Source organism: Sciurus carolinensis, chromosome 12 (assembly GCF_902686445.1).
Source record: "Sciurus carolinensis chromosome 12, mSciCar1.2, whole genome shotgun sequence".
In the NCBI taxonomy this organism is placed as follows: Eukaryota; Metazoa; Chordata; class Mammalia; order Rodentia; family Sciuridae; genus Sciurus; species Sciurus carolinensis.
Genome location: NC_062224.1, coordinates 53,208,201 through 53,280,289, shown reverse-complemented (window position 1 = coordinate 53,280,289; position 72,089 = coordinate 53,208,201). Strand labels below are relative to the sequence as shown.

The 72,089-nt window shown below is 37.9% G+C and overlaps 4 pseudogenes; 2 read left to right on the top strand and 2 right to left on the bottom strand.

Moving 5' to 3' along the window:
• The window catches only part of LOC124961328 (cGMP-inhibited 3',5'-cyclic phosphodiesterase B-like), a 1,610-nt pseudogene extending 918 nt beyond the window's left edge, over positions 1-692 (bottom strand).
• A 20,091-nt stretch (positions 693-20,783) lies between these two features.
• On the top strand, positions 20,784-22,293 carry LOC124961127 (cyclic GMP-AMP synthase-like; annotated as a pseudogene).
• A 7,062-nt stretch (positions 22,294-29,355) lies between these two features.
• Positions 29,356-44,250, bottom strand: LOC124961327 (protein O-glucosyltransferase 3-like; annotated as a pseudogene).
• Positions 44,251-48,684: 4,434 nt separating this feature from the next.
• Positions 48,685-50,213, top strand: LOC124961326 (vacuolar protein sorting-associated protein 72 homolog; annotated as a pseudogene).
• Positions 50,214-72,089: the final 21,876 nt, after the last annotated feature.

Sequence of the window (72,089 nt, the reverse complement as noted above, 5' to 3'; positions counted from 1 at the left end):
CCCGACCAGGCAGGAGAGCAGCGGCCTGAGGGCGGAGGGCAGCGCCCCGAGGCTGGCGAAGGAGACCCACCTGCTGCTGGCGAAGAGCAGCACCAGGATGCCGTGCCCGAGCCACAGCGGGTGCGCGAGCGTCAGCAGCCCCACGCCGCTCAGCACCAACACCACCTGCCCGCAGCCGCCGCGTCCCCCCAGGCCAAGACCACCACTGCCGCACTATGAAGTCCCCCAGGTAGCAGCAGGCGGGCAGCGCCAGCAGCCACCAGGAGCCGCCACTCCGGCCAGGGCCGGGATCCCGCTTGGTCCGCGTCAGGAAGCAGGTGAGGAAGAAGAAGGCACAGGCGATGCTGAAGAGGGGGCGAGGCCGTGAGGGCACACGCTCAGCAGTGTCCGCAGCCGGGCGCCCGGGCAGCCCAGCTCCCGGGCCCCGCGCCGAGCAGCAGGGCGAGGACAAAGGCGGCCAGGGCGCCCAGCGAGAGGCGCGCCGGGGAGAAGGGGGAGCCGCGCCGCGGCTGCGGGGCGCGGGGGGGGGGGGCCGGCGGCGGCGGCCGGGGCTCCACGTTGCAAAAGCGGCAGAGGTGGAAGAAGCAGCCGCGCGGAGGGTCCTGCCGCAGCGGGCTCTTGCAGCTCTTCACGTAGCCGATCCTCAGACTCCAGGGGCGATCCCGTCCCGCTCGGGGCGGCGGGTACCTCATGGCTTTGGCGTCTTACTCGTCCGTCCTCGTGGCCCCGGCCCGGGTGGCAGCGGGGCTCAGCGCGCCCCACTCGGACTGCCAGCGGCTGCTCGCGCTCCTCAACCCCCGGGAGCCCCCAGTCTCGCAGCGCGTCAGGCCTGCACCCACCGCCGCCGCCCGGGGTCCCCGCCGCGCGGGCTCAGGAGCGGCGGAGTCCGGGACATGCTGGCTGAGCAGAGGCACGGCAGGGACTTCTCCCCGGGACCGCTGCGGCCGCCTTCTCCTTTTCCCCGGGGCACCTCTCGGGACTGGAGACTCGGTGTCGCCTCCCAGCTCCGGCTGGCTGCAACAGTTACCTCCGGTCCCCAGCCTGATCTGTTGGGCGCGCGAGCGGAGGGCTGGCGCTCCTCCCGCGCGGCTGCTCCTGCCGGGCGCGCGCCCCGCCCGCCGCCCGCACGCGCCCGCGCCTCCAGCTTGTGCCAATTCTTGAGTTGCAAGTATTAATCTGATCCTTGAAGATTTTGTCTCTTTTTTGTTATCTACTGAGGAGTTCCTCTGGGTAAACGTCAAAATCCAGTCTCACAGTTTTGCCCATAAAGGATCTCTAAAGAGGGAGAGGCAGAATTTAAAGGACCTGAGAAAAGTAGGTCCTTGATCAATTCCTTGCTTCCATATGACTTTGAAAATACTCAATTTATTTATGTAAAACTAGTACTAATTACATTCATAATAGTAATAGCCCTGATGTCTGTTGGATGGTACTGATTGGGCTAAGCACTCTACTACATTATTTGATTTGTTTCTCTTAGGAACACCTATTGTGGCTCTGGCTTTATCTCCCATTTCTTGGAAAACTGAGGTGTAGAGCAGGTAAGGAACATTCCCCAATTGGGTCATTTGTCAGGAGAAGAGCTGAGATTTCTTTGACGTGGTTAATCTCCCTCATTTATCTTCAATTATCCTGTAGCATGGTAACAGTTATTCAATATCATTAAATAAAACATCGTTTCTCTATTAATTTTTTTATGACACTGACCTTGTTTCACAAAGCCTTCTCTTTTCCAGGTTTTTGTCACTTAGCATCGTTAAGCAAATAGCATTTAAGTAAATAGAAAGGAATGTTGACTGTAAGTGGATGAGTTATGGCTTTCTACAGGTTTTTGTAGTTTATAATATGGAAACAGCCCTTCACTCACTCAGGAACCCTATCAGTGATTGAAAGGAGTTCATTTATATAAAGTGCTATGACTTCTATCACTTTGGAATTGTTTGATCATGAGTGAAAGTAGCCAGGGTGTCTCGATAGAATGACAGTTTTTTTGTTTGTTTGTTTGTTTGTTTTCCTGCAGACTTCTCAGGAGAACCAGACTTGAACTCTAAGCTCCTACCAGCCTGAGCCCTGGCAGCTAGGAAAACCCCCAGTCAGAGGAGTGTAGGGGTCAGGGAAACCAAGGCCAGAACTCAGCTGCATGGCCGAACCTGGGACCCTTATAATGAAGCACTTAGGATTCCTGCATTTATAAAAGTGTGGTTATGACCCGCTGGACTTTCAGAAGAGTGCATGGAGTGTGTGTGTGTGTGGGCGGGGGTGGATCAAGTCCTCCCTAAGGAAGTCTTCTCTTAGACCACATTTATGCGTCACGTGCACACACACACACACACACACACACACACACACACACATCCTGGCTCGCATGTTGGCAAGGAATTAAGAGTTTACTTGCCAGGCACTGATGGGTGGAGCTGGGAGCGGGGTAGGAAGATTGGCAGATCCATGAAGATAACGAATACTCCCTGCTGCTCTCTGCTGAGGGGTTCCAGCCACCCAAGTGGATCCCTTTGTTGTGCTCTTGACTGCTGCACTTCTGCAATTGCTCTTGGAAAGGCTTTCTGGCCACAAGAAAATCCCATCAGATTTGTTCCCAAGCAAATTGAAATCTCCAGCCACCTCCGGGTCAGTAGTGGCAAGCATCATCTGAGAGGCTTCAGCCCCACGGTTGCCACTTTCCCTGGGACTCACTTTGTGTTTTGGGCACTTTTCATCGGGAATGGAACAGAGGTATGGTCTAAAACTTTCCCACTGGATTTAGGATCTGCTTTTGTAGTAGTTTGCCACCGCTTCAGTGATTAGGTGCAAGAATTGAGAGCGCTTGGTGGGAGATGAAGGGGTCTGAAGTTAAGGCAGTTTTTGAATGAACAGTCCTTGAGCATCTCTGATCTGCAGCTCACCCAGCTCCCTGGCTGTGGAGCCTGCTGGGCCGCAGCTTGCCTGCCCTTGGCCTTCCATCTCTGCAGCCTGCTCTCTTGGGCCCTTGTCCCCTTTGCCCACCCCTGCTCCTTCTTGTAGCCATCCATAGTTTCCTCTGGTTGCCGGCAGGTCTTCCTGGTTTTCCGAGTTGCCTTCTCTCAGTACATTTCTTACTGCTTTGCCCAGGGCATAGAAAGCTTTAAGACCAAGAGAGATGCTTCAGGATAGGGGATTAAAAGGGCCCAGGGACTCAAAAGTCTGGACTTGAGGGGCACTCTGGACTGAGGTTCAGTGGATGCCTGGTCCTAAAGTGCAGTCAGTCTTCAAGTACCCATCAGTAAAAACTTGACTACTCTGTGGGGTAGGTGGGATTTTGTGGGCTGGGTCAGAAGGCACTGTGTTTCTGTGGGGGAGAACAGTAGTACAAAGCAACTTTTAGATCACTGTCCACTCATCAATCAGGGGCACTTTCCATTGTGCCTGTTATTTTCAAAATGTCAATAAAGTATCAATGCCACCTTTTGCTGGGCTCCAGTTCTCCAGTGAACCTGAAGCTCATTTAAATTAAGAAGGGTGCACTCAAAACCCCTACTTCCTTGAAGGGTTATATAAGGGTCGCAACAGCAGGTGGTTCAGGGCAATGTTTACTTCCTCTCTCAGCAAACATTTATTGAAAGCCTCAAGTGTGTGGGCTGTGGGTGCAAAACAAGCTCACATAGAAGTGGTGTCTCCTCTCCTGAGGCTGATAGCTTTCTAGGGGACAGGGACATGAATCAAACCCATAATTAAGAACGAAATGCCGAGTTTGCTAAGTCATACTGAGGATATGGCGCCACGAGTGTGTGCCATAGCTGCGGTGGTACTCGACCTCTCCAGGGCCCCGGGGAAGACCTTCCAGCAGAGACGCAGGGGCTGCGGACCAGAGAAGGAGCGCTGATTCGGTGAAGAAGGGACCACAGAAGGATCGTCCATATCTAGGGCTGCACTTTGAGGAAGTGAAAGGAGGCCTTGTGCCCTTAGAGGAAGAGCACAGTTGAAAATGGGCGGAGGAAGTGACAAGAGTTCAGATATCAAAACACATAGGCTTGGGTCTTGCCCTCTGTCGGCTCTTGACTCCCTCTCAGGCCTCCAGACCAGTTCCCTTCCCGGAGGGAGGTCGTGAAGATCCTTATCTTCCCCTGACTTGGACTCAGCCCCCCAAATTCTGACTTGCCTTGTCCGAGTGGATCAGAAAACCCTGTTTCAGGGGGATCCTGCCCGCTCCCTGGGAGGAGAGACGTGCTGCACAGACAGGCTCAAGGACTCTGGGCGAGCTCGCTTCCCCCACAACGTCCAGCAGGAGAGAGGGCCCCTCTGTTCCGTCAAGTTTGACATGGCTGTCCCGACTACAGTCATGCTTGCACAGTGACCTCTCCATGAAAACCCGAAGGACAGGATCTGGAGAGCTCCCCCAGACCGGGAATCTCGGAGAGGCTCCTGCTCGATGTGGAGCTTCTGCCCATGTGTTAGTGACCACTTGTAGGTCTTCCTTGTAGCAATGTCTACTTAAATCCCTTGGCCATTTAAGCATTAGGTTTATTTGTCTTCTTATTATTGAGTTTTAAAGTTTAAAATATATTCTTGATATAAGGTTCTTACAGCTATCCAATTTGTAAATATTTTCTTTTAGCTCATGGGCTGTTTTTTCCTCCCTCCCTCCTTCCCTCCCTTCCTTCCTTCTTCCCCCGCCCCAGGGATTGAACTCAGCAGCACTTAACCACAGAGTCACACCTCCTGGCAGTTGTTTATTTTTCATTTTGAGACAGGGCCTCACTAAGTTGCTGAGGCTGGCTTTAAACTTTCCATCCTCCAGCCTCAGCCTCTCAAGTCACTGGATTACAGGTGTGTGCCACCCTGCCTGGCTATTTCTATTTTTAAAATATAAATAAACCAAAGAGATTCCTTGTATATTGGCCTCTAAGTTGTTTGCTTCTTCATAGCAGGCTGAGACCTATTAGCCCAAAGGCTGGCAACACCAAATTTAAGTTTTTATGTATTCAGTTGTTTTGAGCATAGTCCAAATAAACAAGTTTTCACCCCTCAGAGCCTTCTCTGCTTACCCTGTGAAACATGCAGCACCAGCACCTATAGCCACAGATAACATAAGCCCCAGTGTTATAAAGACCAGAAACTGTGGCTGCCCTTTGAGCAGAGACCCCTGTGCTATTGCACAGCATCACTTAGATGCCAAGCCAGTCCAGTCCCCTGGAAGTTCCCTGGCTCTCCTCCACAGCTGCACGGTGACCCTCGGAGCCTCAGACAGCACCAGGAGCTGAAGGCCTTCCTCCTACATGTCTGTTCAAGCTGCACCTGAAGATGACTTTGTGCCCCTCATGGCCTCTCATGCCCTCTCATTCGAGCTCAGCAGAGCTGCTGCTTTGATCAGCCCCGAAATCCTTGCACTCGTCCCCTCTGATTTTCTTCTAAAAGTTTTATGGTTTTAGTGATTGCATTTAGGTCTGTGATTCATTTTGAGTAAATTTTAGTGTGCGATTTGGGATAGGGACACAATTCATCCTTTTGCATGTGGCTATTCAGTTGTCCCAGAACCATTTGTTGAAAAGATTATTTTGTCCACTGTTGATGGTCCTGACACTTTCATTGAAAACTAATTTACAAAATACACATGGGTCTGTTTCTGGATTCTCAATTCTATGCCATTAATTTCTGTTTAATCCTCAGACCAGGACTACACTGTCTTGACTCATGTAAATCTGTAGTGAGTTTTGAAATTGAGAAGTGTGAATTTTCTACTTTTTTGTTCTTTTTAACGTTTGTTTTAACTATTTTGAATCTCTTTTGTGTTCATAAAAATTTTAGAGTCAATTTGTCAATTTCTGGAATTTGGATGGGAATTGCATTAAATCTGTAGGTAAATTTAGGGAGTATTGCTATCTTAAAAATATTAAATTTGCTGAGCAATGAACATGGGATAGCTTTGCCTTTATTTAGATCTTTAATTTCTTTCAATGTGTTTTATAATTTTCCATGTATGAATCTTGTGCTTCTTTATTAAATTTATTTCTAGGTGCTTTTTTGTTTTTACTACATTTGCATGAAATTGTTTACTTAATTCTTTTTGGACTGTGCATTACTAGTGTATAGAAATGCTGTTGATTTTTGTATATTGATTTTTATATGTAATTTTGCTGAATTTGTCTATTAGCTCTAGAAAATTTTTATTGACAGGATTTTCTATAAACAAGATCACATTGTTTGCAAATAGTTCCACATTTCCTTCTCAGTCTTGATGGCTTTAACTTATTTATCCTAACTTGCCTGATTATAAATGTTGAATGAAATGAAACCTCCAGTGAAATATCCAGTAAAAGTGGGAGTGGGGCAGACAGAGGTTCTTATTTTTTCCCCCTGATTTTAGGAAGAAAATATTCAGTTTTCATAAGTAAGTATAATGTTACCTGTGGCTTTTTCATGGAGTCCTTGCATCAGATTGAAGAAATTCTTTTTTTATTTTTTAATCATGAAAGGGTATTGAGGGTTTTTTTTGTTTGTTTTGTTTTGTTTTGTTTTCAATTTTTCCTGCATCTTGTGAAAACATCACCTGGCTGCCTCTTATTCTGTTAACATGGTATATAGTGCATTAGTTGATTTTCAGGTGTCAATCAATCTTACTTTCCTGGAATAAATCCCCCTCAGTCTAGAAGAATTGGTGGATGGTTGTTATTAATTTTTCTCTACCTGTTTGGTGGAATTCACCAGCAAGGCCATCTGGACCTGGAATTTTCTTGTGGAAAGATTGGTTTTTCTCAGTGTTGGGAGTTGAACTCAGGGCCTCCTGCCTTCTAAGCACACACTCTACCACTAAACTCTCTTCTCCCTGTGGAATGGCTTTTAATTACTGTCAATGTCCTTATCTGTAATGTGTCCATTCAGGTTTTCTATTTCTTCATGAGACAACTTTGGGAGTCTGTGTTCTAGAATTTTACCCCCTGCACCCAGGTTGTCTAATGTGTTGAAACATAGTTGTGCAAAACACTCTTGCTATCCTTTTAATATGATTGTTTCATAGTTAAGGTAGAACACTTTGGAGTGAATCCTGTGAACATTTTGTTCTCTCACAAAAGTCTAATTCATTTGCCAGCTTGAATAGAGAATAATATGTAAGTTTCTTAAAAAACCCATCACAGGGTTTCTGGAAACTAATTTGGATAAAATAAAATCATTTTCATATACTTCCCATTTATTTCCCAGAAGGTAAAATTTAGGTGTTAATGGCTTTTAATAATTTATACATTTATATAATTTTAAATTATTTTTTATTTGAAAATTTTACTTATGTATCCTTGATATTTTCCCACAGGAATCTGATTCATGTTTAATGGAATTCATGCTCCAAAGTATTTTGGAGCAGAAGGTATGAGCACTAGGTCAGAGTTTTCATATTTTTGTGTGTTTTTACTTGCATATATGATTTTGATTTTCAAGAGAAACCTACAAGAGCAAAACAAAACAAAACAAAAAATCATCTAAGCCTGAATTTTATAACTACTAATTTTATAATTTTTTTTTTTCAGGCAAGGAAAGTTTCTTCTTTAACTGCAAGGTCATAGCTCTTGGATTATAAGGACTTTCAATCAGCTTGTCCAACATGCTTAGAGAAAAATTTCCCTTCTTTCTTCATTTGGCCATTTGACCATAAGGTGCATTAGAGAATTTATATGAAAATTAGGTATGCAAAGTGTCAACTGATCTGATATGAGAAAAATTAGTGCTTCAGGACAGCCTTTTGATAACATGCTTCAATGTGAAAGCCAAACTTGAGTAGTTTGTTTACATGAGTTGAAAATAAATAAGAAACCAAACAAACGATGATTTAAAAAATAAACTTGAGTTTTTACCTTTCTGGAAAGCTCTAAGACAATAGTCTTGGAGTGTAATTTCATTTTTTCTGTTCTCCATGGTTTGTAAATAACTTTGAGTTTTCCGCACTGTTGGTTACATTGTCCTGAGATGAAGGCCTAGTTATTATAGAAATGTATCTGAGAAGTTTATTTACTGCTGAATCTGTTTTACACTATATATTTATTGCGTTCTTTTTTAAATTGACTTTAAATATTACTAGTATCAAAATATCTGATCTTTGGATGAACATTGCTTTTGTAAAAAGAGCATCAGTGGGTTTGATTCCTAATTGTGCATCCTTACTGAAGGATGTGAGAGTGCTGTAATACAAATAATTTTTCTAATATCTGTTTTGGTGGGTAGAATAGAACTCTTCATTTCCTAACAAAAGGATGTTCAGCAGCTCAGATAATGTAGGGTTTGTTCTATAGTTGTTTCTTCTATCATTTTAAATCTAAAAACTCTGCCAATTGTGAACATTGTAAGTAAATAAAAGACTAAAGGCATTCTAACTCGTAAACCATCTCAAGCCATGAAAAAAACACGAGTAGAAAGGAGCCAAAGGCATGTATAATTATACATCCAGTGTTCTCTGTGTCTTGGGTTTGGAATGAAACTGCTACACAATCCACTGTGGGAACTTACAGTTCTAAGTTCATCTACTACCAGGTAGTATTCCTATTTTGTGACCACCAACCCTATTCAGTTCAACTGGTGGAGAAGAGTGAGTTTCCTAACAATTTAATTTTTAGGCTATATTTATCCTTTACCAGTAAGAAACTGACAGCAGTGACAAGAATTTCTTCACCTGTCTGCATTCTTATTTATATTCTTTTAGAGTTGCTTTGCCATATTTAAAGACTCAGCAGCAGTGGGTATATCTCTCTCTTCCTATCTTTCTATCATCTATCTATCTATCTATCTATCTATCTATCTATCTATATCTATTCAAAATCTAGATAGCTGAGGTAATGACATTTGGCATCTAAAATAACTGAAAAGAGAACACACATTCTAATACTCTGAATTTATGTAAAGAAAATATGTTATACTTAACATTCATGAGCACAGGACTCAGTTTATACATATTTCTTCTCTCCTTTAGGGTTCACCTTCATTTGCTACCATACCAATCTACCCAGACAAAGTTCTCCATTTTGTTCTTGAGAGGTAGGTAATTAACATTGTCAGCATTGAGGGTGTAGTTCAGTGGTAGAGTACTTGCTTAGCATGCAAGAGCCCCTGGGTTCAATCCCCAGCACCACAAAATAAATAAATAGATAAAATGAAATGAATAAAATTAAAAATTGACATTATTATATTGCTAAATCTTAAGTCATTTCAAACAAAGAGTCCTGGTTAAAACATTGGATATTGAGAATATATGTTTATCTCTTCCTATTAAAACTCCAATATAATGACAGTAAAGGAATTTTTCATAAAAAGCGTATTAACCATGGTTAATACACTTTACAGAGAATGGTGAGATCTTAGCAGGCAAAAACATTTACACTAGTTTAGGAAAGATAAAGTTTAGGGAGTGATGTATGACTTAGCAAAATAGAAGAAATTATAGAAATTATAGTTTGAAACTTGTGGAGGTCATAGTACTGATAAGGTTGGGTCAATTTGCTCTGGATAATCTCCAAGGGAGTCAACACTTAGCTGCACAGACCCCTGAGGAGGCAGCTGTAAACTAGATATGGACAGAAATCCACTTTTGAATAGGTCCTTTCTTCTCTGCTGCCCTGGCAGACATAGACCTTCGCCCTTACTCCTATTGGAGACCACAGTCTTGTTTTCCACAGAAACAAACTAAATAGGCTCCAGATTTTGTGGATCTAGATACAACAGACAGTAGAGATACCATGTGGAATAAAAATAGGGAGCATAAGAAAAAGGAGTTTCCTTTCCAAGCCAGACAAAAATCTGTCTCTCCACAAACAGAAACCTAGGAAGTTCTAATTTGGAGAAGCTGAATGGTTAAACAAACAAACAATGAATAATTAAAATGTCAACATAGCTATCTGGAGTCCTCTTCAGTTAAAAGAAGGCCAGAGACCTGCTCGTTTACCCTGCATTACCTATACCGTGTAATAATTTCCACTCTCATACTTACATCTTCTAAGCAGTTGTTAGTGTCTCAAATAAAATGACAGTCCAATCAATCACTGGACATTCAAGGGAAGTCTCAAACTGAAAGGAGTAAAACCCAAACAAATTACGAAAAAATGAAAGAAAGGAAGGAAGAAATGAGGAAGGAAATAAATTATAGATGAAGCCCTAAAACTAAATAAAACAAAAAACTACTGTTAGATCATATAGGATTTCTATTTCATTTTAACCTTTTTTTTTTTGTGTGTGGTTCTGGGGATTGACCCCAGGTTCTCATGCATGCCAGGCAGGCACTTTGCCCCTGAATTTTTTGAAGACTCTCATATTGTTTTTCATAGTAGCTATTCCATTTTACATTTCCACCAACAGTGCATAATGGTTCCAGTGTTTTCATCTCCTTACCAATAAATATTTTCTTTTTATTTTTAATAAGAGTCATCCTAACAGGTGTGAGGTATTTCGTTGTCATTTTGATTTATATTTCCCTTGGTCATTAGTGATATTATACCTTGTTTTCATCTATGGTACCTGTTGTCCATTTGTACATCTTGAACACCACTACCACAACAAAAAGAATAAAAATATTAAAAAATAAATGTTCCTAGAAGAAGAAAAAATATGAATTAGCAACATTTCAAAATAAGAGTTTTAAAGAGTAAGATTTGAAGATAAAATTGAAAATATAGAGAAGAAGAAAAATAATAGAAAGATGCAAACAGTTTGGAATGGGTTACACAATTAGAAACTAGACTTGAGACCCAGAATTAAATTGACAGACATTTCTGAAAGAAAAAAATTAGAGAGCAAAAATTCATCCAAGAATGAATTGCATAATTCCCAAAAGTGAATGCCATGAAATGTTTCCCCAGGATACTGCAAATGTAAAAATGTCTGTATCATAGTGTCTTACTGTAAGAGATAGGTCCTAGACAAATTTAGAGGAAAAAAAATTCATGCACAGAAGAATTAGAATCAGAATGATATTCATTAGACTTTTTCAACTCCAACATGCAGAGCTAGAAAACAGACTCAAGTACTTTAAAATTCTGAGGAAAAATTATTTCCAATTCACAGCTCTTTCTAGAAAAAAAAAGTCAATGATGAAGATTGATTAGAGATATACATTCAAAATGCAAACACTTAAAAATAAAAAACACAAGATTTCTTGTCCTTGGTGGAAAGTTCCTGAAGGTAATATTTAAGGAAAATGAAGGATCCAAGAAATAGGGAGCTTAACATAGGAGAAAAGCAAAGAACCATTGTAGCCTAGGCTGGGCACCAAATGAAGAAAATGGAGAGTTTCAAGAAAAATGTGATGGGCCTTTTGCAGAATGTAGGTCCTTAACAGATGTATTGGATCATTTGAGAGGAAAATAATAATTTTGTGTAAATAAAGGCCAGAAAATGGACAGAAAGAGTGCTAGAATGGAAGAGAAATATGACTAGAAATATCAGGTGAAATTATTGCAAGTGTTAAAGTTTCTCCAGAGGGAGATACTAAAGAATGGAAGGTGGATTAAAATGCAGTACCTTATGATGTTTTCATATGTGCATACACTATGTGATGTTTAAATAAGGGTAAACATCAATCTCCTCAAATATTCAAATATTTATCATTTTTATGGGAAAAAAACATTTAAAATACTTTCTTCCAGCTTTGTGAAGCATTGAGTACATTGTCATTATTTGCAGTCACCTATTGTGCAATAGAAAACCAAAATGTACTTCTCCTATCTGACTATCTGATCAATTTCAATTTCAATGGGATGTTTGTAAGAGAAGCAAGTATTTATTCTCAAATATTTCTTAATAAATTTTATAATATTAACTGTGAAATGTACTTTTTAAAATGATTTTGAACTATTTGAGATAAGACAATTCAAAACCCAGAGATTTTTATAAAGAATAAGAGTAGAAAAATTAGTATTTATTTTGATCAGTTGAGTTAGTGCTGATGGATCACACAAACACACACACAATCTTTGATGGGAAACTCAGTATGGAGATGTATCATAGGCATAAAGCTAGTATTAGAGATGAAAAACATTTTCATAATATGTGCATGAGTTGATCATATTGTAATTGTGGATAAGATATTTGAAATCAAAAGAATGGGAAAGTTAAGGGCTTTAGCAATAAAATTAAAAGTGAAAATTCCAGGAATTGATGGATTATAAAGTCCTTCTAGGAAAAGAACTGTAGTTAGGGCATTTATCATGAGGATATTAGTATATTCAGCTATAAAATAGGGTAAATGGTCCATCATACTGAGCATTAAAGCCAGAAACAAGTTCTGACCAATGTTCTGTTAGGTCAAAAGATATTTAAATAAGATGTATGAAAGATATATAAAACTTTACATATTGTTATGGTTTAGACATGAGGTGTCCCCCAAAAGCACATGTGTGAGACAATGCAAGAAAGCATAAAGGTGAAATGATTGGGTTATGAGAGACTTGACATAATCAATGCATTAATCCTCTTATAGGGTTTAACTGAGTGGGTGGTAACTGTGGGCAGGCAGGATATGGCTGGGGGAGGTTAGTCATTGGGGGCATGCCTTTGGGGCTTATATTCTGTCCTTGTTGAGCAGAGGTCTCTCTCTCTGCTTCCTGGTGCCATGCTCCCAGCTGCTTTCTTCTACCATACTCTTATGCCATGATATCCTGTCTTATGTTGGCCTCTGTAATAGTTAATTTGAATTGTCAACTTGATTGGATTAAGAAATGCTGATGATTAAGAGGCTTCTGGGTATGTCATTGAGGAAAGGTCTAGGAATGATTGGAATGTGGGATAGTGAACTGAAGTGGAGACCCTCCGCAAGCATGGGCAGCACTGCCTAAGAGGATAGTGGATTGGATGGAATAAAAGTTGGAAGAACAAGGAAGTAGATACAGATGCAAACTCAACTCTTCTTGAACAGGTTCTTGATTACTGTTGTGACCTGAGGATATCAGACTTTTGCTTCTTTACTCTTCCAAAGCAGACTCTGCCAGTGATTCTAGAGGGAGTTTCCAGATGCCTTGGTCTCGGACTAGGATAGCACTGTGGATCCCTCTTGTTCTGAGACTTGTTCTTGGACTGTGCAGCTACTAGCTCTTCAAGGTCTCCAGCCTGTAGATGGCCATTGTGGACTATCCAGCTTCTGGTTGTGTAAGCTAATCTAATAAATTCCCTTTTTATAATCATATTCTTGTTGATTCTGTTCCTCTAGAGAACCCTGACTAATACAGCCCCTGAGGAATGGAGTTGCCCATGTATGATCTGAGACCTCTGAAATGGTGAGCCCCAAGTAAACTTTACTTCTCCAATATTGTTCTTAGGTCTTTTGGTCACAGCAGTAAAAATCTAAACACACAGACTAAAACATACACCCACCTACATATATATATATATATATATAACCTAATATCCATTGATCAAACTTCTTATTTATGTCAACTTCAGTGGGATATTTGTAAAAGAAACAAGTATATATTCTAAAATATATTCATTCTAAACTTAAAAATTTTTAAATTTTTATAAATATATAACTACACACAAGCACATATATACATATAAATACATGTATATACACAATACCTAATATCTAAAATCCATCTACTTAAATTAATTTACCATTTACCTAATCTAATAATTGATCATTTAAGATTAACTTCTTGATCATGAGAAAATGTTTCTTTTTAAGTTTCTGGTACAATTATTATTGGGAAAGGTCAAGAAATACATTTTCTAAAATAATTGGAAAACATTTTAGTATTTTCATTATAAAATAGTCATTTAAATAATTTAATAAATGGTGGTAATGGTTATACAACATTGTGAATGTATTTAATTCCATTGAGAGGTACACATAAAAATGGTTAAAATGACATATTACAGAGGCTGGGGATTCCCACAATCTGCTGTCTGCAAGCTGATGTAATTCAGCCTCAGTTTGAAGGCTTGTCAGGGAAACCAGTGATGTAAATCCCAATCTGAGAGCAGGAATGATGGGATATCACTAATATAAACAAAATGTATTTAACACAAATTACAGGCCAAAATATAAAAGCAGAAATACTATAAAGGTTATAGAAGAAAATATAAAATAATATTTTCATGATTTAATGTTGGCAAATATTGGGTAGGGTACAAAAAGTAATCAATAAAAGAAGAAAATCTGATAAACTGGACTATATCAAATTAAAAACTGCTCATCAAAAGCAATCCTTAAGATAAATAAAAGGCAAGTCATTAAGTAGAAGAAAATATTCTCAAGACATATATCTGACCAAATAACAAACAAACCTTTATTAACAGAACAAAAAAAATGTGATAGCAAAAAGGCAAACAAATATGGGCATACATTGGAAGAGGCATTTTACAAAGGAAGAAATATGAATGTTCAATAAGTAAAAGAAAATGCCTAACATCATTACTAATTAATAGAACTAATAGAATCCAAATTAAATCCAAATTAATAGAATTAATAGAATCCAAATTAAAACCACAAGAAGTTAGCACTACACATATACTAGAATGGCTGAAATTAAAATAATAATATAAAAGTGGACAACAGCAAATATGAGTGAGGATACATTGCTAATGGCTGTGTAAAATTACACAACTATTGTGGAAAATGGTTTTATAGTTTCTCAAAAAATGAGTAATATACCTACCTTATGGCCTGGCGGAGAAATAAAAATGCATATTCATTAAAGGATATTCTTAGTGTTTTTACTCATAACATTCCCCAAAAGGGACTATCTCACATGTCCATGAGCAGGAGAATGGAAATTAATAGAATAAAATTGCTGCATTCAATGGGATACTACTCTGCATTAAGAAGAGAAAACAAATTCTACTGATACCATCAATAATCCACAAGAAGCTGAAAGATATGCTGAGAGAAGGAAGTTGATGTAAAAGACTAAAAATTATATTATTAAATTTATATGAATGTTTTGAGAAGACAAAATTATCATGGTGCAGTAAACCAAGAGTCATTTACTGGAAAAGCAGTGGGTTGGATTGACTGGAATGGGCATGAGAGAACTTTCTGCGGGGAATAGGAAAGTTCTGTACCTTAATAAGGGTGTTTGCTTCTTGGTGGACTTTCCAATAATGGCCACATAAATATTTCCAATCTCATAAGCTCTTTCAGAATTTTTCTACCACCATTAAGAACCAAAACTGAGAAATGATTTCCCTTCATCCTGCATGGGCTTGAGACTTTCAAGACTAAATCATAAAAATGATAAAGGTATTGGTTTGGCTCTTTCTTAAGATGATTTTCTTTGGAACTGATCCCTCATACTGTAAGAGACTCATATGGACAGACTGCAACAAGTAGCATCAACTGCCAGATATGTAAGCAAGCAAGCCTAGAGATGATTCTGGCCCCTTCCCTTTGAGTCAGACACCCAAGATCAGAGATAAGCTGTATATGCAATGTCTTGTCTGAATTACTTACTCTCAGAAGCTATGGTCATAAAAATGATTGTTTCATGCCATTGTGTTTTACAGTAATTTGTGGACAGCCATAGTGACTTTAAGAATCACCTTTCAAAAAAAATTAAAAAAAAGAAACCCCAGGAAAAAAAAGAATCATCTTTCATAATTAATTGCATATATTTTATTCTGCATTTAAAAAATTATCTCTTGAGCCAGGTGTGGTGGTGCATGCCTGGTAATCCCAGTGGCTCAGAGGTTGAGGCAGGAGGATCATAAGCCTCAGTAACTCAGTGAGGCCCTAAGCAACTTAGAGAGACCCTGTCTCAAAATAAAAAATAAATAGGGCTCGTGGTATGGGTCAGTGGTACAGTGCCCCTGGGTTCAATCCCTATTACCCCCTCACTTCCAGAATTATCTCTTGACCACATCAAGAGATAAATAAGTATATATTTGACTTGTGCATATTTTAGTGTCTATTTTGCTTTCTGAAGGGAACTAGGGCAATCCTTATGTGACAAAACAGCATTGCTATATATTGTTCCATTCTGTTCTATGCAAAAACCACAAAATCAAAACACCTTAATTTTTTAAAGCAGCAGAATAGTTTGCCAATTTTCTGACATTTTAGTTTTTTGCTTAGGTGGTAAATCACTATAAATATATCCTTCATAAACTTGAATCATGCTATAAACATGCCTTTTAGAGATGCTATTATAAGGCAAACATAGGGCATTCAGTATAGCTAAAGGTAATATGAAATGATTTATGCATATGATTTGTTTCATAAAACAATGGGACCATGGCAGGTAGTAATTTAGACATTAACTCTGAGTATAATTATATCAAGCAAATGGAATGGTTCTGAATAAATACACCATGGAAGAGTGGTACTTTGTTAAGTCTGAAAGCTGTCTAAATTTGCAAAATTGTGCAACATTATAAGAAGGACTAAATTCAGAGATTTGTGCATCTGGTTTTCCATGTGAGAAGAAGTAATACATTTATTTTTAATTTTTCAGAGTGCCTCACACATGCTAAGAAAGTGCTCTACTACTGAGCTGAGTTATATCTAACCCTTAAACTCTAACTTTTAAATGAAACCATTTATAGTATTTTGTCTTTTAACTTATTTGAATCTAAAATTTCTCTATAAAACTATGAGAATGAAACAAAAAGTTTACTATAAAAATGTTTTTAATTCTAAACTTATTTTAAGACCTGTAAAGGCAGCGGTAGATTTTGGAACTTTAACAACAGAATGAGATTTTGGGGTTTTCCCATTTGTTAGTGTTGAATCACCAAAACACGAAATAGAAATTCTACTGAATTTATATATTTTTCATGTAATTTCCACAGCAGAGAGGCTACCTTTGGACTTGCTGATAGTTTAAAGTAATTTTAATTCTAGGTTGGAAAAACTGAGAGCAAGTTGTTGCTGTATTCTATATTTGATAGATTAGATTGAGTTTGGAGGTCCTGAATTAAGTAAAGTTTGACTTTGGATATGAATCTGGTCTTGTTAGTCTTGCTGACACAGCAAACAGAAAGAATAGAGGGAAATTCAATGTTCCTTAAGGACACACACACACACACACACACACACACTTCAGCAGAAATCAGAAATGCAGACTCACACTAGGATCTGTGGAGAATACAGCTTGCTCTCATGTCACAGGAAGGAAATTCTATTTTACCAGGAATGCAAGTTTGTTGAAATATGCAACTTGCTCTTTTCTCCTTACAAAACAGCAACAGTAATCAACAGTTTTCAACTAGGGAGCTGATGTTTGCTGTATTGGCTTTCAGTTTTGTCATTCCCTAGCCCCTGTCCCGCACTGTGACTACTTTTACAAAGGTTTTACTGATCCAGGGATATTCTCTACAGCATTTTCCACAATTCATATTCTCCACCAAAGTAAATAAATAAATAAATAAATAAATAAATAAATAAAAAGGTTTACTTTAGAACTTAGCATTCCTGATTCCTGGGAGTCCTTCTTTTAACACATAATGTGTTGGTGAAGATAAGAGAAAAACATTGACTTGATTTAGCATCTGTAGTGATTCAACTAGGTGATTCTGTAATATTTCTGTATTTGCATGTAGAATTCAATCTTTACAAAAACATTTACAGTTGAAGAAACCATGTCAGAAAAACTGAGTCAAAACAGCAAGTGGAAAACTGAGACTCAAATCCTGATTTCCTATCTTTTAGCCCTGTGCTTATTGATACTGTGCTCAACAATTGCAAGCATTTGCAATTGTTTCTTGGGAGAGTAAGGGGATGAACAAGGGATGAATTAAGGAATGAATTATTGTTTGAATAAACTATTAAATGCAATGGTCTAAAATCAAAGGAGTATTTCCTAGACACAAGGAGTTTACAATGGGTTAGGGCATGTGAAAAATATGCATGCATAACTAACTACATAGTGAAGCAGGTTATTATAAAGTGACTTCAGACTGAAGACCTATGAATACTCAATGAAGTGAGAAATTATGTCTAGCAAAGGCTACAGATGGGAAATAGGTGAATCTGAACTGGAAGTTGATAAATAGGAAGATTTTAAGAGGCAGCACAAAGTGAACTTTTCTGGGCAGTAGAAATCTAAACACACAGGCTCCTGATAAACCAGTCATCAGATTTCTAGCAATATAAAAGCAAAAATACGAATTTTTGAAAGATGTGCTTAAATACTCAATATTTATTTACTGACTGTATTGTACAATTCAAATGCAACACATTTGAATTTGGAAATGTCATGTGGTAGGAAAAACCACAATGGGAAAATAATATTAACAAAAGACATTAGAAAAGAACCAATATCTGTGATTTTCTGTGAAGAAAATGTTCACTTATTTTGTTACTAAAGTAAATGGTATAATGGTAGCAGATATTTATAGGCCTTTACAATTTACCATATCATGGTAAACAATTTATTTAATTATCTCATTTAATATTTAAAACCACCTTCTAGTGTAAGTGTTATCTCTGTTTTACAGATGAGATAACAGAAGCTAGAAGTTATCTGAAGTCACACAGGAAGTGACAGATCCATGATCTGAATGACTTTGGTCAAATGTCAAGGTGTAAGGCAGGGAATGATTTGTGTTGAAGTCAGAAAGATTGGTAGAGTTTTAGTGTGTGGAGATTGGGAAGACCGGTTGTCATTGGGGAGATGAAGTAAGTGAAGCCCAAAAGTTGAGAGAAAAAACTTTAGTTTGTTGAAGCATTAGAGATATTTTAAGTAGTGGGAGAAAACTTAAAAGGGTAGGTTGGAATAATGAAAACAAACAATAGTAATAACAGTTGGAAGGAAGGAAGGAAGAAGGAAGGAAGGGGAAGGATGGAAGGAAGGAAGGAAAGAAGGAAGGAAGGAAGGAAGGAAACCTTGGTAAGGAATTTGGATATGCAGGAAGCTATGAAAGTACATTAGATTACAGGGGACAGTGATGTGTCTTATTCACCTTTGTTTCCTCCTATAGTTATTTAACTCAATGCTTCGAAAATGTTTGTCTAAGTATGAGTTAATAATCAGATTGAATTTTAAGAAAATTCAATGGGCTATGTGCATTGGTTTTGTTTTCAGGGAGACAATTTTTAAACTACTCTATATACTCTATAGACCGCTTTCATTTTCTTTCATATTTTCTAGGCAAATTTTATGTTTTGTGTCAGAAGAAAAGTAAATTGTTCAGTAAATGACACTTTGACAGAGGATAGACATCTAAATTGGTCTGCTTTATATTCATAGTATTTTCCCCCTGGGTTTTTATCATTATTTCAATTTAAATAAGTTGTAGCTCTTCCTTAATCAGCCTTTTAAGCTGTGTCATATGTTCATATTTTTCATGTAAAAAAATAATTGGAGCCCTGTTACTCCCAGGCCTGTGCTATCAGTATGTGTGTGATACTGAGGGATCATTGTCACTTGTGGTCAGTTTGAACTCTGCACTGGTTCAATGGTGTCTGGGAAACTTTAGAGTTGTTACATTCTCTGTGTCTCCAACACATCACCTGACTGAATGGTTACCAAGATGTACATCTACTTATACTGGCTTTCCTCTTTTTTTGGCTAGAATTTTGGGTGTGTGGTCCATCTGGGTCCCTGACTTACCTAGGAGTCTCATGTGGTTCTCAAGTGGTCACAGTGCCTAGGATATGACTCCCATGTTGACTTTCTGGACATTCATTGTGGTTTAAAGATACACAGAAAAAAAAAAAAAAAAGCATAGAGAAGTGTGCTTTTTAGGGTATTGTTTCCCCAATGACACGATGTTTTTAATATTCAAACATTAATCAATATTATATTTGAATTTACTGGAAATTTTGACTATATGATATATGCAGCTATTTATATTATTATTTATTATCATCATGTCTAGAGTTTGTACTTGAAATAATTGAAATTAAATATAAAGGAAAAATAGGGCAATTGGGAATAAAAATAGATTAAAGTTGTTGAAGGAAGCAAAGAGAAAAGATACTACTAGATGCTTAAAGTGGTAGAATTAATATAATTCTTTATTACATTTAACTTTCCATCTTCTGGCAGCTAAGAGGGAAAACATGTCATATTACCTAGGTTCAACTTCCTGAAAGATGAATGCATGTGCATTTGTCTACAGTAAGAACATTTTTTCCTAAACACAAACAAAAATTTTCTTTTTTAAATAATTTTTTTTCTTTTTTGATTAATTTGTATTGATTGTACATACTAGTAGATTCTGCAGTGATTTTTCTACACATTTATACAGTGTGCATTGATCAAATCCAACCTCCCTTTATCTCCATCTTCTCTCCTACCTCACACCCAATCTCTAGTAATCACTATTCTGCATTAAGGCAATTTTTTAACTTTTCACTTATTTTTTTATTTTTTAGCTTCTGTGTCTGTGTTATTTTGCTTCACATAATGTTCTTTAGGTCCATCCATTTGCTGCAAATCACAGGATTTTTTTCTTCTTAATGGCTAAATAATACTCCATTGTGCATGTCTACCACATTTTCTTTATCTCTCCATTTGTTGATGAGCACCTAGGCTGATTCCATATCTTAGCTATCATGAATAATACTGTGATAAACAAGTGCATATATCTCTTCGGTATGCTGATTCACTTCCTTTGCATAAATACTCAGAAGTGGGACAGCTGTATTATAGTTTTAGCATTCTAAGGAACCTCCATAGTACGTTCTTACTAACAGTATATAGCATTTTACTTTTCTATACATTTTTGCCAGCATTTTAAACAAAAACTACCTGTCTAGCCTTATAAAAAGACTTTGAGGCCGCAGACGCTGCGTTCGCGCCACCTTTAAGTTTCATTTCCATCAAGACAGTTGCTAGTTCCTCCTCCCATGGCCTCTTCCCGAAGTAGACTCTTCTTTTGAGCAACGGGGAGCACCAGTCATGGAACCCCAACGCGGAAAGGCGACTGGGACTGCTTCCAAAGCCGGAGCTGCCACCCGCAAGGTTTCGGAGCCGAGTACAAGGGTCGCCCTGACCGAGCCCCGCTAGTCTCCCGCTGCTCCCCGGGCAGCCCAGCTCAACGTGGGAAAGAAAGTGCGGCCCTGTCCGGGAGTCACGATCTCTGCAGACCAAGAGCGCCGGAGACCCCCAGGAGGAGCTGCAGGAACGTGCACTCGGAGCCGCTCCAAAAAGGCAGCTCTGCGCGCGAAGGTTGCGCCGCCCTCTGGCGTTAGTAGCACCAACCCAGCTCAGGCGAAGAAGGCTCCCGCCGAGGCACCGAAGCCTCCTTCGCCAGAACCCGCGGAAGTACCTTGCTCCTCACTCCGGCCCAGGGCCCCGAGTCTGGGCGTGCGGGAGGGGGCGCCTGGCGGCTGGAAGCCCCGGGCTGAGCTGGACACGTTGAGGCTCAGGCGCCAGGAAATCTCAGCAGCAGCGGAGGTGGTGAAGAAGGTCGGAGACCACCTGCTTCGGAGATTGCTGGACTTTGATTCCGAGTTCAAAGGTGTGGAGCTGCTGCTGTACCGGGAGCTACTATGAGCGCGTGAAGATTTCTGCACCTATGAATTTGATGTCATGTTTAAACTGGAAGTCCCCAGAATTCAGCTAGAAGAATATTGTAATAGTGGTGCTCATTACTTTGTGAAGTTCAAGAGAAATCCCAAAGGAAATCCTCTGAAGCAGTTTGTAGAAGAGGAAATATTAAAAGCTTCGAAGATGTTGTCAAAATTTAGGAAATTCATTAAAGAAGACATTAAAAACATTGAAGGTATAGATGTCATTATGGAGAAGAAAAAGCGAGGGAGTCCTACTGTAATACTTCTTATTAGAAAACCTGAAAAAATATCTGTAGATATAATTCTGGCTTTGGAATCAAAAAGTACCTGGCCTGCTAGCACTCAGCAAGGTCTACCCATCATAACTGGCTTGGAGAAAAGTTAGGAAGAAACTAAGACAACGGCCATTTTTTACCTTGTACCCAAGCATGCAAAAAACGGAAATGGTTTTCAAGAACAGACATGGCAACTCTCTTTCTCTCACATTGAAAAGAATATTTTGAACCACCATGGGCAATCTAAAACGTTGTGAAAATGATGTGGTAAAATGTTGCAGGAAAGATTATTTAAAACTAATGAAATATTTTGGAACAGCTGGAAAAGAAGTTTGAAAACCGAAAAGAATTGGATAAATTCTGTTCTTATCATGTGAAAACTGCCTTCCTGCATGTATGTACCCAGAACCCATTGGATAGTCAGTGGCACCCCAAAGATCTAGTACTCTGCTTTGATAACTGTGTGGCATTCTTTCTTAAGTGTCTCAGGACAGAACAACTTGAGCATTATTTTGTTCCTATAGTCAATCTATTCTCTCGAAAATACATTGCGAAATAAGTAAAGAATTTCTGTCAGAGCAAATCGAATATGAAAGAAACAATGGATTTCCAATTTTTAATAAATTTGGAATTTTATTTTAAAAAATCAAGAATTAAAGTGACAGTAGTAATTGGGATTGTCACAGTAATGATTGACTAGAATGAATGTAATTATTCAGTTCTCAGTTTGTCATAAACAGCCCTAATATAAAGGATTGTAGATAAAATGTGAAGGATTGCCAATCCTAGAAAATACATTAGTTAAGAAATGAAAAGGAAAATGAGTATTTAAAGTCTAACAACTTTACCAGACCAGGCACTGTGATACATACCTATAATTCCAACTACTTGGGAAACTGAGGCAGGAAGAGGCCAGAAGTTCAGGGCCAGCCTGGACAACTTGGGAGACTCTTGTCTCAAATGAAAAATATAATAATAAAATTAAATTAAGAAACAAAAACTTTATGAGATTGGAAAGTAGAAAAAGGATGAAATATATATCCTCTCCAATTAAATTCCATCAAGCACTTATTGAATATCAGTTCACACCTATCACAGGTATGTGGAAGGTTGTGAGAGACAGTAGTAGAAATTAGTATTGCTTACATAAAAGTAGTAGGTTTTGTTCACCTTAAAAATATATTTGAGGCTTTGGGGATATGGTTCTTGTCTAGTGTGCAGGAGGCCCTGAGTTCTATCCCCATCACCACACACAAAAATGTGTGTGTGTGTGTGTGTGTGTGTGTGTGTGTGTACAAATACACAGACTGTATTTTGAAGCAATGTCTGATCTGGTCCTATATGCTAGGATAAGAAAGATGGAAATGAAAAAATAAGTTTTATATTATCTCTACATGTTTCAGGAAATAATCTTATAGGAAAATCTAGGATATTTTACTACATGTGACTAAACATAACACTTAACTTATTTTCTTTTATTTATTTTTATTTTCAGTAATACTTTTCTGTGTGTTTCTGGAAGGGTAATACATATTGTACCAAACTCAGAGAAAGGGGCGTGGTTAAAATGTGACTCTCCTCTGTATTCAAGTAGCACTCTTTCTAGAGGCACTGGTGTTCCTTAACTTTATTTGCTGGCAAATAAAAAGATCTTGATTAATATAATATATAATATTTTCTACTGAATTTTTATGAAAACTACCAAATAGTTCTCTTTTATTTGTTTTGCTCAATTTCATCTGGATAATAAAAATTCCTCAGAGGAAGAAAATGTGTATGTGGGGTGGGGGTTGTGTGGTACTCTTTTTCTTTCTTTTTTTTTTTTTTTTTTTTTTGGTACAGGAGTAGGGGGTTTGAGCCCAGGGGTGCTTAACCACTGAACCCATCCACAGTCCCCTTTTTAAATATTTAATTAGAGACATGGTCTCACTGATATGCTTAGGGCCTCTCTAAGTTGCTGAGTTGGACTTTGAACTCCTACTTTAGCCTCCCAAGGTGCTGGGATTACAGGTGTGCACCGCTGTGACTGACTTGTGGGGAGTATTTTTTTGACCTGACCTCTGCTTTTTGATTATATGATCAAGGAAATCAGGCCAAATTCTCAGAGATGCAAATAGAGACCAACTGTGTAAGATCTGGATTTCTATTACTCAGGATGTGAGTTTAGTCATAAAATCCAAGAAGAGTGGTGTGGAAGAGAAATTTAGGATGAACAATGATGAACAATGCCAATCTCTTCATTCATGAAAAAAACCAAAGCCCATGGTAAATGTGACCTACTTTTGTCCAGAGTGATGGGTGTACCAAATTAGTGTCTAGGCAACCTCCCTCCTGTCTATTGAGACAAAGGAGCACATAGTTCCATTTTAGTAGGCCTCCGCAAGGTTACACATCCTAACTCCCCAATTCTGTCTTTGTCAACCATCGAGGAGAGATTGGAAATAGGATTTAGAAATCATAATGAAGCTTCTTATAGTCAGTAGAATACAAATGTGTAGTTTTGTTTAAAATTTAACAAACATGTCTTTCATAATTCTCTTCTATTGAAAGTTCACAATTAACTTTTAGAAACAGTCCAAATTTAAAATGAAATATTATTTTTTAAAAGTGATTTATATAGTATATAACAAAGGGATTTCACTTTTTATTTTATCCCACAAATGAGAAAAAAAAAGTACTTTTTCAATCCACATCCCCCATTTAAGTTAAGAGGCTATTATAACACAGATATTAGAGTGATACTTTCTTCCAATAAATAAGACATTTATACTAATATGTAGATCCTTGTCTCTTTAACTTGTCAAATAAATAAATTAATAAAAGATCTCTTGAAAGATTTAACCTGTTGAAAAATTCTTTAAATATCAGAGGTTTAAATAATCCCCTGCTGGTATTTTCTCATTTTCCTTCTCATCCCCTACTCCCACACTACCTCAATGTAAATTTCCTACAAAACCTGTTCTTTGTAGAAGGAGCCTCATTACCTCTTGTCATCTCCTAAGCAAGTGGAAATTAGGAACTTCTGACATTGAGCTTCACCACCATTTTTAACCACTTTCTGTTTGCTTGCAGTATAGCAATTCTTGTTCTCCATGAGCTTTGAGAGCTACTTGTTTAGTTAAAAAATGTGACAATGCACAACTGTTCCAAGAGAGCCCCCAAACCAAAATAGAAAAAGCTCTGTCCATTTGCGGGCATTTCTTTCTTCTTCTGTGTCTTGTTCCCTGGCTTGTGGACATACAGATGCTAGTGTGGGTTATTTAAGCCTCTATCCACAGGGATTATTAAAAGCCTCTTGAACCAAATTTTCAGGAAACAAATGGGTTTCATAAGTGTATATTAATCTGTTTAGTTTTAGATAATGGAAACATACTACAGTGATATGAATCATATGTGGCATGTGAAGCTCAAACCCCTCCCCCAGGAGTGTAACCAGAGGCACCAAGGTGTTGGAATGTGGCCTCCTGGTTAGGATGCTTCATGGGAGGTATTCAGAATGCAAGAGAACATATCTGTATTAGGGGCAGTTTGATTTTAGAATGACAAGGTAAGCTCTGGTCTCTGTGCACTCTGAAGGGCAGGAGAGGACACCTGGAATCATGTCTGGATGAATGGACTCAGTCTTCCAAAAGACATAGTTTAAATAAATGCCTCAGCAGGTAGTTGCTTAACCACAGTGTAACTGCAGGGCATATGTGCCCTCCCTTTTGGTGCTCCTTTATTCAGGGGTTTACTGGGCCCCCTAGTGACCACTATACATAGCAGGACAGGGCGAGCAGTTGGTTCATGTGTGCAGCATCAGGACCTATTCCAGTGGGTGCTGTGTAGTCAGCCAGGACTCTGTGAGTCATGTCAGTCCTGGAACTATGTCCATGGTTCATTTACAGAAGGCATAGAATATTGTCAAACATAGGAATAGTGTCTTCGTGTTTGATGAAGAGAATTGTGAATGGGTCTCCTGGAGACTTTTCTTTTAGAATAGAAAACTTGCAGGAGAGGCTACCTGGCCCTGGGTGCACATTAAATGAATGCATTTTCCATATTTTAGATTATCTGGATGCTTGAGAAGGCATAGGGTGGAGTGAAAAGACTCCTGAATGGTGAGTCCTTAACAATGGTATTGAGACCCTTTCTCTGTCACAGAATACCTGGTGACATTGAGCAACTGATTCATTCACCTCTGAGAATCTATTTCTTCCTCTCTGAATAGGAAAATAACTATCCATTCTACAAATTTCATAAGAGTAGCAATTGTAAATAAATAGCTACCAGGGGTAAATTACTTTGCAAATGTTAAAGTTATTGGAATCTAAAGAATAAATTATATTTTAAACACTATGAGATAGTGCTGAATATTTTCAAAGTATAAAAAATAAAATATAATACAGTCAAGATTAAAATGATTTAAAAATACACGTATATAAATAGAAACAAATTACATTAGGTCTATGATTTAAAACCATTAGAATTATTTTCAAGTACTTATATTTTTGCTGACATAAAACATGAAATTATGTACATTATAGTAAAATACTATAAGTCATATGTTTTCCACAATGCTACCACATATAATAGTCCACAGATCTTTCTTAAACAATTGATTATAAAGGAATCTGGTTTACTATATCCTCATTTTCCCCTTTCGTCTATGTACACCATCTGCACACCATGAACCCTGGGGTAGCTGGATCACCCATTGATAAGATAGATAAATATGAGACAGGGTATAAATCAGACTGATCTTTACCTAGGATAAGTTCTAACAGAGAATCAACCTTTAACCTTCTGGACAATGCCTAGATCCTGTTCACTCCATTTTCCTATAAGATAATACAAACTAATCCTAACACATTCATTTCAGAAACTTTATACTGAGGCCATTTACCCATTTCTCATGCTGGAATTAAACCACACCTCTTTGTGCTGGTAATATTCAACTGGTAAGGTTCAGAAGAGAGAGCTTCAATCTGCAGACCTCACACCAAGTGATTACACAAGACACATGCATGGATCCTTCCAACTGAGTCATCCGAGAGAGCTGTTGGGCTTTGTCACTTTGTTGAGTGCTGACTTCAGAGTCTATTTGTAAACTGAAATGCACCAAGCATATCTTTGCTGCTACATTTGGAGTTGCTTCTACAGGTCAAATGGCTTTTTCATTTTCACTTGAAAAAAGTGTGAGATTTTAAGTAGCATCATTTTGCTCCATTTTATTAGTCATGGTGGAAAATTAAAACTGGTATTAATGACAGAAGAAAGAGGAGCAGTTGTCTTTTGACTTCAGTACCTACCACATGCAAGTCATTGTGTAAGGAATCTCACATTAATTGCTAATAATACCATAAAAGTCAGGCAAGATTTATTTTAGTGATGAGACAACTGTCAAGTAAGTTAAATCTACATTGCAAGTGACTTCAAATCTTAGATTCTTTCAAACTCTTGAAACTTTACAAAACTAGTAGCAAATCCATGAATACCAAATAATCAAAGAAATACCTGATGGCATGAAAATAGGTAGATGATTCTAAGCGTTCCCAGAGAACACAAAGGGTCCTGTTCTCACAGGAAGGTGCATTCTTGCTTGCTCTTTTGAATGATCTGAAGCCCTTTTAGGTCATGTTCGTCTGTTGGCATTGAATAGTACATTTTTCTAGTGGCTGGTGATTGGGTTAAGTCTAAATCTCAGCCCCAATTTCAATAATATGATACACAAAGAGCTTCATAGTGGACACAGCTTCTATTTCCCTACTAGGGAATCAGAGGACCTCGGTGAACTCTTTTCTGACTTGTGTAGATGATGCCTTATGCCTTTTCATAGCAGTAGAGATCAGAGCACTCCATAGTGCTACCCATGGCAGGAAGACCCAGGCCCAAAGGTCTTGGGCTTAAAAGATACTGAGGAAAACGTGTAAAGGAAAACAACTTTGCCTACCTGGATCTTTCTACTCATCACAAATCCCATCCTATTTGCCTATCAGAAGACACCCAGGTGTAATTGGAAAAACTGGTGTATTGGGATGTTTTAGGATACCAAGAACTTTCTTAGGGATTGGCAACTGCATCCATCATCATTTGGTGAACAGCAGTCGTACAGCCATATCCTTCTTTATATAATGGTCAGGAAGCATTCAGGATAGACTGGCATGACCTAAGTCAATGAGGTCAATATTTATTTGGAAAAGGAAGAGAGGTGAAGAATACAAGAGCATTCTTGATGATGAAATGCTAATTATCCAAAGACAAAAGATATGTTAGTCCCACTTCTGCTGAAGAATTGAAGACATTATATTTGCCTCACACTTTTTCATCTTCCACTCTATTCTTTATGACACAGGCCTGAAAACCTAAGAATGGAGAGAATGAGTCTTAGAAACTGGATGTTATGGTTTGGATATAACCTCATGTGTGAGACAATGCAAGAAGGCTCAGAGGTGAAATGATTGGGTTACGAGCGCCTTAACACATTTATTGTGTTAGTTCCCTAATAGGAATTAACTGAGAGGTAGCTGAATGCCTTCAGTAAAGGCCAATAGGTTGTGGCTGGAGGAGGTGGGTCACTGGGGCGTAGCTTTGAGGTATATATTTTGTATCCACCAAGTGAAGTCTCTTTCTCTCTGATTCCTGATCATCGTGTGAGTGCTTCTCTCTGCCACACTCTTCAGAAATGATGTTCAGTTTCATCTTGAGCCCCAAGGGATGGAGCCAGCTCACTTAGACCTCTGAAACCTGGAGTCCCCAAATAAACTTTTTCTTCTCTAATTGTTCTTGTTGGGTATTTTAGTCTCAGCAGTGAAAAAGCTGACTAAAACACTGGAGAAAAAATTTGAAATATTAGCATTTTAGGAGATTTTCTCCTACACATGTAACTAATGGGGCATTGACGACTAGAGGATCAACATGAAAGTCACCTGTTGGAAGGAATGATATGGCTTTTCAGTGAGATGTCAGAAAGATCCTCAACCTCACCATCATCCTCACTTTAAGCAGAAAGTTTGAATGCCAGTGTGAATTATTACTCTCACTAGCACAATTTTGTTTGAATCCCATAGTCATTATCAGTTATGACAACAGAGCTCAGGGTCAGCAATTCAGAAATAAGAAATATGAAATCTTGTATTATGCAGGAAGATTAAAAGCTGGGGAAAATAACAGTATAAGTGATACAGATGCAAACTATTGCAGAATAGAAATTATTTAAGAATCAAAGCAAAAATATTAAGTAGTACAATTTTCTAGAATAGAAAGAAGATGAAATATTAGAAAAATTTTGTACTCATTTAAAAATATTTTTAAATACTAAACTGTTTTTTCCCTGTACAAATATTTTCTCTTCACAAACAGAAGCAGAAGACAGAAAGTAAACAAGGGATAGAAATAAGTCAATGGGCATGGTGTCAACAGATTCACAGAGAGTGATTTGTATTTTGGCAAGCTTCTCAATCTATGATCTGCATATATTCTTTTATGAGAAAACTATGATGCTGATAACAGCAGTTTTAACCTAAAAGAATTAACATCCAAAGATATTTGGTATTACTTGCTCAAATATTGCTATATCCATCCACATTATATAAAGCCACCAAGAGAAATATCTCCTGTATTTTTCTTCACAGTTTAGCATCTATCTTAAGTCTTCACTTAAAGATGTAGCTGGCATACACAGGAGTGGGAATCTCGGCCACCTTAAAGCTCTTCCCTTGAAGACCTTTTCCTGTGGCACTGGCAGATGAATGTGTTATCATCTGTCTGAGGAACAAGTTCCATTCCATCATGGATCTCAGGCTTGCTGAACTGGCACTCTGCATATTTCTGTAGAACTCTGTAGTAGAGGCAGTAAGGCCTATGTGGCTGTAGCAGGTTGCCCAGCAATAAATGGCCCTTCTTTGTAATCTTCTTGGCTTCTTCATCATTTTCCTTGGCCCATTTAACTTTCTCTAGTAAATCACTAAGATTTCTTTTGATTGGAACATAATGTTTCCATGGCCTAAGTGCCACATAGAAATGTTCATAATAGGGCAAGTCCTGCTTCAGAACCAGGCTGTCTCCCAACATGAGATATGGATACCTGTACGCAGCCACGGTCCCATCAACGTTCACCTGATACTTGTACTTAAAGAAATCAAAGAAACCCATCAACTTGGCTTTTCCAAGATCCTTTTCCTTCTCCTGGAAAAAGAAATATCCTGTAATTCCTGCATCTAGCAGTTGTGGGTTTTCTTTGAATAGCTGTACCAACTGCAGCCTCTCCTCACAACTATCTCTATCTCTGATAAAGCTTTCTCTGTTTTATTGATCCAGGAAGGCCCTGTATTTCCCTGAATAGAGAGCAGATCATTGGTGACACCCCTCATTGCTTCAAGCGTGGAGTGGGTGATGTCACAGGTTGGAAGGATAGCAGCTCTTGAATCCAGAGAGTCACACCAGGAAATGATAGGTATAGGGCCAGGGATGTCATGGACTTTTCGATGCTCCAGGGGCCAATCTCCAAGATTAATATAAAATGCTAAATCTGGGAGAAGGACCTTTCTTGCCAGTGACAGCAAAATTTAATCAGAGAACATTTTGAAGTCTGTGTGTTTTCCTAAAGATCTCTGGTAAATGTGGTTATTGAGAATCGTGTAATGTACCATAGCACCCCTCTCATCCCCAAATCTTTTGGGAACTTCATTTAGCATCTGTGGGAGATTGATGCTGGGGAAGGAAACGAAATCCTCTTCAATCTGTGGTTCCTTGGTTGGACAAGAAAGAGTTCTCTGCTAGGTCTGAGGATCCTTGTTCGGGATGCTCACAGTATTCATGGTACACTGGTCCTTTTAAAATATAGGGAGACTGAGCCACATGTTCATTATCATAGAGGATCTCTATCTTCGACACTTCATTGACCATTTCATACATCCTATATCTCACCAAAAATGTTCCAGCATTCCTGACCAAAGGTTTAGGGACATGGATTCCAACTAATTCTTTAGGTGAAAGAGATGAGACTACTACTTTGACTAGTGTTTCACCTGGGGGCGAGCATGTGAGGTTCTGGCCTCCGGAGTTGACCGCCTGCAGGTAGAAATAGCGGTCGGTCGGGCAGAACGACTGCAGCCTGCAGCCCTGGCCCCCACGCCAGGCTTCGCGGTGCTCTGACCCTGGCCTGGGGGCTCCTGCGACCAGGAGCAGGGCGAGCAGCAGCAGCAGCAGCGGGACAGCGCGAGGCGGTACATGGGCGGCGGGCAGCTGAGGTCCAGCTCTGAGGCTGCAGGGAGGGTCCCGCGCGCCTGGGGCGGACCTCTATGTGGCCGCCCGCTGTCCCGCCCCCCGGCCAAGTGCTAAAATTTTAATCCTTTTCTAGTTTAAAATTTCCAATAAGCCAAGAATAGGAAGATATTTCTTATATTAATAACTCTTTTGTCATTATTATTTAAAACATTTTAAAATTGACACATAAAGTCATAAGTATTTACTATGTAAATGAGGTTTTCACATAAATACACACTGCAATAAACATTGTCTAGACTAAATCTAGACAATGAACATGTATTGCCTCACATAATTATCATTTTTGTGGTGAGAACATTAATATCAACTCTTAGCTTTTTGCAAGAATACAACACGTTATTAACTATAATCACCATGTTTTACAATCGCTCTCTTGAATTTATTCCTCTTATCTAATGAAATTTTGTGTTGTTTGACCAACATCTTCCTAACCAACCCTCTCCAACCAACCCAGTTCTGGCATCTACCTACCATTCTACTCTCTACTTCTGTGAGATAAGCTTTTTCATTTTACTGGTTTACTTATTTATTTCCTAGGTATTGAGGCCAAGTCTTTGCACTTGCTAAGTATGTGCTCTACCAGTGATCTATACCCAAGTCCCACTATTTCAGTTTCCACGAATGACTGAGATCATGTGATATTTGTCTTTCTGTGCCTGGTTTATATCATTTAGTATAATGTCCTGAAAATTCCTACATGTTTTTGGAAATTATATGATTTCCTTCTTTTATATGGGTAACTAGTATTGCATTTAATGTATATATACACTTTATGGGTTCATCTGATCAGGGACACATAGGTTACTTCTATGTTTTTGCCTATTTTGGATAATGCTGCAATAAACATGGGGTGCAGATATCTCTTCAGCATTCTGCTTTCATTTATTTTGGGAAATATACCCAGTAGTGAGAAGTTTGGATCATGTGGAAGGACTATTTTTGTGGAAACACCATATGTTTTCCATAATGATTATACTAGTTTACATTCCCACCAACATGGTACAAAAGTTCACTCTTTCCACATTCTTCCTAACACTTGGTATCTCCTCTTTTTGATAGTCATCCAAACAGGCCTGAGGGGATATTTCAGGTTTTTAATTTGCATTTCTCTGATGATCAGTAAATGTTTAACATTTTTTTATATGCCTGTTGACCATTTGTATGTTTTCTTTTGAGAAACATCTATTAAGTGCTTTTGCACATTTTTAACTTGGTTTGATTTCTTGCTATTGATTTTTTGGTACCTTATATATTTTGGATATTAACCCCTTGCCAGATACATACAAATATTTTCTCCCATTCTGTATATTGTCTCTTTAGTCTATTGCTTACTTTGATGTGCAGAAGGTTTTTAGTTTGATGTAATCTCATTTGTCTATTTTTGCTTTTGTTTTCTCTGTTGTGTGGTTGTATTCACAGTCAATGCTGAGATTAATGTCATGGAGCTTTTCCAACTATGATTTCTACTAGTGGTTTTAATTTCTGGCCTCCATTTATGTTTTTAAATTCATTTTGAGTTGATTCTTAGGTGAGATTAAGAGACTAATTTCATTCTTCTGCATGTGGATTTCCAGTTTTTCCAACACCATTTATTGAAGAGATTGTGTTTTTTTGTTTGTCAGTTCTTGGTACCTTTCTGTCAAAAACCAGTTGACTTGAAATGCATGCATTTGGTTCTGGGTATTTCCCCTACTCTAGCTGTTTTATGCTAACACCATGCATTTTGTTATTAGGACTTGTGGTATATTTTGAAGTCTTGTAGTGTGATGCCTTCAGCTTTATTCTTTTTGATCAAGATTGCTTTCTTTACTTGTGATTTTATTGTGATTTCACATGAATTTTAGAATTTTCTCCATTTTTATGAAAAATGACATTGTATTTTTGAAAGGTTTTGTGTTAAATCTGTAGATCATTTTGGGTATTAGGGATGTTTAAAAAATATTAATCTTTCAACCCATGAACCTGTGATACTTTCCTAATTTTTTTGTGTCTTCTTCAATTTCTTTGATCAATGTTTTATAATTTTCAGTCTACAAATCTTTTACTTCCATTTTAAAATTTATTCCCAAGTACATATTTATAACTATTATAAATGGTTTTTTTCCTTGATTTATTTTCAGATAGTTCACTATTAGTGGATAGAAGCATTACTGATTTTTATATGTTGATTTTCTATCCTAAAATTTTACTGAATTTATTTATTAATTCTTATTTTTTGTGTATTTTATATTTTTGTAGAAATAGGAGCCTGTTGTCTATAATCAGGAGCAATTTGATGTCTTATGTAGGGGACACCTTTTATTTCTTTCTCTTGTCTAACTTCTCTGGTAGGACCTCTGTTACTATATTAAATGGAAGTGGTGAGAGTGAAGCCAGAATTGGGGACAGGTAGTTAGTGTAGAAATAGGAAATCGGGTCAGATCAAGAAAATGGAGGCCATAAAGTCATCTGCCCCTGGAAGAATGGAATGTCAAGGATCTCCGGAGCCCATTGATTACCAAATTTACCTGCCCTTGTCAGAGACAACAGGCAGGAAGATGCTAATTAATGCCCCCTGGGCCCTTGCCCATCTGGGTCACCTTGACCCTCCCCCTGCCACACCCGCTTTTCACTTTCTACATCTTACCTGCAAAACCAGGCCTAATCCGGTAGGCAGGAAGGGAGGAGACAAGGGGGAAAGAATGGGAGAATGAAACCCATAAAAAGAACGAGATTTGCTCATCCCACGGATTCCGCCTTTGGGTCCCCTTCTTCCACCCGGGAGAAGTCTGCTTTTCCTTTTCTTTAATAAAGCTGCATTTTCCACTCTACATTTGCCTCGGCGTGCTTCTCCGGCGTTATACTTCAACACCTGAGGAAGCAGGACTCGTCACCGGTAAACGGCGGTATCAGATTTGGAGGTTCCACCGAGATCTACGCCGAGGTAAGTGAGCTTTTCTCTTCACGCACCCCAATCTGTCCGAGGTGCATCTTTCTGTCTCTTTCTTTCTGGAGGGCAAAATGGGCACCCGTCGGCTACTTAAATGCAACTAGTGCAGCCGCCATTCTTAAGACTCGGGTGAGAGGTTTCTCGGCTCAGGCAAGTTTCCAATCCCCTGCTCTGCAGGCATGTTGGGGCTTTGCTGAAGCCGTTTCCTACTTTTCTGTCCAGGCCCGGAGCGCAATTGCCGTGAGTACACAGTGTCCCTAGTCCTGATCTGCCCAGGATGCGTGGAGGCGGAGGAAAGGTTGGAGCAACTGCGGGGTTCTCGGCCCGGGCTACTCTCGGGTGGACCCCAAAGGTTCCTTCTCTGGACTCCCCCTCCCGACCGCCCTAAGGGGTATCCAAGGTGGACCAGTAGACAAATGGCACCGAGGGAAAGCGCCAATTACATTTGCCTCCGTATGGGCCGCGCAGCACACCGCACACATCCATTCCCTCCTGGATGTTTTCCCTTCGCTCGCCGATCAGACATTAAACATTCAGATAGTAGGATCATAGGAAAATCAATAGGAAAGTACTCAGGTTATCTTTGTTTGCATATTTAGCCTTTGTTAGTTTGTTTAAAGTTTTTCTGTGCTTAAAGGTGCTCAGTGTGTTCTAAGCTGCAAGGAGGATGTATACTTTAATTCAACCCCTCCCTTGAATCCCTCAGAGAACAGGGTATTATATGTCTAACAATCAATAGGTGTCCCCCTCACCCTTTGGAGATCCCTTTAGTCTACAAAATAGGCAAGAAGATGTACAATTCTTCTTTTGTTGTAGGAATTTATAGTGGCAGGGAGGAAAGCAGTAATGCCCTTAAGTCTGAATCCTCCAAGGGTCTCTAGCACAGGGCAAACTAGAGCCCCAGCACTTTGCCAAAGGAGGCCAGAAATACTTTGGCAAAGCCAGGTAGTGAGAGACGGGTTTTCTGGACCGGATTGAAGCTCAAACTTAGGGAGACGTCCCTGCACATAGTCTCCGGCGCGGGCGCCTGAGGTCTATTTTTCTTTTCTTCCACTTAGATGGGAGCTTCACTCTCAACAGTATTGCCAGGTTCACCACTAGCCTGCATACTGAAAAACTGGGACAAATTTGAATACCATTTTACAGCTTGATAGATTTTGCAAAAGGGAAGGAAAATGGTGTGAGGTACCTTATGTTCAAATCTTCTTTATTCTAAGGGAAAACCCCAAATTATGCCAACAATGTAAAATAGATTCAGCCAGAACCACTACTCTAAAGGAAGAAAGCCTTAAAGAGTCACCTACTGAGGGAAAGGAATTTTCTGCTAAAGTCCATCAGCAGGCCTCCTGTCCTCCATACCCTGGTCCTTCTCCATCTGCCCCAATGGACAGATCAAATGTACTACCTCTCCAGGAGATGCCGGGAGGAGAATTTGGACCAATTAAAGTATACAACCCCTTCTCCCTCCAAGACCTAAGACAGATAAAAACAGACCTAGGGAAATTTTCAGAAGATCCAGATAAATATATTGAGGTGTTTCAAAACCTATGCCAGGTGTTTGACCTCACCTGGAAAGATATTATCCTGTTACTTAACCAGACTTTAACCTCCAATGAGAAGGAAGCCACCCTGAAAGCAGCTGAACAATTTGGGGATGACCTACACCTTGCTTATGCCCCAGGAGCCCAAACTAGATCTAAACCCAACTATCCATCGGGAGCACAGGCAGTTCCAAGAAATGACCCCGACTGGGACCCAAACAATGAACAGGATGCTTGGAAGATCAGGCACTTCCAGATGTTAGTCCTTGAGGCCCTTAGGAGAATCAAACAGAAGCCTATTAACTATTCTAAGGTTTCTGAAATTACACAAGGTCCCGAAGAAAGCCCGGCTATTTTCATGGAGAAACTCAGGGAGGCAATGAGAAAACACACCACCGTGGATCCTGAATCCACAGAGGGCCATTTACTTTTAAAGGACAAATTTATCATTCAGTCGGCCCCAGACATTCGGAGGAAATTACAAAAATTGGCATATGGCCCTGATCAATCCTTAGATGATATCCTCCGACTTGCAACTTCGGTTTTTTATAATCGAGATGTAGAGGAAAAGAAGGAAAGAGAGTGTAGAGACAGAAGAAAAACTGAAGCGCTGGTCTTAGCCCTAAGAGGAGTTAGCTTCCCGGGTGATGAAGAAAGAAAACGGAATGTACCTCAGGCCACAAGAGGGATTTGTTTCCGTTGTGGAAAGGAGGGACATTTCAGACAGGAATGTCCCCAAGCCAAACGGCCACCACCAAAGCCCTGCCCCAAGTGTCAAGGCAACCATTGGAAAAGTGACTGTCCTCAGGGGCGTAGGTCCTTGAGACCAGACTCTTCCACACAGGCCTGACGGGGCCCGGGGCCAATTCTAATGGCTCCCGTAACTCCTATCACTACACATGAGCCCCGGGTATGCTTCTCCGTAGGGAGCCAAGAGGTCAACTTCCTCTTAGATACTGGCGCTAGTTTTTCAGTGCTCACCTCTTATCCTGGACCTCTCTCCTCTAATACTATAACGGTGCAAGGGGTGTCTGGACGGCCTATTACCAGAAAGTTTACTCCCCCACTGAGTTGTGAGTGGGATGGGATGATGTTTTCTCATGCATTCCTGATAGTCCCAGAATGCCCTACCCCTTTATTGGGAAGGGATTTACTTTCAAAACTTCAGACTTCCATTACAATAAATTTGGGACCACAAGGATCATTATGTTTACCTCTACTAGAATGTGATATAAACCCTGAGGTATGGGCCACTGAAGGCAAGATTGGACGGGCAAAAAGAGCAATCCCAGTTAAAATAGTCTTAAAGGATCCCTCTGTCTTTCCACATCAGAGACAATACCCGCTACGCCCAGAAGCAAAAAAGGGCCTATTAAAAATCATCCAGAACCTCAAACAGCAGAAACTTTTAGTACCTTGTAACAGCCCATGCAATACACCAATTTTGGGAGTTCAAAAATCAAATGGGGAATGGCGTTTAGTCCAAGACCTCAGAATAATTAATGAAGCAGTTGTTCCCCTCCACCCAGTAGTTCCTAATCCATATACTCTGCTATCTGAGATTCCAGCAACTACTCATAACTTCTTGTTTCTCTTATAGACCGCCCATCTCTCAAATGACCCTCCAGCCTATTACTCTTCAACCAGACTTTTACCGTGGACCCCTCGATCGACCTGATTTCTAAAAAGGAACTCCAAGCTGCTTGCCCCTCGCCGTCCACTTTCAGCTCGAAGAAGTCAGAGCGGTCATCGACCCCCTTCCCCAGCAGCATGGAGTTCCTAAAATTAGAGGGGGGAATGAAGCCAGAATTGGGGACAGGTAGTTAGTGTAGAAATAGGAAATCGGGTCAGATCAAGAAAATGGAGGCCATAAAGTCATCTGCCCCTGGAAGAATGGAATGTCAAGGATCTCCGGAGCCCATTGATTACCAAATTTACCTGCCCTTGTCAGAGACAACAGGCAGGAAGATGCTAATTAATGCCCCCTGGGCCCTTGCCCATCTGGGTCACCTTGACCCTCCCCCTGCCACACCCGCTTTTCACTTTCTACATCTTACCTGCAAAATCAGGCCTAATCCGGTAGGCAGGAAGGGAGGAGACAAGGGGGAAAGAATGGGAGAATGAAACCCATAAAAAGAACGAGATTTGCTCATCCCACGGATTCCGCCTTTGGGTCCCCTTCTTCCACCCGGGAGAAGTCTGCTTTTCCTTTTCTTTAATAAAGCTGCATTTTCCACTCTACATTTGCCTCGGCGTGCTTCTCCGGCGTTATACTTCAACACCTGAGGAAGCAGGACTCGTCACCGGTAAAGAGCGGTATCACTAATAGTTTCCTATTTCTTCATAATTTCATTTTAGTAGGTTCTGTGCATTAAGGAATTTATCCACCTCTTTAAGGTTATACATTTTTTGACATATAAATGTTTATAATAGTCTCTTATTATACTTTGCATTTTATTGTATAAGTTATAATGTCCCCCTTTTCATTTCTAATTTTATTTATTTAAGCCTTGTCTCAGTTTTTCTTAGTCTACCTAATGCTTGTCAATTTGATTTATAGAAATAAACACCAACTTTTCTTTCAATGATATTTTCTACTTTTTTATAGTCTCTGATTCATTTATTTCTTCTCTGATATTTATTATTCCCTTCCTGCTACTAACTGAAGAGTTCTACTTGACCACCTTGCTCTGACATTCAAGTCATTACTTGATATAAGAATATCTCTACTATTTTGCTAATGTGTGAATATGATTTAGTAATCAATAATAAACTATTGAATAGTTTTGAACAGTTTATAAAGATGTAAATTTTCCATCATATTTCATTTTTGTGTAGTCATATTTTTATATACTCATCCTTGTTGACATCAGGAGATAAAATTTTTCTGAAAAATATTTGGAAGTAATGAAAATTTGTGATCTCTTCATTAAGCTCTTGGAAACATTTCCAGCATATTGTTGAATTACTTTTTCTCAATTCCAGATGTGTGCTTCTGTTTAGAAAGTATGTAGCCTTCCTAATCTCTAGTTAATCCTTCACTTATTCCATACAGGTGGGGTGAGTTTTCTTATTAGGATAAACACTAATATAAAAATAAGAAGAGTTTAAGATGTACAAAGAATAGTTCTGGTGTGATCAATGTTCATGGCTTATGGTTTGGATGTTTTTGACTCTTTTAATTAGTAATGAACTATCCCAAATGTCAGCAAAGTTCTCCTACACAAAGTCAGATAGTAAATATTTTTGTGGGATTATAGCACTCTGATGCAATTTCTCAATTTTGCAAAAGTAGTTACAGATAATGTATTTTAAGAAGCATTTATTTACACAGGCAAACAATGAGCCAGTCTGGCCTACAAACTGTGTGGATTCCTGAACTATCTTTTATTCTGTGGGTGGGATTTAAAATTTGTTTGTTTGATGCACTTATTTACATATTTTCTTCACTGTAAGTTAATAACAACAATAACATTTATTGACTGCCATGTTCCTGAAAAGGTGCTAAGTGTTTTAAATAAATAATTTGATTAAATGCTCATAGCAATTTTGTGAACTGAGAACTAGGGAATTCAATAAATTGTACAAGGTGAACAATACTGGTAGCACTCTGAGGATGTTACTCCCAAGTGTAAGTCTTTAATCTCTGCATACTTCATCTCTTCTTAAAATATAGCATGTCAGTCAATGACAAATATAAAAAGAGGTAGATTTGCCTCAGATGGTAGGAAACAAAAATTCAAGTGAGATTTTCCTGAAACAGAATTTTCTTAAAATGCAAATCAGAAATTATGGTCCTGTGTGAGACAGGAAACATTCGTCAGAATGGAGAAGCACACAACTGAACTCTTGAGAGAAAGAGTGTTGTAATTTAATTGAAACTGATAACGAGTGCATAATTTATTGGCTTGATTCGGTATTCATTTGACACTTCCATAGAAGTAGGCAGTCTGCTTAAAGTTAAACCAACCAGTGAGAATTTCATTTTTTCAATCCATTTTATTTTAAGCATATAGAACAAACCAGCATCAGATCTGGGTAGAGAGAGCTAGGCAGAATGTATGTATTTCTGCACTCTGACTTGTGGAAGTTTGAGGGAAGCATTGTCTTTTCTTTGCTGACCTATTTTATATTGTAAATAATCTGTTTTCTTAACAGATTATTGGGGAATATAAAATTTTTTCTTCTTTTTTTAATTTTTACAGACCACATTTTGATTCATTGTGCACAAATGGGGTACATCTTTTCGTTTCTATGGTTGCGCACGATGTAGATTATACCATTCTTGTACTCATACATGTACATAGGGTAAGGATGTCTGTCTCAGTCCACCATCTTTCATACCCCGCCCCCTCCTCCCTCTCACTTCCCTCCATGTAATCTAAAGTTCCTCCATTCTGCTCTCACCCCCGCACCCTCCCACCCCCTTTCTATATGATCATTCACTTATCAGGGAAAACATTTGGCCTTTAGTTTTTCATTTATAGCAGCTCAATTCATGATGGGTAGATTGTGGAACCAAACTAGATGCCCTCAACAGATGAATGGATAAAGAAACTGTGGTATATATACACAATGTGATATTATTCAGCCATAAAGAGGAATAATATTATGGCATTTGTAGATAAATGAATAGAATTGGAGAATATAATGCTAAGTGAAATAAGTCAATCCCAAAAAAATCAAAGGCCGAATGTTTTACTGATAAGTGGAAAATAAATTTAATACCTCAGTTTCTTCCCCCGTTTTCTCCTTTCCCTTACTTTTTTGAATTTCTGTGAGTACTTAATATTGGTTTCAATTAAATATCAATTTCCAAAATGCATCTTTAACTCTTTAAATTTCTCAAAATAAACTATAAATGTTAAAATAATTCTATAATAGATATGCAAGGAACCCTGAGAAAGCTTTACAAAATCCAAATAGAAGCTCACTTGTTAATGAGTAATAAAAATAATGCAGTATTCAGTTATAGATTTTTGTTGTGCTAGTGAACATTATAAAGAGAATGGTTAATTAGGAAAAATATGTAAAATGTTAAAATAATTTGAGTAGAGATAGAAAATATTTTTACTTCATCTGAACTTTTGTTTCCTTTTTTTTAGTAAAAAGTTATATTAGGCTTAATCTTTTATTTATTATCTAAATATATTGGGTTAGGAAAAACCAATTTTATTTTCCAAGTGCCATTAATTCGTAAATGTAAATGCCTTCAAGGAAAAGTACAAACATGATATTTTATGAGGTTATTCTTAAATCATCAAAGCACTGCTTGCTAGAACTTCTTGATATTCAAAAAGAAAACAAATCATCAGCCTTTTCCTTACTAGCCCCTGTCCCCCTTATTCTTTGCCAGGATGGTAGACCTTCCTTGGTCTATGTAAAATTTTCCACATAAAGGGTACTTCTAGGATCCACTTAATTTCAGTGTGGTTTACACATAACAGATTCCTCCAGGTCCTTATATCTGTGCATGTGAAATCCAGTTTTCTTACTGATTTCTTCTTCTGTCCTTTCATTATCCATATTTTGATTTTTACCAATTTATTCATATATCAGTTTTTGAAGCAGTAGAAAGATAAAAGTTTGTCAGTTTATTTTACTATTTTTTGTGTTTTGTTTTTAAAAATTGATGAAAGACTTAGGATATTAATTGAGGAAAGCCATAGGACAATTGTTATTAATTATGATCAATCAGCTCTTAATTATTTATACATTATTCAACATCTTGCCTTCATGAATGTTGAGAGATAGTAGAACAAGAGTCATTCAAATTTTGACATTAGGTCTGGGGATATAGCTCAGTTGGTAGAGTGCTTGCCTTGCAAGCACAAGGCCCTGGGTTCAATCCCCAGCACCACAAAAAAAAAAAAAAAAAAAAAAAATTGACATTACCCTGTGAGACAAGTTATGGTTCTAAATTAAGGTGATTAAATGAATGAGAGGGGACACCAACTGGAATGTAAAAGGTGTTTGTGGAGTGTTAATATCCACACTTGTTTCTTCTGGCAAAAAGCAGGCACTGACTGCTGCAGTAGATCCAATTTGCACTGAAAATAACTTTTAGTTGGATTTCATGCATATGTTAATCACCAGCAAATTTGACAAGGTACTTGCTTAAGCTCAAGCTCCAAATTTGCACAGAATTTCCTTGATCTAAACAACACAAAGTATATTTGAAAATCCCCACACAAAAATTAAAAAATACAATTTATGTATATAGTATTTTTCCATTTTTAGCATGTTCTTTGAGTGTCCCAACCTTAATTATTCTTTTTTGCATAGTCTACCATTTTTCTCCAGTATGGTATGATGTCATCACGGGTACAACAACATCCAAAAGATATTTCTCAAAAGTGAGGCCAGAGAATATCTTTGGATAGCTTTTCTATTTCTTAATCTCAAACCTGGACATGTTTATTTTCCACAGAGAGGATTACTATCAATGTTTTTACTGTTGCAATTGTTGCTACTAGTGGTTTAATTCTTATTCTTCTCTGGTAATTTATTTTTCACAGTTCTTACACAGAAATATTTCAAATTAAATCAGAGGAAGGTTTAATGTGAGTCCATAAGGTTAAGATGTGTTCAACAATAACATGCTAAGCATTTGACATATAAATTCTTACATCTGACTTTATCATAACTGTACTTAAAGTCAGAATTTACCTTCAGTAATTTTTCCAGATGGGAGTCGTGATTGCAGATAAGAGATACTCACTTGTAATATTTGTAGCACATAGACAAATGTCTCAACTTGTAATATTTACAGCACAAATGACTATAAGAATTCCTCTAGGTCAATAAATAAGAAAAAGACAGGATGCTAGAAAGTTTGACAAAGACTTGAACAGTCACTTCATGAAAAGAATTCCAAAAGACCTGCAAATGTAGGGGCTCAGCCTTTTCAGTAGTAGGGGAAAAGCAATTTTAAGTCACAGTAAGAAACCATTATACCATTATACACATGACTGGCGAAAATGTACTAAGACAATGATGTTGGGGAGTAAATTTATACAAGCACACTGAAAAGTGTGTAACTAAGTCAAAAGTAATATACTCTGCGACCTGGGATTTCCACACCAAAGTAAATATCCTAATGAAAACCATGCATAATGTAACACCATCCTCCCAAATGAAGGGGCACAAAAATGTGTCTCTTAAAAACAATGTTCAACATAAAAGGCAATATAGCAAAGAATACTTAGGGTATGGTTCTATTTAGATAAATGTTCAAAACCAGGCAAAACTGAATGATGGTTGAGGAGTGCACACTTGATAAACTCTAAAGGGGAATCAGAAATCAAGTGAGAATGGTGACCCCTGGTGGGGAGAGAGGAGGCTGCAGGGATGATCCTTATGCACTGTTTCTCCTCTCTGATGGTGGTTATTTACCTTCTGCTTTTTATTTATTAATGCAGTTGTGTTTATGTTTTATGTACGCTCCTGAATGTGTTTAGGAAAGATACTCACTCAGTACACTTGCTCCTAGCTTGAGAATGGATTACATGTGGGCAAGAGTGGACCAAGGAAACCATAATGTGGGGGAGAGATTAACAGGAGCAGGGTCTTGGACCAGGGCCATGGTCCAGGGACAAAGAGATGGAAAGAAATAGATCCATCAGGCAGTATTACTAGGACTTGCTAATGGATGGTTTCCTCTTATTCCTGTGATAGTTCATAAACCAGAAAAGGTTACATGGACAGAAGCAGCTGGAACTATTCAGGATGGAGTATGAGTTTATACAGTCCTGCATTAACTTTCTCATCTCTCTCCTGGTAAATCAATACTGATAATGGATGAAGCAAGTGTAAGTATTAATGTGTGTTTTTAAGAAATAGATTAACATGCAGTCAACCTAAGGAATTTAGAAACAAGCTAATAGAATTCTTTGCCAATTGATTAATAACTGATATCTTTACCAGCCTCCCATTTTGTTATCATAAGCAGGTTTTATCAATAGGAGGTAAAAGTTAGATTTAGTGTAATTAGTTTCCAATTACTTTAAGTTTACCAGTACATTAAAAAGAAAACAAGTCTCCCCCGCCCACACCCCATGCTGGGGAGGGGACCCAGGGTTGGTAAGTAAACTGTCTACCACTGAGCTGTTCCCCCAGCCAAACCATTTTTATTCATCCCTGGAATTCCTTACTGGTTTTGTATAATATCACTGACACTTACTCAGGTTAATAAAGTGTTGGCATTTTATAGCTAGATCACACAGGAGGTCAAATACTAAATTAAATGTATTCCATATAGCATCCAGAAATAGACTATTGCAATAATAGTAAAAGACTATGTAAAACAGCTGGTCTTGGTGGCACACATCTGTAATTCCAGTGACTCTGGAGGCTGAGGCAGGAGGATCACAAGTTTGAGGCCAATCTCAGCAAAATTAGCGAGGCCCTGAGGAACTTAGCAAGACCCTGTCTCAAAAGAAAAAGTGCTGGGGATGTGACTGAGTGGTTAAGTACCACTGGTTTAATTCACAGTACAAAAACAAACAAACAAACAAACAAAAGAATATGTAAAATATTATAATCTAAAATCATTGCAAAACTTGAGGTGAATTTGTAGTTTCCTATTTGGCTATTATGAAAATTATTTTCCTTTCCTTTTCTCTGGAAAAAGGCAGAGCTGCCTTCAGCATTGACGTCCTCTGATGTCCAACATCGGGGTAGTAGTGTTTCCCTGTGCTCACCCTACAGGTCCAAATATGGATGGAGTGTTTGAAGTGCTCCAGTCTCCAAAGAGAGGCAGCTAGGTTCCTGAAGTACATAAACAGTGCCCTTAAGCCGCCTTTCTCTTTCTAAGGTCACGTTTCTGAATGTGGCCTCCATCCTGGAAATGATGCTCAGACCTGAGCATGTGAAGTGTGGAGCTTTTCTACTCCCCCTTCTGAAGAAGCAAATCAGACATTTACCCTGCTAAATTTATCTGTACTTTTTTTCCTTTTTTATTATAGCATTTTTTGTTTGGGGGTTTTGTTTTTTTTTGTTTCTTTGTGTCACTAGGGAGAATTCACGGGAAGTCTACCATGGAGCTACATCCCCAGACGTTTTTATTTTTTATTTGTTTCTTTATTTTTAAAAATATATTAAAGAATCCAGGTGCAATGGTGCATGCCTGTAATCTCAGTGACTTGGGAGGCTCAGCAACTTAGCAAGACCTCGTCTCAAACTAAAAAATAAAAAGGACTGTTGATATGGCTCAATATGAAACACCCCAGGTTCAATTCCTAGTACCAAAAAAAGTGCACATACCTATATGCACATATGAACGTATATGTATATGTGCATACACACACATATACTATATATACATACATACATACACACAATATATACATATGCTGTATATTTTATTTAGTCTACAAAATAGATTGGATATGGCCTGTCCCCTGTATTTGTTAACCCCTTGTACATGTGTTTCCACACAGGTATTTGGCACAATAGTTATTCAGTAAGCACAGCACAGAGGAGCCAAAGTGATTTCAATAGCATGCAGCTTGGAAGTCAAGCGGTGCTTTGAAAGACTTAGGCCTTCTATAGGTGGGTTACATTACTCAGTACAAATTGAGAACATGAAATTTTTCAGGGAAATAACAATCGCAAACGGCACTGATAAAGGGAAGTACAAAATCCCAAATGAAAGTTAATTTTAAAATTCACTAACAGCTAAAAAAAATCTGTGCTGATTCTAAATTTACTTAAGTGATAGCTTTAATTATTTAAATTTTTTTTAATTTTTGTCTTACCAATTTACCCAAGTTTGCTTTAAGTGAACCTGACACACTTTAGAAATTCCTGTTGTTTCTTTGGTTTCACTCAATAAATCAATATATTTTTGTACCACTCTGTTTCTCAATCTCTTTTACCCCATCATATAACCTTAAAGTTCTCTGTTTTCTGTGAGACCCTAGGAAGACAAATGATCCACGCACACAGAAACACAAGTCAGATATAGTTTAAAGTGAGCAGGACATGGTGGACTCTGATGAGTCTCTTGTCAGCTCTTAAGAAGGTTCAACCTAGCAAATATAAATAAATAACTGAACATATATATATATATATATATATATATTTATATGTATATGTGTGTGTGTGTGTGTGTGTGTATAAAAGTTGAACCTCTCCAAACAGTAGTGCATATTGAGAGAAGGAAGAAAATAGGAACAGAGAAACTAACTGAAAAAGATCAGAGAATGAGCAGAGTGTAAGTGAAGGGGGGCAGGAAGAGAAATAATGTTCACTGAGCTTAATATGGACATTTTCTCCTTACATTCTCACAAAAATTTTTTGATTTCATGTAATTTTGATTCTGTTACTGACACATACCATGCACATATTTTGTTCTGTTACCAACCAGATGTAAGAGATGTAAAGTAAGTGCTAAATACAAAAGTGGTCATCCCTTAGTTGCTGCTGTTATCATTTGTGTTTAGAAGTTTAGGCTTAGTTATATCAACTGTCTCAAATCATTCCTGTTTTACAGGTAAACTTGACAGGTTACAGAATTTCTGTCACAAGAGTTTGAATCTCTAAGAGTAAAAAACTTGAAAGAAAATTGACCTGCCTAGTAGTATCTTCCGCGTAGTGAATGTTTTTAATCCTTTCTCTTTGTCACCTTAACAATCTTTCCAGCTTTGCATTTTAAAAGATGTGATGGGGAAGTTATCAGCTGGTGGTTTTAGGTATGCTAAAGTAACCAAATGATTTTTGTTTATTTTCTATTCTCAAGGAAATAACGTGGGCATTTCCATTTTTGTTTCAGTTTTTACAGTATACCTGTTGCCTCCATAGCTTATTTAGTTTAGATAAATGGCTGCTGTTTAATATTTCTCAAAGTGTATCTTGCGGTATACCACCAGAAGTGTCCTGTGAGTTTCCTGCCCTCCATTCCTTTCTGTGCTTTGATCTTTGCTTTTTCTCATCTCCCCTCCCAAAAAGATCCATGGCTTGGAAAGAGCAGAAAATCCAATATGGTTATTACTTAGAATGGATTAAGTAGGTATTTTTTCCCCTTGAAAACTTAACCACTTTTAACTGTGGAGATACTAATGGACAAGTTTGACTTATTTTAAAGTAATATGGCTGAACTATGGCAACTGTCAACTACTGCCCAGTGTGTTCTAAACATCTGTGACATTTGTAATCATTTTTTCTCTCCAGATCTCAGTTGGACGAACCTATTCCACTGTGTGAGGCAAAAATTTCCAAGGAAGTTGTTCAGAAAAATCAAGGAAGAAAAATCAAGTTGTTCAATTTTAATCTTCTTTCTCAAACCTCAGCTGGATAAACCATCCCAGTATTTGAAGCCAGAGTTTTCCTTGGAAATTGGAAAAAATCAAGGAAGATAAAAAGCAAGTTGTTCAGTTTTTAAGCATGTTTTCTGACTTACAAAATGTTCAGTTATTTGACATACTTGAAAAATGTTTTCCAGATTACTGTGCAAATGAGCAAGATAATTCTGTAACATTTGAAGGGGTATTCTGAAAGTCATTTTTAGTAAACTTTTTCTACACGTTTGCCTCTCTTCCCATGAGGAAAACTGCTTTCAGCAAAATCCACACCATTCTATTGATAAATCTGTTACAGGCCTTGGTACACCGTCAAAATAATGTTCTTAGTTACGTGTCAATTCCATTTTGAACATCTTAACGAGTCTTTGCTGTCAGAATTTAAGCATTTTAATTTATTTTCGGGTTCCAAAGTACCTAACTCATACACACTTCAATTTATCCATTTACTTCGAGTTTCTTCAGAAACAAAGGACCACAGGAACTTGTCCTGTGGGAACTGCAGAGCATTTGCGTGAAGGGCTGGGACTTCCTGGCAATGGGAAAGGGGGACTGAGCTTGAAGGGTGCTATCTTCTGAGTTCTGTCTTGGGGAAGGCGGGGTTGGGGTCGGCTCTGGCGCTGTCACCACCTCTAGACGTCACCACTGCTCCCCGAAAGCTCTATCTAAGCAGCAGTCCAGCACCGAGGCTCGAGTCCAGACGCTGTACCCGCAGTGATGACATCCCTACTGCAGGCCTAGCAGCGTTCAGCCATTTCGATGCCCAACGGGGTAGTGCACACCCGCCCGGGCCAAGTGCTGCCCACAGCCGCCTCATCTCACCACAGGATCCGGGACCAGAGCTGGAGGAGCGCCAGGACCGCCCCGCCCGGAGGAACGCAGCCGGGGGCGGGACCTCCGGTCCGCGTGCCCGTCACGCACGCCGCGCGGGGGCGGGGCCCTGGCGCGCGCGGGAAGTACTGCGGGGCCGGCGGTCGGCCTCAGCCGCTTCGCGTCCCGGCCCTTTCTGGTAGCCGGCTATTCCCCCACCTACATAAAGCCGCCGGAAACAGTGTGGCTCCCATGGAAAAGGTCCGGGAGCCAAGAAGCTGCCGCCTCCCGGTCTCCCGAGCTGCGGAGCCCAGGCCTCGCCGCGCCGCCCTGGCGGCCGTGCTGCCCCTCAGGCCCCTCCCGGCCGCCGGCGGCAGAGGGGGCGGTCCGACGCGGCCCGCAGGAACTCCTTCGCCCGCCTGGACAAGCGGCTGCGTGTTGTCATGGACGCCCGGGACGGGCTGCCCCGCGGCCAGCAGGCGGCGCCGGGCTCGGTGAGTGTCTTGGTGCCTGCTGGGCGAAGGGCTTTCGTCCTTCATGGTGGGGCCAGCTGCGAGTTAGGGATGGAAAGTTCTGGGGTTCGGGGCAGGGAAATGGGCGTGAAGTGTTCCTGTCGCTGCGGCCTGAGGGAGCCCCGAGCCCTGGGGACGGCTGCTCCTGAAAGGCGGGGTTTGCGGAGGCTGCCCGTCTGCGGATGTGCTGCCGCTGTGCGCCGCCTCAGCTCGGGTAGACGTGACTGCAGGTCTGCGCGGACGTCCCTCGGGGAAGGCATCCCGAGGGCAGTGTGGATGGACAAAGCCCCGACCGCCTTCCCACCGTGCTTCTCGCGCAAAGCTCCCGGGAGTGGAGGAGTGTTGAGGATAAATCTGTTCAGACTTCAGGAGCATTTTTCTTGCCTTTTGGGTCTTTCGACTTAAGGTTTGTATGGTCAGTTACTAAATGAGCAAAACTGATCTTTTTCCCACTTAGTTTTAGTATTAAAGTTAAGACCCAAAGTGAAAAACTGCTAGGATTGATTTGGGTGTGTGTACATTTGTGTGCACTGGCATTTACTGAGAAGGTAGTTTGCCAGCTGAGCCTGTCTACACATTTAAAGCAAACTTCAGCATCATTTACGTTTTAAAAGACAATTTTCTTAACCTGTTTTTAGATACTAATCAAGAAAATGATTTGCCATGGGAAGAGACGTCATCTGAAAGAAGAAGTTATTGAACTACCCCAGGTAATACTTTTTAAATATCATTAGCATGTGTATTCGTATGCTTCTCAGAAGCATTCTGCTTGAAAAATAGTTTTGCTGAGAAGCTTGAAAGTGATTATCTTTACCAGAGTTGAATAGATGGCATCAGCCAAAATAAAGGACTTGGTGTGTTACAGTAAAAATTGCTGTAATGGTCACCAGCAGGAAAGTAGGCATAGTAGGTGAGAGTTGTTGGTTGTCCTTTACCCTCATCAGTTTTTTTAAACACACTTCTTTTTTGAGCTCATCACTCAGAGGAACCCCTCCATACTAAGGTACTTCTTCAACTTGATCCTTTATTAAATCTTCAAAACAAATCCTCCAGTTACCTCCACAAGTTATGGCATAGCACCGAACCTTGCTGTCCACTTCCCCAGCAGCACCCACAAGTACTTATGTTGGGATCATTTGGTAAATGTATGATTGTTCCTAATGGGTGCAGGCTGTCAAAATGCCACAAGACTCAATCTCTCCTCTTTGCCTAAGACTACTTTACCTAAAAGAATTCTTTTTTTTTTTTTTTTTTTTTTTTGCGTGCTGGGAGGAACCCCGGGCCTTGTGCTCGCAAGGCAAGCTCTTTACCAACTGAGCTATCTCCCCAGCCTGAGAATTCTTGTAAGGTGAATAATATTGACTTGAAAAGACAGCAAAATGGGTTAATGGCAGATTTTTGAGATCAGAAAATGTTTCTTAAAAATGGCCTTTAAGGGTCCCTAAAGTTACCTGCAGGAAGAGCAGCTTAGCCCAAGTTCCAGTTTCAAAGACTTTAGGTACTTTTTCCGACATTGGATCAGGTACAGGAGAGGCAGGACCAGTCCCAGCAGTGAAAGGGGCCCCACTGTGAGAGACCATTGACCCAAGAAGAAACTCTCAGGGAAGCCAAGAGCACAGAAGAGCTCAACTTGCGTTCACTGGAGACACATGAGCGACTTGAGGCTGACAAAAAAGCAGGTTCACGAGAACGGAAGTGCCTGGGCCCATGATCACCTCTCATTCAATGACAGTGCCGCTTGTTGGGGAGCTGGGCCCCGAGGAAGAGAATGTGGAGGTAGAAGGACTTGATCCTGCTCCCATGGCTTCTGCATTGACTCCCCATGCTGGGGCTGCACCTGTGGTACCACCTGCTCATTGCTCACATGCCTTCTTCACATTTAGTGATGATGCGACATTTGAGGAATAGTTCCCCCAAGGTCAACCCCCAAAAGTCAGTGTTCGGGAGATCCGCCCAGTGACCCATCCTCCAGCTCGATATCGTGACCATGCTACAGACATACTCTGTGCCACTGCTTGAAACTTCAAGACCATCCGTGAGGCCTATAGAAGCACATCGCTGCCCATGGACAGCGTCCTACTGCTCAGTCCTGGGCCTTGGCCCCCCACCTCCTGAGCCCCTCCCTGACTCTGGGCCGCGAGCCTTATGCCAGAAAATTGTCATCAAAGGAAGAGATGTTTAGTCCTTAGAACTCTCTGTCCTGCCGGGACATGGGCTCTTGACCTTCCCTCTCTACTTCTCCCCCTTATCTGATCTTTGCCTGCTCCTCTTGTGTGTCTTCCCCCTTCTTTGCCCCTGGTTCTTACTTGTTTTGTTAGGTTTTTTTTAATCTAATAAAATGGAAAGATCCTTAAAAAAAAAGAAGAGTCTAAAGAATTATAAAGGAATTTACTAGTTTAGGGATAGGATAGGGACCTTGCACCTTTTGCTTAGCTCTTTTAATTTTATTAAATGATGTTACTGCTCTAATAGTTCTACTAGAGGTCATTGTTAATGATACTTAATTTGAAGACCATATAGATACTTCATAGATAATTTCAAGACCATATAGATACTTCTGCCTCCTTTTCTCTGCCCTTGAAAGATCATTACAATTAGGAAGACAATATATTATTATTAAACTACAATAGTAATGGTTTAAGGAGCTTTGTGCTCTTTACTAGTTACGACCTCATTTGACCCTCAGAATAATGTTATGATGTCAGAAACATTCACTGGAAAGAGCCTTACAGAGGTTACTTGCCAAAGGCACCATGTGTTGGGCTGAGATGAATTCTACAAACATCTAAGCTATTTCTGTTTAAGTGGTGTGGTTTTGTTGTCAAAACTGAGACAGAATTGAATAGGCCTACCAAATCTAGATATTGTTATTATCTAGGTGAGCACGTCATTTAATGACTAAGCATCTCTCCTTTTGCTCCACTCTTCCTGTTTCTCTTCCCCAGCCAGGGGCTCAGCTCACCTCCTGTCACCTTTCCTTTTCATCTTTGGGATAGGGACTGAACTATTATAATCTCACCAGGTATCTACTAGAATTTCAATTGGCTCGTTTAATGTTACGTTCACTTAGTCTATGAACTTTAAATTTTTTAAAAAGTGAAACAATATGTCATATAATAATTGTTAATAATTCATGATTTTTAATATGAAAACTCAAACTGGATATTATAAAATGAATATTTCAAAGCCAGTTTTTTTTTTTTTTACTATTTTGTATATAATTTATGAATCAAGCTAAAATTTTAGAATTCAAACTTGTGAAATGTTTCAGTCTCAATACTCATTATTACAGAAGTAGAACTGTTAAATGCTGGGTCATGTTAGTCTTTTACTATAAATTAATGAATCTCTGGAACATTGACTGCCATAGGCCTTTGCCTCAGGTTTCTTTTTCCAACTTGTCCATTGACTAGATTTATAAAAGAATAACCTATTACATTTTGTTTTATGAAAGTGACAATAGAAAATGACTAGAAATCCCAAGTGTGTGTTTTATTGGTTTTTCAAAAATTTTATTTTTGGAATTTGTTTTGCACTATACCAAGAGATGGTAACAAGCTACTTGTATACTAAATAATTAGATGAAATTAGCATTACCACAGGAGTGTTCCACCTGGTGATCAAGTGAAAAGCATCCTATTATTACAGAATATCTTTAAAAATTGAAATAACTTCCCAGTAAGAAGATTACAGGTTATTAGGAATTTTTGCAGGTTTATTAGGATATTCTTCCTTATTGATCAAATGGCTTACTACTTTTGGATTTGAGGATTTTCTACCTGATTTGCTTTTTTAACTGGAAATAAGGCAAAGCAAGTCTTATGCTGAATCCCATAGCATCTTATTCACTCAAGGACATTGATCCTGAAATGACCTTGTTTCTCCTGTGCCAGTGTTCCCTTCAGTAACACAATGTGCTGTATGTTGTTAAATCCAGTGGTTAGTTCTCAAGCCTTCATATACCTCAAGAGAGTAAATGCCCGCTCTTCTTTTAGCTTCTAGGACACCATACTTGCTTGGTTTCCCCAAAGCTACTCCTTTTCAGTTCCTCTTACTTGTTTTGTCCTCTCCCTTTACTAAATATCAAAATGCCAGCGCTCAGTCCTTGGATATCTTTCCTTCTCCCTTCACATGTCTCCCCTTATTGATTATATCAACTTTCTTGATTTTAATTTTCATCCATCTGCCAGTGGTTTCTTCATAGTATTTCCAGCTGGAACTCTGGGCTTATTGACCTTTCAATTTGGATGGCTAATAGACATTGCAAACTTAAACTGTTCCCAACCAAGCCTCTTGTATCACTCTCTCCTCCAAACCTACATACTCTTTGTGAAACCTCTGTTATTTCATACAGTAGTAAGTCCTCCTTCTAAAGGCTCAGGCTGAAACCTTGGAGTTCCCCTTGACTCCTCTTTTTCTGAATCCCCCATTCAAATTTTTAGAACATTCATATGTTTGATTTTCAAAATACAGCCAAAATTTGACTATTTTTGGCTATTTTCCCTGCTACAACCTGGATCCAGTCAACATCATCACTACTTGGACTATCACAATCTTTCCCTCTGGATTTCCGTGTTTCTACCTTTATCAACTTTCAATATGTTTCTATACGAACAGCCATGGTTCTGTTAAAATACAAGTCAGATCATGGTCTTGGCAAAACTCATTTAAACAATAATCAAAATGCATATAGTGGTCTTCAAGGTCTATATGATCTGTTCACCCCTAACGCTCCAGCCTTAGCTTCTCCATCCTTCACTATGCTAAGTCACACCAGCTTCCTCAATATTTCTTGATATGACAGGCATGCACCTGCCTTAAAGTAGAGGTTAGAACCCAGAGTCTCTCAGATTCCAAATCCAGGTCTTCAATCCAAATAACCTAATAGAGACTCTGGAAATCCCAATCAGAATATTCTCATACAAACCTAGTACCTTAAACATATACTAGTTTTTAAGTGCCCTAATCAACACTAGTTTTTAAATGTTCTACTAATAGGAATTGTAAACATGGTACTTAATTTTTTAGGCGAAATGGGGGGACTTTACATGGATTTAACAGAGGACATTCAAAGCAGATTGGAGACTAAGGAGGTTGGATATAATTAAAAAAAAAAAAAAAAAAAAGGAAGTGATCCCCACTTCCACTGCTGCCCCAGAGGCACCAGCCAGAGCAAAGGGGAGGAATAAGGGAAGTAAACGAACCCACTTTTTTAGGAGACCTGAGGCATGTCTTGGTATGGAGAGATCAGAGATCGAAGACACTGCCTGACTAAACTGAAAGGCATGCTACACAATATTCTTGTGTAGAAAAGAAGCCACATCTCTCCTGGCTGCCCACAAAAGACACAGGAAGGAACAATTCTGCATCCCAGGCATGGGGGCCAGCAGCTAGGGAGCCAAGTTCTATACACCCAAGTTTGACCCAAAATATAGGCCTGGCAATGCCAGAACAATTATGCAAAAGAGAGAACTTAAAGGGATATGAATATGAAAAGAAGAGCTCAAACCATCCCTACTTGATGATGACATGATTCTATATATAGAAACAAACAAACAAACAAAAATTTCACCAAAAAACTTAAAGAACTCATAAATAAATTCAGCAAGGTAGCAGGAAATAAAATTAACAACCATAAATCAATTGTGTTCCTATAAACCAATGGTAAATCAGCTGAAAGAGAAATTAGGAAAATTATCCCATTCACAATAGCATAAAAAAAATAAAACACTTGGAATCAATCTAACAAAAGAGCTGAAAGACCTCTACAATGAAAACTACAGAACACTAAAGAAAGAAATTGAAGAAGACCTTAGAAGATGGAAATATCTCCCATGTTCTAGAATAGGCAGAACAAATACTGCCAAAATGACTATACTATCAAAAGTGCTATACAGATTTTATGCAATTCCTATTAAAATTCCAGTGACATTCTTCATAGAAGTAGGAAAAGCTGTCTTGAAATTCATTTGGAAATACAGAATGCTTAGAATAGCCAAAGCAATCTTTAGCGAGAAAAGTGAAGCAAGATCAAAATACCAAATCTTAAATTTTACTATGAGCTACAGTACAAAAACAGCATGGTATTGGCACCAAAACAGACATGAAGATCAATAGAACAAAATAGAAGACATAGAGACAAACCCACATAAATACAATTATCTCATACTAGACAAAGGTGTCATAACACACATTGGAGAAAAGACAGCCTTTTCAGTAAATGGTGCTGGGAAAACTGGAAATCCATATGTAGCAGAATTAAACTGAATCCCTCACTCCCCCTGCACAAACCTAATCTCAAAGTGAATCAAGGACCTAGGTATCTTAAAAAGAGACCCTGCACCTACTAGAATAAAATATAGGTCCAATTCTCCATCATGTCAGCTTAGGAACTGACTTCTTCAACAAGATTCCTAAAGAGCAAGAAATAAAACCACAAATCAATAAATGGGATGGTATTAAACTAAAAAGCTTCTTCACAGCAAAGGAAACAATCAAGAGTGTGAAGAGAGAGCCTACAGTACTGAAGAAAATCTTCAACACCTGCATCTCAGAGCATAATTCTCCAAGATATATTAAGAACTCAAAAAACTTAACACCAAAACCAAAATAACCCAATCAATAAATGGGTAAATAAACTTAGAACAGACACTTCATAGAAGAAGAAATATGAATTGTCAACAAATATATGAAAAAATGTTCAACATCATTTGCAATTAGAGCAATGCAAATTAAAACTATGCAGAGATTCCATCTCACTCCAGTCATAAAGGCAATTATCAAGAATATAAGTAATGATAAATGTGGATGAGGACGTGGGAAAAAAGGTACACTCATACATTGCTGGTGGGAGTCCAAAAGGTGCGACCACTCTGGAAAGCAGTGTGGAGATTCCTCAGAAAACTTGGAAGGGAACAACCATTTGACCCACTCCTTGGAAATACCCAAAGGACTTAAAATGAGCATACTACAGTGATGTAGTCACATCAATATTCCGAGCAGCTCAATTCACAATAGCTAAGCTATGGAACCAACCTGGGTGCCTGTCAACAGATGAATGGATAAGGAAAATGTGGTTTATGTACACAATGGAATATTGCTCAGCCTTAAAGAAGAATGAAATTATGTCATTTGCAGGCAAATGAATGGAGCTGGAGAATATCATACTAAGCAAAATAAAACAATGCCAAAAAACCAAAGGACAAAAATGAAGAAAATATTTTGAACTGAATGAAATGAAAACACATCAAGATTTGTGGAATGTAATTAGAGAATGCTTGGAAATTTATAGCATAAATTTTATGAGTACTCCAATCTTACTGTATTACTTGAAGTCACTAATTAGTGGATAAATTATCCTTGGTTTCCCCAAATAATTCTTCCTATGGAGTAAATTATAGCTACTGAATAAGCATAATATTTAATTTACAAGATGGTGCTAGAAAGCAATTGATGTGTAGAAATCATATTCTATATTTTGAATTTCTTAATTTTTACATTTAGACTTTTATTAGTTATTATTTTCTAATGCTGCTGAATAGTCAGAATATTGGTTGGTTACTTTCTACACTATTTCATAGAAGTTGAATATGAATTTCAGAAAAACTGTCTTCTAAGTTCATACTATCATCATAAATATCAACAAATGGCACATCAGTAAATGTTTGATCTAACATTAAACAACAACAAAAAAGAATAAAATTATGGCACTGCTTGTAAATGGATGGAACTGGAGACTATCATGCTCAGTGAAATAAGCCAATCCCCCAAAAACAAACGCCAAATGTTCTCTCTGTTATGCAGATGCTGCCACACAAGGGTGGGGTGGGGGAGACCAGAAGTTTATTGGATTAGACAAAAGGGAAAGAGGGGAAGTGAGGGGGGATGGGAATAGCAAAGATACTAAAATGAATAACTTTCCCATGTTCATGTGTGAACACAGGACCAGTAAAACTCCATGTCACATCCAACCACAACAAGTGGATCCTAATTAGAGTAAGTTATATTCCATGTATCTATAATATGTCAAAATGTGTTCTACTGTCATGTATATCTAAAAATAATTTTTAAAATCCACACCCCAAATTATAGAGGCTTACAATGGTGTAGGAATTTTGGGGGCTTTTGTTGTTGCTTAGCACATAATAAAATTGTCCAAGTTATAAAATAAAAATCAGAATATTGGTTCCTTTTTAAGAAAATATCACAAAAAGACCAAGAAGGGGATTTGTGAATGCTAGTAATGTTATATTTCAAGGTGGGTAGTGATTATAAAAGTGTTTCCTTTGTGATAAGTCATTGAGCTAGATACTTAAAATTTATATTTCAACATAAGTCAGTTAATAAAAATTTTAAAAAGCAATATAGCAACTCATACTTTGCAGGTACCATTTTTACCTATTTTATTAACTGATTTATTTCTCATGCTACACTTGTTGGAAAAAAGTAGTGTGTGTGCTAATAAAAGTAGTAGAACTCTTGGTTCTAAAAATTAGTGGATATTTTCAGTTACCAAGCATGGGAATAAATAAAATTTTGAAATATTTTATCAAGTAAATACTTGTTTAAAATATTATTTTAATTCCAAATGAATACATTCTTCTGTGGTCTAGATATTAGTCTATTTCTTCCTTTTTTCTAAGCCATGTAAAATATATATAATTTTAAAAAATGAACTGTGATCATATCTAACATTATTTTGTAACTTATTTTTACACCTAGAATGTATGTTTGAAAACTACTAATTTAAAAAACCCAACATCTATCTTTATTTTTATAAAAGTACTTACTGTTGTAAGTAGAAGTATTAGCTTTTTCTGTATATGGAATTGAACCCAGGGTCACTTATCCACTGAGCCACAACCCCAGTGGGGTTCTTTTTAGTTATACATGACAATAGAACTAATTTTGATATAATTATACAAGGATGTAATACATCATTCTAATTAAGATCCCATTCTCTTTTAATTTTTTTTTTTTTTTTTTTTGCATTTGTAGATGGGCAGAATGTCTTTATTTTATTTGTTTTATTTTTATGTGGTACCAAGGATTGAACCCAGTGCCTCACACATCCTGGGCAAGTGCTCTGCCACTGAGCTACAGCCCCAGTTCAGGACCTCGTTCTTTATGGATTTACATGATGGTGGGATTCACTATGGTGTATTCATATATGTACATAGGAAAATTATTTCAGATTAATTCCACTGTCTTTCCTTTTCTTATGCTCCATCCCTTCCCTTCATTCCCTTTTGTCTAATCTAATAAATATCTATTCTTCTCATTTCCCTCCTTATTGTGGGCTAGCTTCCATAGATCAGTGAAGACATTCAATCTTTGCTAGCCCTATTTTTAGGTTTTATTTTGAGATAGGGTCTCATTAAGTCCTTAGGACCTTGCTAAGTTTATGAGGCCGGCCTCAGGCTTGGAATCCTCGTGCCTTAGCCTCCCAAGTTGCTAAGATTACAGGTGTGCACCACCATACATGGCTAAAAGCATTTACTTTTTATCAAGTAAATACTAACATATTCAAACCAAAAGATTATAGAGTAGAAATTAAATTCCCCTTTATCTCTACATGTTAACAGCCTTTTTATATCCTTCCATAAACTGTATAAGCCAGAGTGAGATTTTGTGTGTTATGGAATTTGAAGTCATACTCTTTTCCCACAAGCTTTTTTTTATCAATATATTTTAGCATATTTACATACTAACACATAAACATTTATATCTTTTTAAAAATGTGAATAATATCTACAGCATTCTTTTTAATAGTTGCCTAATCTCCCAAGATAGGGAAATTTTATAATTTATTTAGTCTTTCTACTAACAGGTGTTTAAATTTTTTTCAGGTTTTTAAAATTACAAAAATGCTATAATAAACATTCCTGTGTGTATGTATGTATGTGTATCTTTATATATTTGAAAGTAATATGTTTTAGGTACTGCTGTGCCAAGGTTATAAATATTTTTAATATTTGAAACAACTCAAAAAATACTTTATTTCTGTGAATAGTCCTTGAGAATTTTATATATCAACAGAGAAAGAAAAATAATTTCATTAGGAATTAAAGTAAGGCACCAAAATGGGAGCCAATGAGTCTTTGAAAGCAGGCAGAATACATTAAATGATGATAATGTGAGACTTTAGTGGAATGAAATACATATGAGAAATAATTTACCACTGCCCCAAGCCTCTAGCCATAGAACCCATTTCATCTTAAGTAATTGTTTAAAATGTTACCATGCGAAGTGAAGTAAAACAGTTCCAAAAAACCAAAGATCAAATGTTTTCTCTGACAGATGGAAGCAAAATCACAATAAGGCCAGTGGAGTGAGAGGAAGAATAGAAGCCCAATAGATTAGACAATGGGGAATGGAGGGAAGGGGGCATAGGAAAAGGAAAGACAGTGGAATTAATCTGACATGGTTTTCTCATGTACATATATAAAAACAACACAGAGAATGCCACCACCATGTACATCCATTAGAATGGGACTCTAAGTAGAACAAGATATACTCCATGCTTGTATAATTATACCAAAATGAATTCTGGTGTCAGGTCAAAGAACCAACAAATTTTAAACATATTATGTCAAATATCAAATGGACAAACAACTTAAATTATAGATTGCATTTATTAATAAGAATTATAACACTATATAATTTAATCATCAATTTATAATGCTAATAGGCAAGTAAAATATTTCTCCTTGATTACTTAAAACAAGAAAATTTCACACCAGAATTAGACCACATTTACTCTGAAAAGCCATCATCCTTGAGTCATGCTATTCTGAGAATTGAGTATTTCTTCTAATGGAGGGTTGTTGATCATTTAAGTCTATACCTACTGCTGATAGTGGTTTTTAGTTTAACACCAGGATATGAAGGCATCTAAATAGAAATGAAGCAGTAGGTTCTCAGCAAATATCTGGACACTAACAGTACCAATTTAAGGCAAACCTCTTTCTTTTTGTGCAAGAGATTAAGGATAGAGAAAAACACAGCAAGCCTAAACCCACGTGCACATGTGCACACCCACACACACAGACATACCCTAGTTTGAGTAGTTCTAAAAAGGCACAGTGTTATGGTTTGATGTGCCCCTAGGTCTCCTGTGTGAGACAATTCAGTAATATTAAGAGGTGAAATGATTAGATTATAAGAGTTGTAAGCTAACTGGTGGATGAATCCATTTGATGGGTTAATAATTTAAATGGATTAATGGGTGGTAACTATAATGAAGAATGGCATGATTGGTGAAAATAGGTCACTGGGGGTGTGCCCTTCAGTATTACATTATCCCTGAATCCTTGAGCTCAGGTTTTCTCTGCTTCCTGTCATGAACTGAGCAACTTTCCTCTGCCACACCTTTCTGCCATGATGTTCTGCTTCACCCAGAGCACAGAGCAAGAATGTACATAACCTGGACTGCCTGACTGCATCTCTGATGCAGTGAGGCAAAACAAACTTTTCCTCCTTTAAGTTGTTCATATCATGTCTTTGGTCACAGCCACAAAAAGCTAACACAAATGGTAAGAAATGCATATAGGAAGATGAAAGAGGAGAAAAATCATAGTCAATAAGAATTTATTTTCCAGGCAAGAGTATCAGCCCACTAGGCCTGAAGTGTTTGGTTAGTGCCAGCAGGTCATAGGGAATAAAGGTTAGTTGAGGCATCAAGAATAGAGGGAATAATTTTTCAGCTCTGGAATAATTTGTCATAAAGCAACCTAAGAGCACAGTAATACTTTCAATTGTATTTTTAATGTTCCTTAATGGTACCACTCTTTTTATATTATCAAGATATCTAGGATACAGGGAAGAGGATTAGAGGTTGACAATTAGAGGAAGGGGATGCTGGATATTAACTTTGAAAAGTAATGGCTTTTTGGTAAAGTCAATTTCATCACTTAGGTACATATTTGATTTCTTTAAACCAGCTCAATCAAGCAATGAAGACTTATTATTCATTTTAAGTTTTCTCTGCAATCAGGATTATGATGTTACAAATTTATTATCACAATAAAGAGTAATATTTGGAAGTCAGATACCCAATATAAATGGTGGAAAAGCTATTTTATATATTTTAACAGTGGGAAAATGCCTTCACAAAGCAAACTATTTTCCTGTGTTGCATTCACTCAAAATTAAATTATTGGACCATTCATACATTCCGACAATGCAGGGTCACTGTAATGCCTAAGTATATCATATGACTTCAGGAATTCAGACATGGCAAGTCTTCCTACTGATGCACTCACAGCATAATTGGAAAGTTAATTACTACATCTAAAAAAATCAGTACTTTTATCTGTATTTGTGAATTCATGTGGAATTATTTGCTGATAATTATACTGTTTCATGTAGAAAAGGATAGAAATGTTTGTTACAGATGTTGGAACCAAAAGCCAAAATCAGTTTGAACAGTTACCAAAAGGGTTAGCTGTTTGGTATGAGACGTCAGTTTCTTGGCTCTAAATGGTCTAAGTGTGAAGAAAAAAAAAAGAAAAACTCACACCGATATTGCCTAAAAGGAAAATAGTCCTGGTGCTGCTCTTAGCTGAACATTGGATTTTCTGCAAATCAGTTCAGTTTCTCTGTCTGAAATTTAATATCCTCTTATCATATCTGTTCTACCTACCTGAAACAATACATTTGAAAACACATTGGAAACATATTTAAAAGTATACTGAGAATGAAAAAGAGTTCTATTATTGAAAGTTCTATTATTATCATTTAGTTTAGTGGCTTATATGAATCGTGCTCATAGTGGTTTCACTGGCAGATTTGTAACAGTTTTTCAGTTCTAAGCCCACTTTCACTTGAATTCTTTACAGTCTGGGTTTTTATGGAGGAGACATCCTGACTTTAGGTGAAGTGAGATGTGAGTTTGGATTTTTAACAGTTTTCTACAGAAGAAAACTGACCTCTCCCAAACATTAGTCCAGTTATTTTAGAAGATAGATGATATTTTTTTGTAATTAGATTCAGTCACCTTAATAGGCAAATAAAGAAGTGTAATATGAAGACACTTCATTAAGAGAGGAGGCTAACTCTCTTGATTTTCTCAAACAGTTGAAAAAAATTGAAAAAAATCAAATGACTTTGTAAAATATATTTGGTCAAGGATACAAGAGCAAAGTTAGGCCGCTATCGGCCGATCAGAGGCTTGCTGATTTGGCAAACAAAAGGAGACAATGAACCACTCTAACAAATGAAGTAACATGGAACATGGCAAAAGAATTAAGGTTACTTTCTTCTTCATCTCTTTTTATCCATGTGGGCAATGTCCCCTCATCCCTGCTCAACTTTCCATTATGACTGACCTTTTCGATGGTGAGCAATGTCTGTCTTGGGTGAGCCAAGAAGCTGAGGCCTCAGCAGAAGTTGTGTGACTGGAAGGAGTGGCTGAGGAAATTGGAGACAGGACTATGATGTTACCCAGACCCTCTCCTTTCCTGAGGTTCTGATGTCCTCCCTGGACTCCATTTACCATTTAAAAATTCACTATTGGAAAAGTGTGAGATGAGTCACAAATGGATATAAGTACTTTGGAGAGCTCAGACTGCATTTCAGTGGATGCTCTGATACATTCACTAAATAAATCTTTAATGTGTTGATGAAGTAGTTTGTATATCAGGGATCTGAGAAAATATAGAACAGAATGATAATGACAGAGGATACTGACATTATTCTGTTTAGAGCTTCACTGTTCATTCAAAGGAAAATAAATAATTTGTTCTGACAAGTATTTCAGGCTCTCAGAATAAGCCAATTCAGAACTTATTTAAAGTACCAATTTTATGGGTCTTTAAAAGTCATACAGAAGGAATAAAGTAATTCTTCCTACCATTTTCTCAGTTTTCAACTTGGGATTTCCCTAGAAATTGTAACCAAACAACAAATCTTAGATTGTCCAACACAGTTTATTCCTCTACTAGTTTGGTCAATAGAAATGGTTTGAAATGCATGCTTATAAATATTATTGTCAATTCACCAATAGCCTGTGATCACTGTAGAGCAGGTGATTTTTTATTAAGACAAAAACTTTTAGTTCCAGGAATTGTGGATGAATAACAGGTCAAATTTAAAACATTCGATTTGAAAGAGGACCAAAAAAAAAAAAAAAAATGTATCACTCATGTACAAGTTTCTAGAATAAGCAAAAGTTGCACATAAGCAGTTATGACTTTTAACATTTTGTTACCCTGAAAGATACATCCTGCTGTACATTTTGTTGGTGGGAATTGTTGAAGAAAAGCACAACCTACTATCAGTCACACAAGTTAAGCAGCATTATTTATGGCATTTTTATTTTATATTCTAGCCCCCCAGCTGAAATACTCTGACGGTACTACTCTATCCTTCGCTCCAGCTCTTTATCTTACGAAACACTCACATCATCTAACGTTCTCTTGTCCTAACCAAAAAGTGTTTTGTAACATAAGCCAGGTGCTGTCTTGTCTGCTGTGAGGTTAGAAGACAGCCAGCCAGGATTTCATTACAAACACCCTTCACACACTAGAGGTAGCTGATAAGTCAGCTCCAGGCCAAGATCTTGAATATTTTCTCTGCTGGGAATATTTCCCAAACCTGGCTGCTCTGACCTGGAAGGAGACCTACCCTGCGTGTGCCTCCAGGAGTGTGGGAATTGTCCACCTCAGAGGGGAGGTCATGTAATGTGAACAACTGCTGCTTGTGAAGGTGATGTGACATCAGCAAGGCTTGAAATGCAACATGGGAATATCAAACCTATTTAAATTGTTCAGGTTAAAATATTCAAATCCAGAGTTAACACTGAGAGAACTAAGAGGAAAAATATGTGTACAGAAATGGTTTAATTCACCTGCATGAATCAATCGTATTTGGTTAAGTGGGTGGAACTAGAAGGAAAGCAGTGAGCTGAGATGAGGGGAGGAAAACAACAAAGAGTGAGAGTCAAGTCAAAGTTCACATGAACTGAAGAGCCTTAGTTTATTTCCTGCAAGATAACGACACAGTGCCAAGCTTAATGTGCCATGCTGCCTCTGGTCTCCTTATGAGGAAGTAGTGAAGGGCCCAATATTTCAGTGTTTTTCAGTGATAATTTCAACTCCGTGGCTCCAGCTCCTAGACAGTAGCACTTTGCTTCAGTGTCTTATCCTTCTTTGGAACTTTTTCCACTTTCCCCTGGTTTTGGTGATTCTTTCTCCTTGGTTTTATTCGGCATGGCTGGGGCCAGCCGCCAAGGCAGGCCCAGGCACTGAGTCCTCCGCTGGCTCTCACTCCCCCTTTTCCAGACTCGCGGGGTGTGGCTGAGGAAATAAGTCACTAGGGGAGTGCCTCTGGGGTTTATATTTTATCCCTGATTCGCGGACCTCTCTCTTTGCTTTCTACCTGTCATGTCCTGACCAGTTTTCCTCCATCACATCCCTCCATCGTGATGTTGTGCCTTACTTCAGGCCTGGAACCATGTAGTCAGTTGACCAAGGACTGAACCTCGGAAACTGTGAGCTAAATCAACTTTCTTCTAAATTGTTCTTGTCAGGTCTATTGGTCACAGTGATACAAAGCTGACTATAACAGAATTTATGATAAATTAATAAATTATATGAAGTGATTATTTTAGAAAATTCCTTACAAATCAATGTAATGAGGCTATTATATGGATACTAATTTTACTTTTTTAGATTTAGGATCAATTTCAAAATTAAAAATATTAAACAGGGCAAAAAGACCTATGATTGGGTATATACCTATTTTATAGGCAAAGAAAAGGCATAGTGTAGCATCAAGGAACTTACAAGGCAGGTTGAGATATAAGACATATTTGTATGAGATACCTAAAGCAAACAGATCAATATAAGTTACATGTCATTTGATACCAGAAAAAAAAAAAATCACTGTGATCTGCAATTCATCTGATAAAGCTTTCTGGATAAGTACTGATCTAGGTCTTGAAAATATAGGAATTCAATAAAACCCAAGTAGTAAGGAGATTTGTAATAGATTTTGATGTAAGAAGGTACTATTACAAAATGGGAAAACATAATACTTTTGAAAGGGAAAAACTCTTGGTATTTAAGATGTAGTTAGAAAGTATCAGGGAATAGTCTGGTTTGGAAGAGGAGGATGAGGAAGAAGTTTCCTCAGGAAGTTGTCAACTATCCATGTGTGAAGACAGCAGCTTAAGTATGGGTATAGTGCTGAATCTAAATAAACTTCATAAGAAGTATCAGTATAACATCAGATACTGACTCTTACGACAGCTCAAAAGGGAAACTGGTCAATAGACAATTCTCAAGAGCATTTAATAGACTACATAAGGAAAGGAAATATTAATAAATGTAAGGAGTTGACAAGTTTTTTTGGTATGCATGTTGTTTCTGAGGAGACAGTTATTAAAGTACATTTTGTGTTTTTTTTTTTTTTTTTTTTTTTGCGGTACTGGGGATTGAACTCAGGGCCTTGTGCTTGATGAGGCAAGCATTCTACCAGCTGAGCTATTTCCCCAGCCCCCAGTTATTAAAGTAAATACATAATTTGATCTTTAGAACTCGCATGCAAGCTCCTGGAAGCCATGATGTAGATTTTATATTTCTTCTGTACTCCCACAATCACAGTGTATGTTCTGTAAGTATTTAATGATGTCTGTAAATGGGGGAAAACAAATAAAAGCTTAAGTATATATAAATTGTTCATCATAATTATAAAAGGAAGAGTTAAATGTATGAAATTGAATCTTCAAAAAAAGAGTATATCCAGGGAGGAGAAAAAAGGATTGAAGCCATAACTTCGGAGGAACAGGATCAGGCAATGGAGCTGACATTTAAAGGAAGCATCAACCATTGAGGTAAGAGGGAGACAAGTAAGGAAAGAATCACTGCTATCAAGAGAATGTTTAAAAGGGTAGCACACAAAGCAAAAAATGACCTAAAAAGATATTTACCATTAAGGGATGACAGACGATTTTTAATTGTTTGAAAATAAGTGAGAACAAATCACAGTTTTGGGAAGTCTGGCTACAAAGTCCAGAGTGGTCTATGGGTAGTACAGCTGGGTATTCAACTGTGTTACTTCAATTGCACTACTTCTAAGCTGGTCTCACGTACAATTTTCTCCTTCCAAACAAGTCAATCCGGCTAATTACAGGGTTAGACTAAAACATGTTAGATGTTCAGAATCATCTGCTATTTTGATACCATAACTAGAATGGAGAAAAAAATTAATGGTTGAACCAGTATTCCATCAAGGGCCTTGAAAACATCATGAAAACACTGACCTCCATTTTCTGGAAAACTAAAGATATCACTAGGTTTAGGATTAATCTTATTCTCTTTCCCTTATTGTAGTCCCAGTTACTTAAAAATAACTTCATATTAAATAAAAATATTTGAACATTTAAAAATAAATTATGAAGGTTGTGCAATTTTAAGGCATAATAGTACCTATAGTAGTAGTATTTGCAATGGTAGTGTGATTTTAGATAGGTAATATAGCATTAGGTTAGAGAAATGTATTGGTAATATATACAATGTCGGTATTACCAAAGATCCATTATAGTCTGGAGCATTCTTTGTGTCAACTCATACTCGTGAATTATGGCATTTGCCAGTAAGTGAATGGAATTGGAGAATATAATGCTAAGTGAAATAAGCCCAATCTCAAAAATCTAAAGGCCAAATGCTCTCTCTGATGTGTGGATGCTAACAAGGGAGGATGGGGAGGGGAAGAAGTCCATTGGATTAGGCAAAGGGAAATGAAGGGAAGGGAGTAGGGAGGGGAATAGGAAAGACAGTAGAATTAACTGGTCATAACTTTCCTAGCTTTGTACTTGTATACACCACCAGAGTAACTCTACATCAGGTACGACCAGAAGAGAGGGAACCTAAATAGTGTAAGCTATACTCTATGTATGTATATTCTGCTAAAATAATTCTACTGTCATGTATAACTAAAAATTTAAAAATATGCACACCAAAAAAACACTATGTAGTGTGAAAACCTTAGCCTGGTTTCATTTTATAGATAATATTTACCTTTAAACATAATAAATAGGAATACTAACTGGATTATGTTCTTGACTATTACTGAATAATTATGTATATGCAAATATGTGTTTATAAATAAAAATAAATATAATAAAATGTACATTTAATGCAAAAAGTATAAGTAAACTGTATTTTAATAAGTAAATATTTATGTATATATATATATGTGTATGTATGTGTATGTGGGGGTATGTGTGTGTGTATATATATATATGTATTTTTTTTAAAACTTACTTACAGTGGAGGATGGGATGGGGTGTATGAATCTTGGCAAGCATCAGAAAGTCTGATTCTTAAAAAAATTATTTTTCTTGAAAGCTCAAGATTTATATCAATTAACAGCCTTTGAAGATTATAGAATCTCTAGGCTTAACCTGCCTTTACCCACATGTTAATATTATGAGTTTGATAACTTCATTGAATTCAAATTGAAATTGCCTGGGAAAGGAATAAGTAAGAAGAGAGAGAATGGAAAGAATGAGAAAAGAAAACTATAGATAACCATGAGTGAAGGTCTGACAAAGGTCTAAACTCTCCCTTTAATATTAGGAACATCCAGGAAAGTGTTTTTGAATGGGCTTAAGTCCATGATCCTTTTGGTTCTCTGTAACAATCTCAGAAGCATAGGATTTTGTGAAATTTTCCCTTGGTTCCTAGGGGAGCTGGGAAGCAGAGATTAGTCTACTCCTCCCCAATCATATTCTCACCAGGCCTGTAGATTTTGTATAGTTTTACATTTTATACTGGTTTATGAAAATAATAAAGAGAATTTACAAATGTTCTGAATTTAGAGTAATAAGTTTCTCTAATTCAAAGAAACAAAAGAAAAAAAAAGGTAAATAGACATATAACCTGGCAGGGTGAAGGTGATAACGGCAATCCCGGGGAAACATCTGGAAAATAAGTGATGGGTGATCCCAGCCCACTCTTTGTGGGGACTGGTTTGATTCTTGCTACTGAGATTTACAACCTGAGGCAAGACAAGTCTCATCTGTTTATGTATTCTCAGATGGTACATGCAGCTTATGACTGATTACTGTAGGAACTTTGTAGGCAGTTCCTTCAAATGTATAGATATTCTTCATGCCCAAATGGAACTGCTATGGAGGAAGTCCTATATGGACAATTTCCAGGTTCATTTAAGAATTTCACTTACTGTTAGGTCCCCCATTGTCATCTACTGAAAGATGAAATAAAATAGAACCATTAGAAACCTTCATTTCTAATAGTTTCTGTGGTTATTAAAAATATTTAGGATGATCCCAACTGAATTCATTCTCTATCAAGTTATGGAAATATTTTGATAAAGCAATATTATATACCAAAATCAAATTTGTATGTTATGAGATGCTAGTTTTTGTTTTCCATAATACACATACTAAAATTTAAAGACAGAAAAATGCTTCACTAGCCAATAATAATTGAGCAGAAAATTTCCTGTACATTTACTCTAATTTTCTGATTTAATGCATATAATTAAAAAGATCGCTATCATTACCCTTCATTTTCTTAATGCAAAATAAGCCACAATGTAAGACCATTGACATGTTGTTAAACTATTGGCCCACCTACTCCTTTTATGTGGCTTTTCGTAGTAGTTAAATGTGATTGGTTTGAAGTTAAAAAGTCACTTAGAACATAGATAAACCATTAGAGTACAGCTGCCTCTTGTTCTTTCTAGCTGCTAAAGTGTGATCAGTAACTTGATTCACATGTAAATTTTTCATAGATTTCATTTTGTTTATCTGTCCTTACCTGATGTCGGAGGTGTTCACTGATTATTTTTAGAATGCACCTGGTTACTTAACTGAAGCTTTCTATTGTATATCCATGTTAAACATCTTTTATTTTTATGTTTATAGACTGCATTTTGATTCATTGTACACAAATGGGGTACAACTTTTCATTTCTATGGTTGTACACGATGTAGATACACACCATTCATGCCATCATACATGTACATCATACATGTACAAAGACACATGGCTGTCTCATTCCACTGTCTTTTACGTCCCCGCCCCCTCCCCTCTCTCATTTCCCTCTACCTATTCCAAGGTTCCTCCATCCTTCTCTTACCCCCTACCCTCACTATGTATCATCATCCACTTATCAGGGAAAACATTCGGCTTTTGGTTTTTTGGGATTGGTTTATTTCACTTAGCATAATATTCTCCTATTCCATCCATTTGCCTGCAAATGCCATAATTTTATTCTTCTGAATAATATTCCATTGTGTAAAATACCACAGTTTCTTTATCCATTCATCTGTTGAAAGGCATATAGGTTGGTTCTACAATTCAGCTATTGTGAATTGAGCTGCTATGAACATTGATGTGGCTGCATTACTGTAGTATGCTGTAGTCCTTTGGGTATAAACTGAGGAGTGGGGTAACTGGGTCAAAAAGTAATCTTAATTCTATATTCCTATGACTCAGAAATGGGCCAACTTCTCTAGGTGATTTTATTTTGGAAAAAAATTTTCAGTTTAAAATGTTGGGTGAATATTCACTTTTATTCGTTAGTATGTCTCAGAAGGCTTATTAGGCTCATTAGGATATTTTTAAATAGTTAAATGTTTAATTGGGTTTGGGCACAAATTCTGAATAACAGATGTATGGCTTTGAACTGAGTACTTTATGTCAAATAGCAACCATTTTTAAGTTATTTTATCTCTTTTTATGTAACCTATTATAATCCCCTATTTTACTTGATGGGATACTCTAATTTATAATATACCAAAAATTAACCCCAAAATATCAATGATTTAATAAATAAAAAAATTTTATTCATTTTGTCATAGTCCATTCCATGCTGTTAGAATATAGCAGACAGGGTCATTTATAAAGAACAAAAATTCATTGGTTTATGGATCTGGAGGCCCCTGGTGGGAGCCTTCTTGTTGAATCCTCCCATGATGGAAGGAGGAAGGGCAAAAGAGGGAGAGATACAGGGTGGGGAAAAGCATGAGATATCAAACAGGAACCAAATCATCCTTTTATAAGGAACCACTTCTATTATAACAAATCCATTTGGTAGTAGCAGCATTAATCCATTTAGGACAAATGTTCCATTCATGGACTAATTGCCTCTTAAATTGCTACCTCTTAATACTGGGTTACATTTCCAATACATGATTTTTTGAGGACACATTCAAACCATAGTGTCTATTATAATCTTAATATTTACTTGTCGGAGCAGTTCTATTTTATACTGTGTTAACAAATCGGAACCCAGAATCTCAGATAATAAACAAAATTTTCTTGGTCCATTTACCCAGAATGTGCCTCAGGTTTCAAGTGTTCTCCTGGGTTGCTTTGAGACTCAAAGATTGAATCTGTTCTACTTTGTGGTACCATAACATCAACACAATCCCCTGGTTGGGAATAAGAGAGAAAGAAAATTCACTCTTCCACTTCAAAACATACATCACTTCTATCCATTAGCCCAAACTGATCACATGGTCTCAAAGTAACTCTAAGGGTCTGGGAAAGAAAGTCTTTCTGACTAGGACAATGAAATGATATTTAGAGGAACAGAAAAATCCTCAACAATATACTAGCAAATTGAATCTAGCAACACATAAAAAATAAACATATTCCAACCAGGGTTTATCTAGGAAATGGAGTCTAATTCAATATTCAAAACAGTGGGATTCTCCTTATCAACATGATGAACAAAATCATGTTAATATTTCCTAGGTATGGAAATTGATAGAATTCAACATCTGATATTTGTGACAAAAACCATCAATAAACTGAAAATAGATGGGTACTTCTTCAAGTACAGATAAGGAATTCACAAAACATAAATAAAAAAAAAAACACAACGGTAATTATCATACTTAATGGAAAAACTGAATTAAAAATAAATCGGTTTGCTCTTATTACTCCCATTTACATATGTTGGAAGTCTTAGCTAGTGCAATAAGGAAAAAATATAAATGCATATAATTAAAATATTTGCAAATGACACAATTATGTAGAACATTTTATAATAACTGTAGCTATGACTAAGCTAAGAGAACTAATTATGAGCTATAAAGTCACATGATATGAGGTCAAAATACAAATTTCAATCATATTTACATCTACTAGCAACAAAAAATGGAAAATTCAAATTTCCAAAATATCAAAAATAATGAAGTTTTCAGGTACACACCTGAAAAATATATTCAAAATACATTTGGTACAATTTATAAAATAGTGATGAAGGAAATTAAAAGATGAAAAAAAATGATATATATATATGTGTGTGTGTGTGTGTGTGTGTGTGTAGAAAGAGATACCATATTAATTGCTAGAAACCTCAAATATGCTGAGATGTCAATTGGCTCTGAACTGATTTTTAGATTCAACACAATTCCATTAAAAATGCCAGAGGGGTTTATTGTACAAATCAACAAAATCAACATTTATCTAATATTCATGTAGATAGATGAATAGTTAAGCAGTGTTCAAAATAAAATTAGACACTCCTTCTACCTGATTTCATGACTTACTCTAAAACTTAAAAAAAAAAAATCAAGATATGATTGTATTAGTGAGAGAACAGACAAATAACTAAATGGATCACAACCAAGCAAAGATCAGCAACCTCTAGCCCCCAAGACCAATGTCAGTTCACAACCTGTTTTTGTAAATGTAATTTACTGCAACACAGCAATATTTATTTATTTTTGTATTAGGTATGGCTATTTTCACACACTAAAATGATAGAACTGACCAGTGCAACCAATTGCATGTCCCACAAACCTATAATATTTATTTTCTGGACTGCTTACAAAGAAGCTTGCTAAGTCCTGGAACAGAATATCCAGAAAGAGATTCACACATTTTCTATGATCAATTGGTTTTGACAAAGGTAAAAGACTATTAAATGACAAAGACTTTTACTTGTTAAGAATATTAACAAATAATGCTGTAACAATTGCACATTCATATGCAAAACAAACTTTGCACTTCGATCAATGCATTGCATTGCTATTTTTAAAGAAACACTTAAAATGAATAATAAATGTGAATGGGAAAATTAAACAAAAATTTTAAAGCAGTTAATCTAAAAGAAAAAATGACAATGCTAAATAGCAGCAACAGCAGCAAGGATTTAGAGATATACATTTCTGGTCAAAATGAAAAATAATACAGAGAACTGCTTGGCAGTGCTCATAGAGATAGCTAGCTAGCTAGCTAATCTCCTGTGGCCCAGTGTGGTCTTTTTTGTGTTCAAAATACAAAATATTCAAGAGTGGATAATTTATGAAGAACAGAGATATTTTCTCACAGTTCTGGAGGCTGAGGAATCCAAGGCCAAGGTGCCAGCGGGATTGTTGTCCAGTGCCAGTTTGCTCTCTGCCTCCAAGATGGCATCCTCCAGAAGGGAAGAATGTGGTGTCCTCAGAGGGCAAAGGGAAGAAGGGCAAAAGCTGTGAATTTTCCTTGACAAGTCCTTTCATAAGGACACCTAATCCCATTCACAAGGGAGGAGGTCTCATGTTATAATCACCTGTTAAAGGCCCCACCTCTTAATACTGACATACTGGCAACACCTGAAGTTTAAGGGAATACATTCAAATCATAGCACTGAGCAATCTTGCTCCTTATTCCAAGTGTAACAAAATTTATGTTAACACAAAACCTCTATGCAAATATTTATGCAATAAATATTCATAATTGCCCCAAACTGAAAATAACCAATTACCTTTCAACCAGTGGATACATAAACTCTGTTGTGTCTATAAAATAGAATACTATTCATTATTGAAAGGGAACAGATGATTGGAAAAAAAAAAACTATATCATGGATAAATCTTAAAAGCTTTACTTGAAGTGAAAGAATTCAGACTCAAATGGCCACATACTATGAGATTCCATTCTAAAAAATGCAAAATCATAAGATTAGAAAGAAGATGAAGTGGTAGCCTGGGGCTGGAGGTGGGAGGAAGGTTTGACTTTAATGAGACATGGTGAATATTTTTGATGAAAGAACTATTTTATATACATTTTTTTGGTGGTCACATGAATATACAC